Raw genomic sequence first — 51,421 nt, 5'->3', positions numbered from 1 at the left:
GCCTCTAACAGAGGGTCAAATTAGTAAAATGGTGTAGTCATCAGGCCATGCATGTACCAGAGAACGAGAAGAAGTGAAATAATTTAGAATGAGATCTGCACATTCCCTCTTTCTTCCTAGTCATTTAGCCCTCTTACTTGCTGGGTGATTTTAATTCATATCTTGTTAATATGTGGCCCCCTAGAAGGATATGTATTTAGAATTCCAGCCTTAGAAGCTAGGAGGAACAACTGCAGTGCTTGGACTTTGGGTGTGCAATTTATTGGTTGGAAATGTGATTTCTCTTTCTCTCAGCTTCACCTGCCAAACAACACTCCATTCTCTCCATTGTTCAACTTCTCTCGCACCTAGACTTGCCTTCCTTTTGGTCCTCTCTCTCTCTCTCTCTCTCTCTCTCTCACACACACACACACACACACACACACACACACACACAGACAGACACAGACGTACACACATACAGCAAAGAGATCAGCCAGCACTATCCCTCAGCTGCTGACATTGAAGGATTAAATTGGAGAACTAACCTGCAATGATTCTCCAAAGGTGTTCTATCAGGTCGAATTCAGGAAGAGTCAAGCTTTGTTTTCTCTGCCTGTATGGGGGACTGGGAGTTGCGCTCCCTGGATACTGCAATGGTATAAGGAAGGGCTGTGGGTAACTGTGTTACACTGACTGATGTTAACACAATTTTTCAAGTGGGTTTGACTTCTGTACAGACTCTTCATGAAACCCATACAGGTCATAATGTGACATAAAAGGATTGGACTTCAGACCTCCTCATGACTCCCTGCTTGGGTGTTTTTGTATGAACTTGAAGCAAAAAAAAGAAAGAAGTCCATATATTCACTCATCTATTTATATATACACACAAACACACACGTACACCATCCTGCTTCAATAGACCACAGGACTGTTTAAAGCATAGACCATAATAAACAATATATGTCAACGTATAATAGTCATTGAATTCAAAAAATTAACAGAGTTATATAAATACAATTTACAATAAATGCATAGTGATACATAATAGTACATAATCCATACCAAACAGCAATGTTGAATTATATACCTTGTCATCCCAGCAACTAATTCTTTAACTCATGCAAATATTATTTATTATTGATTAAATGTATTCATCACTTTTTCAGCCTCCAGAAAAATTAACGGGAGGAAAACCTGCAGCAGAATATCTAAAGTGCAGAAATAATGTAGAAGTCTCTTTGTCAAAAACTAGCTTTGTGCTTTTTCTGAAGATTTTATTGAAACTTTTTCATAATACAGTAGGATAAAAGAAATTAATCTAGATAAAAACAAAAACAGGGAAAAGAAAAGAAAAGTCAGAGTCCTCTCTCAAAGGTAGTTTTTAACCCTTGTCACACACAGAAAGTGGTGGGCTCTCCTCCTGATAGATTTTCCTTCTTCTCCCTGTCTCTCACCCTGGGAGATTTCCCTTCCCTGCCTCTCACTCAAGGTCCTTCCACCAACCAAGTGTGTCTGATCCTTGGACCCCAATAATGACCCAGAGAAGAGGACACCAAAGGGGGGAAAGGAAAAAAAGAGAGAAGAAAGCCAAGAAATCCAAGAAAAGGAGAAGAAAAGGGGATTTCTGATTTTCCGTCTGTCAGTTACATAAAAGAAATTATTCAAAACATTCCTGCTAGGGTGATATCCAACTGTTCTGCTTTCTGTTAAGTAATGCTTTCCCAATCTTCAGACACAAATGTCTCAAATTCATTCCTTTTCACACAAACAGTCCAAAAGGGGTTGTCTAATTAGAATAATTCATAATAAATGTCAGCCACGAAGTAATGCCTCTGGTGTATGTTTCAGAAGATTATCTTGTTTTCTGATCTCCATGAAACAGCTGGAGATTTCAAGGATATAGTTATCACATTGTAATTTTTTGCAGAATGACCGCTCCCCACATCAAATGGGGGGCGCCTTTTGCGTGGTCGAGCACAGCCCCCATGATCCCATGTGGCTCCCGGCAGTACAGCCTGGATTGCGCCCCCCCCCCCCCCCCGGCTGGACACCTGGAGGTAGTCACCTACCTCTGCCAGTTACCCAATCCCAGCTGGGGAGGCATTGCCAGGAGAGAGTTGGCCAGGTAAGGGGAGGGATCACCCTGCCCAAACAGTAGTGTGCGGAACTTACATGGGAGTTTTCAGTCAGACCCAGAGCTTCTCCCACCCTGCTCTCTCTCAGTTAAGACTTCTTTTGCAGGTTAAACTCTTTTTCACAGGTACGCAGGTGCTGCTATTTTATGGTAGCTGTTGAAGGGCCGGAAAGGAATTTTCCTGTATTCGCAGGGTTTGCCTTCCCTGTAGCAAAATGTCACAACTTTGGCGGTTTCAGGCCTTGGGCAGAATCCTTTAGCTTGTCTTCCCAAATGGGGGGGGGGGGAGGGCTGGAAGTGGTGAACCATGTACCCCTTGCGGCGGTGATCCCAGGGTTCCCCGTTAAAGGGGTCTTGAAGGGAGGCATTGGCCATACGCCGAGAGGTTGTCATTGCTCTCCTCTGCAATGGCGGCAAAATGGGGGGCAGGCTCTCTGCTTGAACATATGTTCTCCAGAGCCAGCCCAATCCCCACACATTCTGGATAACCCTGATGTTCCCCAGATTCCCAGCCAGGGATTGGGAGGGATAAATGCCCAATGCCTGAGCCAAGGTCTCCCTGAAGCTTTACTAAACTTGTGGCCAAATTTTAATCCCATAAACACATTGTCTTGAGTCATTATTCCACTCGGGTGTTGCCCAGGGTTGGGGGGGGGGTCTAGGCCTGTTAGCGCAAATGATTTACTTATTCAGTTAAAAGTGGAAGAGGATGTTGGAGGGTGAAGCAGCTATTCCTGCTCCTGTATCTCCAAAATCTGTTGCCATTGCTTAGCAGCCTTCTCAGGGCACTAGCTAGATGATCATAAAACAATGTTGGCACACGAACACCTGGGAGAATCTGCCTGGTCAAATGGGAAATGAGTCTTTAAATTTTAACTTTACAAAGCAGTAAATCCACCTGCTGTTCCCAGTTTATCACTAGGGATGGGCAAATCTGGGAATTTTGGGTTCTCACATTTCCAGTCTTAGTTTGGTTCTCCAAATTTCTGTATGTGGGTTTTTTTTAAAAAGGCAACAGGCAGATGGCTTGTGATATGAAGGACTGTTCAAGATGGTGAGATGAGAGTAAGCGGCAATGGGGAAAAGGCTGAGAAAGCGGAAGGAGGAAGTCAGGATGGAGGACAAAAGAACTGCTGGAAGGGAGTTGCAGAAAAAAGCATCAGCAGGTGACAAAGATAGAAAAGAGGTACTGAAAGTTATGGAAAGTGAGAAAATGACAGAAAGGATTTTTAGATAAGCAAATGCAAAGCTAATTGTGATGGTCACTTACCCTCACAAGAGAAATGGTCCCAGAAATCAAAGAGAGAATGCAACCACTGAAAGGCTTCAAAAGTTTAACTAATAATACATGAAAGATTGATTCACTTGTACTGGGGGGGAAATCATGACAATATCCCTGTGTGTGATATGTGGTATATCCTAGTGCTATTAATTTTAAATTAAAAGTGACAATGTAGAAGTGAGTCCCTTGTTCTGGGTCTGGACTGGTTGAAGACCACTGTTCTAGAGGTTATTGTCTCTTTGACAACCCCTCAAGTAGAATTATGTGCCTGGTTGTTGTTGTTGTTGCTGCTGCTGCTGTTGTTATTTTATCTTACAACTTGCTGCTACTTTGTAATAAGACTTCTAAGTAAAATATAATTTTAATAGGGCTTGCATAACCTCCCAGGGAACTCTTCAGCAGGGCTGGATTTAGGTTAGATGAGGCCCTAAGCTATTGAAGGTAATGGGGCCCTTTATATGTCCAGCTGTCCTTTGTCAACAACAAATTGCCACTTTTTTTGTGTGTTCAATGTATGCTTAATGGTAATTTATGGACCTAATAGATATCTAAAGCCATTTCCACATAACAAAGAGGAGCCTAGACAACACAATACACTGTTGCTGTATGTAGGTTTTATTTTATTTGTTTTTTATCTTATATTTTGAAAATGTATAGCCAGTTCCCCCCCTCCCCATTTAATTCGGGCCCCCAAGAGAGTGTAGCACTAAGCTATAGCTTGTTTAGTTTATACGTAAATCCAGCACTGCTCTTCAGTATTCGCCTACAGTATTTAGCCAAATGCCTGAACACAGAGTATCTAATTAGACATGAATCAGCAGTTATCTGCTCAAGCTTTTGGCTTCTGGACTTGAGAAGATTTCTTGGACAGCAGAGGGGAGAGGTCTGCTGGAATCCCAATCCATTCAGGCAAAAAAATTGCTGAGGGCTTGAAGCGCTTGCGGACAGGTGAGTCTGGGAGGGTGTAGTTGGCCAAGTAGATTGTCTCCCCACCAGCCAGGTAACTGGCCCAGAGGCCAAAAGTGCCAATCGTCATTATTGTGTGGTTGCAATGAGCAAGGAGAGCAAAATCCCTCCCTGGAGAGGACTCGCGCCCATCCCCAGAAAAATAAACATCCCCCCTGGAGGCATTGATGTTTTTCTTGCACCACTCCATCCCATTGCTGGTCACCACAAAGATGGGATTGGGGTACTTCTCTCTGAAATAGTTCATGGCTTTCTCCAAATAGCCTCTGTCAGCCACCACACCTTTCCAGCTGGGCATCACATAGACATAATCCCCTCTGCGGACATGCACGCCAACATATGTCACCTCCCGGCGCTGCCCCCGTAGCCCCTGAAGATATTGATTGGCTTCTTCCTTGATGTGGTCATGGAAGGAGAACTCCTGAAGTATCTCTTGGCGGATATGCTGAAAAAAGGTGTAAGACCATGGGAAGCCCGTCAGCCGGACGTACTTGCCTTTGATGTGTTTATAATCTTCTGACATCCAATTATGCAGATGGAAGTTCTTCCAGCGGATCTTTTTAGCCACTTCAGCATGGAGCACAGGCAAAGTGATCCGGAACATTGGTGAGAGGTACTTGTGCATGGCGGGATAAATATAAGCTTGATGTCCATTCATCTTGGCTAAGGCATAGAGGGTGGAATATTGCCCCATCTGGTTCCCAAAACGGCCAGCAGAGTTCACTGTCCATATGCCACTATCTATGATCTTAGAGGATGACCTGGAAGAATTACAGGTGGTCTTGGTGGTAATGAGGGAAGCAGGTTGTCCCCTCCCTGGGAAATTGGATGCATTCTTGAAGCTGATCCTCCACCGCTGATATGGCATCTTGTCATATAGATGCAAGAATGCAGAGAGGGACAGGAGACTGAAAAAGTAGAGGAAGAATAAGAGGGCAGGTTGGCTGAAGGAACATCTTTGTGGGAGATGCATAGCTGCACAATAGGAACACCTAAAGGAAGAGCAAAGTAGAGTGAAAAGACAGGTAGGATCTACACACAGATCACAACCACCCATATGTCATCTTTATTGTAGCTATCCTTCCCCATAGCAAAAAATTTAGCCTACTCTAAATTTCCAGGTCTTTTTTTATTTCTATGCATATTTGGGTATAGTTATCATTAGATAAATTTGTTTTTTACCGTAATCCAGATTACTAAATATTTAACTTGGTTTGTAATCGTTAGCCATGTTTTATTTACTAGCTCTATTCTATCTTGTTCATTCATATTTTTCACTAATAATTTTGTTTTATTTTTATTCAATTTAAAGCCCGAAACCTGTCCAAATTTATTCATTTTTGCCATTGCTTCTGTTATACTTTCTGTTGTGTTTTCTGCCGTAATGATGAGGTCATCAGCAAATGCTTTTCATTTGTAAGATCTATATCCCAATTTGATTCCTTTTATTCTTGGCTCTTCTCTAATTTCCTTTAATAATGTTTCCAATATTGTTATAAATAAAAGTGATGAAAGCGGGCAGCCTTGCCTGGTGCCTTTAGAAATATTAATTTGGCTTTTTGATTTTTATATATTGTTTTTATGCCACATCCTATTTTCTCTCTTACTCCATTACATCGATAGTTTTCACCATAAATTCCCAAGACACATTATCAAAAGCCTTTTCGGCATCTACCAGCATCAGTGCAGCTTTTTTTATCAGGCCTCATGTCTAAATATTCTAATATGTTAATCACCATTCTTGTGTATACATTTGCCTCCCTGGAAGGAAGCCCGCTTGATCACCATTGATAACACTGGTCAACAACAAATTTGTTGTCTGCATTTTTTCAGATGATTTAGGACGAATCTGATGCGCTGAATCCAAAAATCACATTGGTTTTGCTCAATCAGGTCAAGTTTTTGAGCTATGGCCACATGTCGTTTTTTTACGTTTTTGTTCACATGTACGCTTGTGTGGAGCATTTTAGAAGAAGTTGGTGGGGGTAAAATGCCATGTTGAATAATTGTTTTGATTGGAAACGATTATTTTAATGACAAGAAGTATTCGGGTCCGATAGTTCTGGGTGATTATGTTGAAAAGGGATCAGTTTGAAGTCATAAAACCTCGAAATCTTCCATAAATTGGTGCGGCAAAGCATAAAGTTATTTTGGTATTAAACTTGGTGACCAAGATAAAGCTTGGGCACCACACATGGTGTGCAAGGCATGCACCGAGACTCTACGTGGGTGGACCAATGGCAAGAGGGCAGGGGATTGGACTCGATGGCCCTTGTGGTCTCTTCCAACTCTATGATTCTATGATTCTAAGAGGAGTCTGAACTTTGGAATTCCCATGGTTTGGAGGGAGCCGACAAACCATGTCACTGACTGCTACTTCTGCGCTGTTGATGTGACTTAGATCAACAGAAAGAACCGGAGCAGCCTCAAGTATCCTGATCTTCAATCAGCACGTCGTCCTGCAGCTCATTCTGATGAAATTCTAGTGCCTATCTTCGGAGAACTTCCTGACATTAGTGACGAAGATGCCTCCAGTGTTGAAGGACATGAAGAAAAAGAAGTGGTTCTTGAAGATGATGCTCCACATCCATTTTCCCAAAAGGAGTTGAATGATCTAGTTCGTGACCTCAGTTTGTCAAAGGACTCTGCCGAACTGTTGGCATCCAGATTGAAGGGAAAAAACCTCCTCTCTGACGGTGCTCGCATCAGCTTCTTCCGCAACAGGCATCAAGAGTACCTCCGTTTTTTCTCGGAAGAGAAGGACTTGGTGTACTGTGCAGATATTGCACAGCTTCTGCTCAAGCTTGGAGTGCCACAGTACGAACCCAAAGATTGGAGACTGTGCATTGACAGCAGCAAGCGATCACTGAAATGTGTTCTGCTACACAACGGCAACCAGTTTGCCTCTATACCCCTGGCTCACTCGACTACACTGAAGGAGAACTATGAAGCGGTGAAGTATGTGCTGGAGAAAATTGGTTATGATCAGCATAAGTGGTTTATTTGTGTTGACCTGAAAATAGTGAACTTTTTGTTGGGACAAGAGTCTGGCTTCACCAAGTACCCATGTTTTCTGTGCACTTGGGATAGTAGGGACCATGCTCAGCATTACACGAAGAAGGACTGGCTTGTGCGGGAGGAATTGGTGCCTTGCAAAGAAAGGAACGCCATCAACAACCCTCTGGTGGACAGAGACAGAATACTCTTCCCACCGCTGCACATCAAGCTCGGCTTAATCAAGCAGTTCACCAAGGCTCTGGACAAGGATGGCGACTGCTTCACTTACTTGTGCCAGGCTTTTCCAGGATTGACCATGGAGAAGTTGAAAGCTGGCATCTTTGACTGTCCTCAGATCCGTCAGCTCATCAGAGATCCAGAGTTCGGAAACTCAATGAATGAAGTGGAACTGGAAGTGTGGAAGGCATTTGTTCTGGTAGTGAAGAACTTTCTTGGCAACAATAAGGCCAGAAACTACGCAGAACTTGTCAACAACATGCTGACTGCTTTCAGAAACCTGGGCTGCAACATGAGCGTCAAGATGCACTACCTATTTTCACATACGGACCGGTTTCCTGAGAACCTGGTTTCAATGAGTGACGAGCAGGGGGAGAGATTCCATTAGGACATGAAAGAGATGGAGACCAGTTATCAGGGTCGCTGGGACGCAGTCATGATGGCTGACTACTGTTGGACTCTGAAGAGAGACCTCCCTGCTGCTGAGCATTCCAGGAGTTCCAAGAAACGGAAGTTCAAGCCCTGAAGTTTGAAAAATGGTGAAGCAACATGCAATTTACGTGTACTTACCTTTATCAATGCCCACCATTCAGTTTACAGTAATCAATATTTCTATCAGGTAATCAATATATGTTGTTGGAAAAACATTTTTTTCTCTTAAAAACATATTTAGGATGATATGTGTTGACAAAAATCAGCTGATAATGCCACAAAAATGTAATCGATTTTGTCACAAGATCTGATTTTTTTCAAATCAACGTAACACAAAAACCTGACCTGATGGAGAGAAACGGATGCCATTTCCTGATTCAGCAGTGCAAAAATACCCTAAATCAGTTGTAGAAATCTAGACAATATTCAAAAAGTAAAAAATTGTTGCCCAATGCAATTCTTCTCAAAATCTATTTAAATCTATTAGCCAATATCCCTGCAAATAATTTATAATCTGAATTTAGTAAAGAAATTGGTCTTAGAGAGCAATTTTAATTCATATATAGTTAATATGTAGCCCCCTAGAATGATACATATTTAGAATTCCAGCCTTAGAGGCTAGGAGGAACAACTGCAGTGCCTGGACTTTGGGGGTGCAATTTATTGGATGGAAATGTGATGTATCTGTCTCTCAGTTTAACCTGCCAAACAACACTCCATTCTCTCCATTGTTCAACTTCTCTCGCACCTAGACTTGCTTTTGTTTTGGTCCTCTTTCTCTTTCTTTCTCTCTCTCTCACACACAGACAGACAGACACAGACGTACACACATACAGCAAAGAGATCAGCCAGCACTATCCCTCAGCTACTGACATTGAAGGATTAAATTGGAGAACTAACCTGCAGTGATTCTCCAAAGGTGTTCTATCAGGTCAGAATTCAGGAAGAGTCAAGCTTTGTTTTCTCTGCCTGTATGGGGGATTGGGAGTTGCGCTCCCTGGATACTGCAATAGTAGAAGGAAGGGCTGTGGGTTTGACTTCTGTACAGACTCATCATGAAACCCATGCAGGTCATAATGTGACATAAAAGGATAGGACTTCAGACCTCCTCATGACTCCCTGCTTGGGTGTTTTCTGTATGCACTTTAAGCAAAAAAAAGAGAAAGAAGTCCATATATTCACTCATCTATTTATACAGTACACACAAACACACACCTACACCATCCTGCTTCAATTGACCGCAGGACAGTTTAAAGCATAGAACATAATTAACCATATATGTCAACGTATAATAGTCACTGAATTCAAAAAATTAAGAGAGTTCTATAAGGGTGGCGCTGTGGGTAAAAGCCTCCGTGCCTAGGGCTTGCCGATCGAAAGGTCGGCAGTTCAAATCCCCGTGGCGGGGTGCGCTCCCGTTGTTCGGTCCCAGCGCCTGCCAACCTAGCAGTTCGAAAGCACCCCCGGGTGCAAGTAGATAAATAGGGACCGCTTACCAGCGGGAAGGTAAACAGCGTTTCCGTGTGCAGCTCTGGCTTGCCAGAGCAGCGATGTCACGCTGGCCACGTGACCCGGAAGTGTCTCCGGACAGCGCTGGCCCCCGGCCTCTTGAGTGAGATGGGCGCACAACCCTAGAGTCTGTCAAGACTGGCCCGTACAGGCAGGGGTACCTTTACCTTATAAATACAATTTATAATAAATGCATAGTGATACATAATAGTACATAATCCATACCAAACAGCATGGTTGAATTATATACTTTGTCATCCCAGCAACTAATTCTTTAACTCATGCAAATATTATTTATTATTGATTAAATGTATTCATCGCTTTTTCAGCCTCCAGAAAAATTAACGGGAGGAAAACCTGCAGCAGAATATCTAAAGTGCAGAAACAATGGAGAAGTCTCTTTGTCAAAAACTAGCTTTGTGCTTTTTCCTGAAGATTTTATTGAAGCTTTTTCATAATACAATAGGATAAAAGAAATTAATCTAGATAAAAACAAAAACAGGGAAAATAAAATAAAATGCAGAGTCCTCTCTCAAAGGTAGTTTTTAACCCTTGTCACACACAGAAAGTGGTGGGCTCTCCTCCTGATAGATTTCCCTTCTTCTCCCTGTCTCTCACCCTGGGAGATTTCCCCTGCCTCTCACTCAAGGTCCTTCCACCAACCATGTGTGTCTAATCCTTGGACCCCAATAATGACCCAGAGCAGGGGACACCAAAGGGGGGGGGGAGAGAGAGAAAGAAAGAGAAGAAAGGGGAAAAGCCAAGACAAGGAGAAGAAAAGGGGATTTCTCATTTTCCGTCTGTCAGTTACTTAAAAGAAATTATTCAAAACATTCCTGCTAGGGTGATATCCAACTGTTCTGCTTTCTGTTAAGTAATGTTTTCCCAATCTTCAGACACAAATGTCTCAAATTCATTCCTTTTCCTTTTCACACAAACAGTCCAAAAGGGGTTGTCCAATTAGAATAATTCATAATAAATGTCAGCCACAAAGTAATACCTCTGGTGTATGTTTCAGATGATTATCTTGTTTTCTGATCTCCATGACACGGCTGAAGATTTCAGGGATATAGTTATCACATTGTAATTTTTGTTTGTTTCAGCAAGTCTACGCAGAAATGATTTAGGTAAGCAGTTAAAAGTAGAAGAGGAAGTTGAAGGGTGAAGCTGCTGTTCTTGCTCCTGTATCTCCCAAATCTGTTGCCATTGCTTAGCAGCCTTATCAGGACACTCACTTATCATGTTCAGATGGTGCTATTGTCTAAACCGCTGAGCCTCTTGGGCTTGATGATCAGAAGGTCAGCTGTTCGAATCTGCACCACGGGGTCAGCTCCCGTTGCTCTGTCCCTGCTCCTGCCAGCCTAGCAGTTCGAAAGCACGCCAGTGCAAATAGATAAATGGGTACTGCTGTGGCAGGTAGGTAAATGGTGTTTCCGTGCACTCTGGTTTCCATCACTGTGTCCCATTGCGCCAAAAGCGGTTTAGTCATTCTGGCCACATGACCTGAAAGCTCTCTGTGGACAAAAACCGGCTCCCTTGGCCTGAAAGCGAGATGAGTGCCGGAACCCCATAGTCGCCTTTGACTGGACTTAATCGTCCAGGGTTCCTTTTCCTTTACCGGCTAAGTCAAGTTTGGGCTTGGCATGTTCTTTGACCCAGGATACTGGAAGGCTGATATCTTCTTCAAAGTCCCAGGAGCTCACAAACTCATCAGCTGCTTTGTTCTGTGACTGGATACACTAAGATTCAGGTAGGTAGCCGTGTTGGTCTGACACAGTCGAAATATATATAAAAAATAAAAAAATTGTCCAGGACAATCTTAGAGACCAACTTAAGTTTGTTCTTGCTATAAGCTTTCGTGTGCATGCACACTTCTTCAGATACACCTGTGTGCATGCACGCTAAAGCTTATACCAAGAACAAACTTAGTTGGTCTCTAAGGTGCTACTGGACAATTTTTTTATATATTTTATATATATTTGGATACACTAAGTCGCTTAAGTATCTTGGTCTGGTAACTAGGTGATTCTGCACATCCTGGAAAAGTATACCTTGGAGGTTTAACATGAGACAGAATCCAGATCCACCCCCCACCCCAGCTTCAAAATATTAAAGTGAGATTCAATCTCATTCACCATAGCAGTGCTCCTAAGGATCCAATAATCTGCTTGAGGAGGCATCAGAAAACGCATGTTCACATAGTCCAGGCTAAACACTCACAACATGAAAGATATGTCCCTTTGTGGGCTCCTACTTCTTGCATGCTTATCTTGCACACAGATAAGAGACGTTTTTGTCATGTGATGCTGGTTGGTTAAAAAGATAAACCATCCCCTCAGATCAAAGGAAATGATATATGATAGGAAACAGCTATGCTGCAGGCGAGTGCGATAGTTCAGATGCTGCAGCCTCCAGAGGAGATCTTCCTTCATGGGACATTAGAAAAGGACACCCCTGGCTACTGGGCTGAATGGTCTTTCAGCATGAAGTTCTCTTTCAGCATTTTCTTCCTGGGTTAGTATCACTGATGATCAGTGCAGTGGCTGGGTGGGAAGACCAGAGACCCAGCTTTGGGTCCTACTGTTCAGATAGCTTTTTATTAATAGAATCCTCTCCCTTCCAGAATGGTGGCTGCCTGGTCAGAGACAAGTACTTGGAGTTGAGTATCAGCAGATAAGAGAATATTAATTTGGGAGGGTAGTGGGATGGGACAAAACAGGAGCTCGGTGCCATGGCCTCCCTTTCTCCCAAGGCTGTTTTTCTGACATCACTGGTTCTGCAGCTCCACCCAGCTTTCCCTCTGCTCCACCTTTATAGGTTTGGCATCTCTGTCAGCTCCTGCCAGAGCAAATGCTTGCTTCCAATCCCAGTTCTGACTGCTTTACTTCCTTCCAAATTCTGCGCCATTGCTACCATACCTAGGGGAAAGTAATGAAGAGGGTCAGGATGCAGGACTCCAGGCAGCTCCGAAATGTTATAAAGAATTAAGCAAAAACTGATTGTTAATGGGCTAAAGTGGAAAACTTAAAGTTAGATTGTGTTAAGATAAATTATAGAACAAAAAAAGATTGAGAAAGATGGAAAGGATTTGCTGAAATAGCTAAATTGAACTAGAATACAAAAAAGGGAGGTCTGAGGAGGTCGATGAAACAAGTAAATGAAAGGTAAAGATATGGAAATTGGATGTGTTTTTAAATGTTTTTGCTTTTCTTGTTGTCTTGATGTATTGTTTTTTTTGTTTTTCTTTTTGATGTATTGTTTGTTAATTTTTTATTGTTTTTTTTTTTTTTGCTTCTTTTTTCTTTCTGTAACTACTAAACTTTTAATAAATATTATTTTAAAAAAAAGGACTCCAGGCAGCTCCAAGTGAGCAATCTGTTCCAGTGGAGGTTGAAAGCAAATGGAGCATTTTAGCTCTGATCAGTCTTTGTATATTTGCAATTTACACCATAAAGCACCCATACACCATAAAGCATGAGTGCTAGGTATTCTCCAGCTTTTGCATTTTTTGTTCTCCTGAGATTTCCTACCCTGGCTGAAGATCTCTTCCAGTTTTCCAGCCAGAGCTAGGAAGGAGCATGTTCTACAGAGCTGATAGACAGGAGCAGCAGCAAGGAAGAGAAAGTGGGGAGACTCTTTATGTGGGTCAGGAACTGAGCCAGGAAGATGACATTTTTCATATTTGACATCAGTTCCATGATTTATGTAGGCAAACCCAAGTAAAATATAGACCACTGTTTCTCAAATGATGGGCTGGGTGCCCTCTGTGGGCTTTAGGCTGCTTTCAGACATGCCTTGGTCCCCAGTGACTCTTCAATTCCTGACAGCTCCCCCTTTGCCATGTATGAGGTTCTGCTGTCTGTGTTCATGATATTGTACAACTACTGATTATGGTAAACGTGTATGTGATGGTATGTATTGTGCAAAATGTGTAGGCAAGTATATTAGGTCAATCAGGCGGAAATTGTGTGGTTGTGATGTTGGAAGTGAGTGGCGATTGGATAGGAGTTTTGAAAGAGAGTTGAATACAAGGGGGGGGGGTTTGTATTATTTTTGTCTGTTATTATAGTATGTATTTTTTGCTTTGGGACACGGGTGGCACTGTGGTTTAAACCACAGAGGCTAGGACTTGCTGATCAGAAGGTTGGCGGTTCAAATCCCCGCAATGGGGTGAGCTCCCGTTGTTCAGTCCCTGCTCCTGCCAACCTAGCAGTTCGAAAGCACCTCAAAGTGCTTTCTCTGGCGGGAAAGTAAACGGCGTTTCTGTGCGCTGCTCTGGTTCGCCAGAAGCGGCTTAGTCCTGCTGGCCACATGACCTGGAAGCTGTACGCTGTACGCTGGCTCCCTCAGCCAATAAAGCTAGATGAGCTCCGAAACCCCAGAGTCGGCCACGACTGGACCTAATGGTCAGGGGTCCCCTTTACCTTTACCCTTATTCTTTGCTTTTATATTGTAGACCACCCTGTGATCTTCAGATGAAGAGTGGTATAGAATTTTAATTAATAATCATAACCATAGTAATAATAATTGACCAGCCGTGCTAGAGGTAGTCATCATTCAGGAGCTTTGTATATGCAGTGGCAGTGAAAATATAGATGATTTAAAGCACCTAGCAGTAAACCAGCTATGGGCTGTGTATCCCTTAGAGAAAAGATGATACTGGAGAGTTGAGTTGAATCAATGGGTGGTGCTGGCCTGAGTATGTCATTCTCAAAGATACCAGCTGAAGCCACAGGAGCATTGACAGTATAGATGACACAGTTTCCTCAAGCCTAGTTGAGATGAGGGTGAGTGATTTTCCTAGAAACTGCAGCTAGGGAGGAAAAGTTTATTGTCGTTTCCACAGCGGCCCTGTCCAATAAAAATACACACACCAGTGTTAAAATAGATAAAACACTTTCCCAAATCCTAGTTGCTTTTTAAACTGTTATTTGATTTGTTTTCCAACCAAGCGGTACATAAAGTTTATGAAATGCTACATTTTACTAAGTCATAAAAATCTGATTATCAGTGGATGGTGGCTTCCCATATGATCATTTTTATTTAAAATATGGAAATTGGCAGCACAACAGCCATGGTAAATGGGCGTCCCCTAACCTGTGTCTTAGCTCCTGCTTGGAAACAGGAGCGGCATTTTGTCATAGAAATCACATCAATAATAAAGTTATTTGGCATGCCTCCCATGGACACCATCAGCATGGCATTTGTGATAAAAACTGGGGTGCAGTGCCTAAGGAGACAATGCAGGGGCTAGCACAGCAGCTTTTCCGAGCCAACACTGGAAGACTGTGGTTTAGTCCAAATTTTATTTTCGGAGCCATCAAAGGGAATGCTATCTACTTTTCCAGTTCTGCGTGAACCCAGCACTTGTTCCTGTCAATCTGCCACCTAAATTAGAGATATAGCTCCAAAAATAGCACCCTCCCTCTTGAGCTGAAAAATGAAGAAATGTCTACCCAGTACTCGGTCTCTGTTGAGGAAAATTAAAAGAATGAAGACTTCTCCATCAAATGGCTAATCGTTTAGGGAAAATCCAGGCTGGAAGCGTTTGGAATAAATGAGTCCAGTGCTCTTTTTTAAAAGGGGGTACCCAAGGGTACACAGTACTGGCACCTCTGTTATTATTGTTGTTAAAAAGTGTAGCACTTAGTATAACAACTTCATGATGAGTACCAGCACCTATTTTTCAAAGGGGGGGGGGGAGCACTGAATAGTTCAATCTAGTGAGGATAACCATTTTGGTTAGAGCTAGTCTATCCATTAGCGTGAAATCTTCCAGTTTCCATCTCATAATATCCTTGCTGGTTGTCTCCCACAGTTTTTAAAAATTGCACTTAAGGAATCTAATTAAGTCTCACTGGAATATGTTTGATACCCAGGTTGAGTGTGTGCAACCAGTGGAGGGGGAAAGTCTGAATTATCATTGCAAAGAGCTACATGCAGGACCAGAAGAATATTTTTTTCTTGTTGTTGTTTCTTCTTCCTCTTTTGTTTGTTTTGCCAATTTCCCCAAAAACAAACAAACAAACAAACAAACAAACAAACAAACAAACAGAAAGATATTTTCCGGCCAGCAAGACAGTTGTCACTGTTGAATGGTTTCTTTAAATTTGAAGGTTCATTATCGTTCCACAAGATGTGTATGTCTTTAAGGGCCAGAGCAAATAACGTGACCGAGTTTTACAGCTGTGAAGCAGTATAGCAGGTGCTGTTAAATTGTGTTAATTAAGCTGTGTCAGCAATTGGGTATAGTATATAAAGAGCAGCACCTAGCTCTCTCAGTACCCTGGTGGTTGGGTCGGTAGATGGGTCATGCTTATTGATATATTATAATGTAAAAGGGGTTTTTGTTTTTGTTATTAAAACCTAGCTAAAGTTATTTTGAGTTCCTTGTGATGTGTGGTCTCCCCAGCAAGCTCTCTGCAGCGCAACTAATCTGCAAATAGCCAAAAGTCACAGCCTTTTATCCTCCACTTTTTCTTTCCTGATGCTATTTTAAAATTTTTAATAGGTGGGAAAAAATCTCATCTGACTTGCTAACTGGTTCTCTGAACTTGGGTTTGCCCAGGTGTAGTGCTGGACTCATCTATTGCAGAAGCGGGACAGCTGGAGATTAGGCTGGTGAACGGTACAAGTCATTGCAATGGAATGGTTGAATTTCTCCATAATGGCCAATGGGGCACCATTTGTGATGACGACTGGGGCATCGAGGAAGCCACAGTTGTGTGCCGACAGCTAAGATGTGGACCTGCAATATCAGCCACACTTGAAGCACAATTTTTGGGGGGAACTGGACCCATCTGGCTGGATGAGGTCCGATGCTCAGGGGCAGAATCAGAACTCAGTCAGTGTCCTGCAAGCAACTGGGGAGAGCATGACTGCACACATGAGGAAGATGCTGGTGTTGTCTGCTCAGGTAAGTTGATCACTTATGTCAAGCCCTGTTTTGTTTGCTTTTTACATTGTCATGTACATTATCATGTACATTAGAGTTGCCAATTGACCAGAAAATGTATCCTGAATGAATCCTGTGCCTTTTAGGCCAGCCTGATATGCAAGATCTTGCAAGTGAAGCTTTTCATTGGCTGGAAAGAAGCATAATAACCTCGCAAAGCCTACATGACCAATTGCTTTTAAAACCCCAAATCAGAGACCAGTAATAAAATTGTCAATCCCAGATGTGACCAAGTCTTCCCAAGATTAATTTACTAGCTACTTTCTAGATGGTGATTTTTTTTCTTTTGAAAGTATTGTTGACGGGTAAAAGGAGAATGAGGGGACAGCTGGCTCTCTGAAGTCGTAAATAAATGCAAGCACTGTGCAAGCCCTGCCCACTGATGCAGTTGGAGTCTAGGCTTGGCAATCCAAATTCAGATTCTGAACTCCAAATCTTCAGAACTGCCATTCACTTCCGTTCACTCTTTTGGTCATAACTTTTGTTTTTACACTTCTGAGCATTAAATTTGGAGAAACTGTAGTTCTTCGATATGGAATTAACCCCAAGAACAGCCCCAGGGTTGATGTTTTTTTTTTTAAAAAAAATAGTTTTCATTAAAGATGTTCTTGTGTTACAAAACAAACAAATAAGCAAGGAAAAGTACATATTGCATCTCTGTTTTGATTCATATTTACTCTCTTAAATCAAATATAAAAAACATTACTGCTTTCCCCCTAGCCTCTCTTCCACTTTTCCAAGTCTCCCCTTCAATTCTGCCTGAATTCTCAAAGCAAAAAGCCTGCCTCGCAGGAAGCAGGACTATTTTTAGCCTTATGGCTTGTCCCTTTATCTTATCCACTGTCCTGCTTTCAAAATGATCATGCAGAAGAGAACTACATCTAGTCTCATGTGCTAGCTCACTCTCTGGAATTTGCTTTCCTCAGGCATGACGTTAGATTCAGATGCTGAAGACTCAAGTCGAGTGGAAATCAGGCTGGTGAATGGTTCAAATCACTGCAGGGGAAGAGTTGAATTGCTGCATAATGGCCAGTGGGGCACAGTATGCAGTCACTACTGGGACCTTGAGGATGCCAGAGTTGTATGCCGGCAGCTGCGCTGCGGTGCTGTAAAATCAGCCCTACAGGCTGCCGAATTTGGAAGAGGCACTGGCCCTATATGGCTGGATGATGTCAGATGCACAGGGACAGAATCAAATCTCTATCAATGCCCCAAAATGCCATGGGGAGAACATGATTGCAAGCATGAGCAGGATGCAGGCGTTGTGTGCTCAGGTGAGTTCATAGACTATGAATTGATCCTACATGTATGTTGGTTTTCACATTATCAGGATTTATTTCAAATATTTACAGCCTGCTCTTCATGGCTAAGAAGGCATCTCAAAGCAGATTACAATTCTGAAAAACGAAAGGAAAAACCCAACATTAGTCATAATAAAGCATAATAATAGGGAAAGTGAAACCATAACAAGTCAAAACAAAAGAAAAATTCCATGTGTATGTGTACATATGTCAGGAAATCCTCCAATCATTTTGAAACAAGGTAACAGATGCTTATTTTATTATTTCTTTAAAATATATTTTCACACATACTGATTCCAAAATGGTGCTTATTCCAAGGTAAACATGCTTATTGGCAGAAAAATAAACTTTGGCCTCCACCAGACAGTCCCTGGGTTTTTCAGGTTGGATTCAACCACATACTGGCAAATTCAGGCTGTGAAATTAAATCTGAGTGGGAGAGATTGTGCCACAACCCCCCCCCCCCCCGCCAAAGATCAGACTTTTTGCCATGAGGAGAATAATGGAAGAATACACTGGGTAGTTTGAGATGTCATCCAGCTTTCCGTCAAACCAATCAGCATCACTGCTCAATAAACAAGTCCGTCAACCCAATCAGGGTTGGAAAACTGCCATTTGCTTGGTTTGTTCTTCTTGCATATCAGGAATGTAGAAGCAGATGTAAAGCATGGAATAGCAGGGGCGGGGTGGGTGAGTGGAGAGAAACACTGTGTGATTCACAACTGATTGCACAACTGATTGGCAGATGTATGTCCATGGTCCGAAATTACCAAGCTTCCCTAGTGATAGATATGGTTCTTTGGCGTATGAAAGACCTTTAAACAGTTTGACTTCTTTTTCTCCCACTCAGTCCTGCAGGTACATTAGCATGGAGGAATGGCTCCACCAACAGACTTCAGCCAGGATAGCTCATTGGAACCTCCACTGTCAGAGGCAGGATACTGGGCATTTAAGACAAGGAATATAGGATGGTCACCACTGCTATGTGGGGCTTGTGAGCAGCTAATGGCATCTAGAGGCTGTGGGTGGTCTTAACTGGCTGATCTTATCCAGCAAGATAGTAGTTATGCCCTTTTAAGCTATCCACTTTTTCTATCCTGATGCTACTTTCAACATAATTGCACAAAGGACAACTTAACACTCCTCTTACCCACTATCCTGAATTTGCTTCGCCCAGGTCTGAAGGATTCAACAGATATTGCAGGTTTAGGCCCCGTGGAAATCAGGCTGGTGGAACGTCAAAGTCACTGCAGTGGAAAGGTTGAAATCTTCCTTAATGGTCAATGGAACATTGTTTGTGACGATGGCATGAATATTGAGAAAGCCAGTGCTATATGCCAACAGCTAGACTGTGGAGATGTAATCCTCGCTTCAAAGGAGGAACAATGGAGAAAAGGATCTGACTTTATCACACTAACAGACAGCATTTGTACAGGAACAGAATCAGCCATCCATCAGTGCCAAGGAAGGCTTTCAAAAATCTCAAACCCATGTCAATATGCTGTTCTTGTGTGTTCAGGTAAGTTCATAAACTAAGGCTTGATCTGCACTTTCCCAGTCCCTGAAGGCAGTGCCAGTGCCAGTGCTTTGGCAGACCTGTTCCTATTCTCACAACACAGACCATAATTGTTGCGTGGCGAGTTCCCACCTCCCACCAGAAGAAATAAAGACACAAGATACCATAGGTTAAGGTAATGGGCAAAAATTGGCCACAACTTTATTGATTGCAGGAAATGAGCGATATTGGCCTAGGCATTGGTTCTATCAACTATCCGGCTTCAGGCTGTATGCCTGAAAGGCCGGGAAGGGTTAACACCATCAGGGGGAGCCCTGCTGATGCACATCAACTAGGCACTCCCCTGGGGTCACCGCTCAGGGGCGTGCCTTGGGCCCTGGCCTGCCTAGGCTTCGGACGGGGCCATGCCCCCGGAGTCCTTTACCGGACTATCCTTCACAACCGAGGGAGATGATGGCGTTCCTCCCCCCCATCCATCTACATAACAGTACCCTGACCAATGCCTCACCGCCACTCGAGCAAAAGCTCGCAGCCAATACCCTCAAACCTGCAACCAATCCCTAATCCCCGCAGAAATGTCAGCCAGCCAAACATCGTTCCCCTCATTGGAAAGATGTACGCCATCCCCATGGTAGAGGGTCTCCTTGCTGAATCGAATGTTGTGGTGGTCAATGACCCGCCCCCCAGCGACACCACTCTACGAGCCACCAAGCGTTCCAGTATTTTCCTGGACTTGTTAATAGCAATAGGACATTTTCAATCTCTCCATTTGCTCCTTTCTAACATGGAAGACCAAATTATGACTAACTTTGGGTAAGTATTTTTCAATTCGTCAAAATCATTGTAAATATTCCACATTATGTCCACGCCCTTCCTGTAAGCCACACCCCCTGAGCCAGCCCATAGGCTGGCCAGGCCATGACGTGGCAGAGGATTCCCCTCCCTAGGGTTGGAAGTGGCTTTGTCAAAAATCATACAAAATCTCATGACTTGGAGACATATAGAGGGGGAAGAGAATGAGGGCACAGAATTGTCCTTTATGGCAGGGTCGCAATCTTGCCCTCAGGATCATGGGGTGCCCACCGCCGCAACATGCCTGCATGTTGTGTGTGTAATGTCACATGCAAGACTCGCAATGTTTCATTGCGTTTTTGGAGAGCTGCTCCTCCAAAAAAGTGATGCAAGGTTGTGCATCATGTGTGTGATGACACACACCTGTCTTCTGGCGGATCCTCTTTCTGCCACCAGCAAGGTACCCTTTTTCATGGGGAGGGGCTCAGATGCCTCCGCGTCTGAGGCCACCACCCCCCCTCCTGGAAAAGGGTGACTCGCTGACTGGCTGCGAAGGGCAGAGCTGAAAGACTTGTCTCGGAGGCGTCGCTGCAGAGGCTGGATGGCTGCCCCTCTCCGGCTTTGTTCATTGACTTTGTGGGTGCCCAACCTCCCACCCCACCCCCACCCCTGGAGTTGGCGCCTATATGGCGTTTTAGGGGAAACAGGGAGCCAGCAAGACTGCAGGCTAAACTCCCAAAGGGGAAAGTTCTCGTGGAATATGGTTGAAGAAGAGAGATCTGACAAATAATGAAGCTAGAGATCTAAGAGGGAAGAACCACCATGAATGGCCATTCTGGAATGAAGCACTTGCAGAAAACATTTCTTGGGTTTCTGTAACCTGCTGGGGCAAGACTACAGCTATCCAACCTGTAACTAAACACACTATGATTACTTATATACTAAGTGATGTAGTGATGAAAGGTGTGGGTTTTTTTGTTTGTTTTATTTTTAACTATTGGTCTGCTGAGCGTAGTGTATATAGCAAAAGGCTATATTTTTGAGTTTGCTATGGATATACCATATTTTTCGCTCTATAGGACGCACCAGATAAGATGCACCTAGTTTGGGGGGGAGGAGCACCAGATAAGATGCACCTAGTTTGGGGGGGAGGAAAACAAGAAAAAAAAATTTTGAATCCCAGAAGCCAGAACAGCAAGAGGGATCTGGCTTCTGGGATAACTGTGCCAAGCCTCTTCAGGGCAGCGGGATGAAGGCTCCCCCTGCCCGAAGAGGCTGCGCACGGCTAAGGCAGAAGCCAGGGCAGGCGTGTCGCTGAAGAGGCGCTGCGCAGTTCTCCCTCTCTGCGCAGCGCCTCTCCTTCACAGAGAGGGAGAACTGCACAGAGCCCCTTCAAGCGAAGCTGGAGAAGGAACAGAAGGAGACCCTTCTGTTCCTCCTCCGGCTTCGCAGGACAGGTGCCTCACTACGAAGCTGGAGGAGGAACAGAAGGAGAACCTTCTGTTCCTCCTCTGGCTTCCAGGCAGGCACATAGCTGAAGGGGCACTGCGCAGTTCTCCCTCTCTGCGCAGTGACTTTCCTGTGAAGCACTCACATTTCCCCTTACTTTATGGGAGGAAAAAAGTGCGTCCTATGGAGCAAAAAATACGGTATTTCTATGTAATTTTTTTCTGCCTAAAAGCCTTCTAAACAGCTCACAAAACAATATTTTTAAAAAATCCACTGAAGAGGATGGGATGGGCTCCCAGCTTCATGCACTGACTGATTGGATGCTGCTGGAGATTTTAAAAAAGCATGGACGTTGGTCTGATCCAGCAACACAGTGGTCACTCCCCTTTTTCTCACCCACTTTTTATATCCTGTTGCTACTTTCAGAATGGTTATACATAGGATGAATTTCTGTAATCCCATTTCCTCACCCACTCTCTGGCATTTGCTTGACCCAGGTGTAGCTTCAGACTCAGATGCTGCAAACTCATCCCAAGTGGAAATCAGGCTGATGGGAGGCTCAGGTCGCTGCAGTGGAAGGGTTGAAGTGCTCCTTCGTGGCCAGTGGGGCACTGTATGTGGTCACGGCTGGGACATGGAGGATGCCAGAGTTGTATGCCGGCAGTTGGGTTGCGGAGATGCAAGATCAGCCCTACAGAATGCAGAATTTGGAAGAGGCACTGGCCCCATCTGGCTGAATGATGTCCGATGCACAGGGACAGAATCAACTCTCGCTCAATGCCCAGCAAGGTCTTGGGGGGCACTGAACTGCAGGGATCAAAATGCTGCAGCGGTTGTATGCTCAAGTAAGTTCATTATCTGCATTACTCTCGAATAAGAAGCCTTGGGAAGAAGTACCGTATTTTTCGCTCTATAAGACGCACTTTTCCCCTCCTAAAAAGTAAGGGGAAATGTGTGTGCGTCTTATGGAGTGAATGCAGGCGGGAGGCTCTGCTCAGCGCTCCCTTTAAAGAGCTGTGTGGAGCGTGCGTGCGGGCTTTTCCCTGAGGAGTGAGGGCGTCTTGGGGGAGCCTTCATCCCACTGCCCGGGAGAAGCTGTGCGCGGCTATCCCATAAACCAGGACAGCAAGAGGGATCGCTGCACAGCGATCCCTCTTGCTGTCCTGGCTCCTGGCTTAGCCACACAAAGCCTCTTGAGGGCAGGGGGCACCTTCATCCTGCTGCCCTGAAGAGGCTTCACGTGGCTATCCCAGAAGCCAGAACAGCAAGAGGCTATCCCAGAAGCCAGATCCCTCTTGCTGTTGTGGCTTCTGGGATTCAGAATATTTTTTTTCTTGTTTTCCTCCTCCAAAAATTAGGTGTGGCTTATGGTCTGGAGTGTCTTATAGAGTGAAAAATGTGGTAATTCCTATCATGGAAAAGGTGCAGGTTCTTGCAGAACTGTTGTCATGGACTGACTCATACCCACCAACTGCCCCGAGCGTAACTGGTGTGGTGGCACTGGGCACAGAGTTTCTGGGGCTGTGCAGCAGGTGCCATCACTATTACATCCAATAGAAGGCGAAAAGTTGGGGAGGCGGACTTCGGCCTCACAGGGTGCCACTGAAATTTGAGGCTCCAGGGTATGCAGCTGAGTGAGGAAAAGGAGTGGGACTGGCAAGGCAGGGAGTCAGGCTTGTGGGTGGCTGAAGTGAGCCTTGGTGCAAGGAGCAGGACGACTGCCGCAGGTCTCTCACTTCGTATGAGCCCTGGCTCCTCTTGTTGCACTAATTCCCTCTTGGCTGCAATGCACTCCCTAGGAATAAATACCTTTGAACTCAGTGCAACTTTCTGCTGAGTAAACATGTTACACATTACAGTGTGATGGTCTTCCCTGGCACCAATCTCGGCAAGTTTCCCAACAAGCTCTGTAAACAAACTTTTAAAAGGGTTGTTGGATGGCAAGAGAGCTGGAATTGGGCAAAAACCTCTGACATCATTTCTTGCAGATTTGTAGGTGTCCCTCAGCTTGGTTTTTTGGCTCAGCTACACAGCTGCAAATAAAACGTTTTGAATGTGTTGTAAAGTGCAATATACAATTGTGACACTAGATGAGCTATAGCAAATTCAATGCATTTTTCAAAACGATTGAAATGGGAGTCTTAAAGTAGTTAGTGGGAGGTAGGGAGTGGGGGGGGGGGACCCTGGATTATATTCCCACATGCTAAGAGTGGGGAATGCTATCCGCAGTGGGGAAGAAATAAGGTAACGATAACTTCCAGATTATTCTAGGCTTTAGTCACAACCTGTTAAATTTTGCCATGTTCCACCCAATCACCCACTTTGTTGATCCACACCTGACCCTAAAGAGTCTGCCCTGTTCCCACCTGTCCCCAGGGTCCACCTAGGGGAAGTTGGAACTCTTTATTTTAATTTACAGTTTCATAAAATATTCCACAACAAAAAGTTACTGAAGCAGTGTCTAATAAAAGAAGATAAAACAAAACAAAACATTAAAGGTTACAAATCCAGTAAATGGAGACAGTGTGTGGTATTCTACTGCATTTTACTCAGAGTAGATCCACTAACATTAAGATGACTGAGTTAGGCCCATTAATTTCAATGGGTCAACTCTGAGTAAAACTTTATTTATACCACCCTATGAAACCATTTCTAAAATTATACAGTTTTTATTCTCTAAAATGACTGGGTCACGTGCATTGTGGAAAGCCATTTAAGTAAAATTTTTGAAAAGGTGCCAAATATCAAATTGTTAGGTGCTTTTCTGATTTCAGCTGACCCCTTATTCTAGAGGGCTGGAGCTGCAGTACGAAAAGCACAGCCTCACCGCATTCTAAGCCCACATTTGGTGTATGCTGTGCTCCCCATCTGAGGAGTGCAGTTGCCAGGCAGGGAGATAGGTGTACTCATAGGTAAACTGGTCCCAAGCTGCTACTGGCTTTATATGCTGATGCCCCTTTTTTCATCTGAGAAATGTTGGAGGGTAAGCTGGCTGGATGCAGCTCCTGACAAGTGTTCCCCTTCCCCTGCAGTTTGTCTTCTGACAAGTCATTTTTCTCACTGTGGACTGTGGTAAAATTATGCAATTACATAAGTTATGCTGCCACTATATTTTCCCACCTCATTCATTTTAGTGCAAAGGAAATACAATGGAATTGGGGAGCAAATGCCACCAATTGCATCTTTTGGGGCTTGAAAACAACAACAGAGAATATTGATTGTATTTTCTGGATTTATCTCCATTCTTGACATGGGATGAATCAACAAATATCTGCAATTGCTGCTTCGGTTTCTATTTGAGAGCCAGTGTGGTGTAGTGGTTAAGAGCGGTAGTCTCGTAATCTGGTGAACCGGGTTCGTGTCTCCGCTCCTCCACATGCAGCTGCTGGGTGACCTTGGGCCAGTCACGCTTCTCTGAAGTCTCTCAGCCCCACTCACCTCACAGAGTGTTTGTTGTGGGGGAGGAAGGGAAAGGAGAATGTTAGCCGCTTTGAGACTCCTTAGCGTAGTGATAAAGCGGGATATCAAATCCAAACTCTTCTTCTTCTTCTGTTTCTATTTTCATTACAACTTCCCCTCCACCTGCATGAATCTTAATATGATAATTTACCTCTACTAGCAGCAAGACATGCAGGCATTTCTGTAGGTTCCTTCCCTGGATGTGTTACTATAAGTCTTTTTTGTTCCATCAGAGCTTCGTCTCATAAATGGCTCGAGTAGCTGCTCTGGACGGATTGAGGTGTTTCACAACCAGCTGTGGGGGTCCGTTTGTGGCGCTGGCTGGGATTTACATGATGCCAACGTTGTTTGTGGAGAAATGAGCTGTGGAAATGCCTTAAGAGTGCGAAGTGAAGCTTGGTTTGGCCAAGCATCTGGTCCCATTTGGCTGGAGAGAGTTAATTGTACAGGAGAAGAAACATCCTTCTATGATTGCCCCAGAGGTCCCTGGGGAGAGCACAACTGCAGCCACAGCCAGGATGCAAGTGTGGAGTGCTCAGGTAAGGTTCTCTCTTAGGAGTCAGTGAATCCTCTGTAGGGGGAAGTTTGGAAAATCCCAACTATCAAGTTCAAATTATTATTGCAGTATATCCAGTTCTGGGACGTGGGTGGCGCTGTGGGTTAAACCACAGAGCCTAGGGCTTGCCGATCAGAAGGTCGGCGGTTCAAATCCCCATGATGGGGTGAGCTCCCGTTGTTCGAACCCAGCTCCTGCCAACCTAGCAGTTCGAAAGCACGTCAAAGTGCAAGTAGATAAATAGGTACCGCTCTGGCGGGAAGGCAAACGGCGTTTCCGTGCGCTGCTCTGGTTCACCAAAAGCGGCTTAGTCATGCTGGCCACATGACCCAGAAGCTGTACGCTGGCTCCCTCGGCCAATAAAGCGAGATTAGCGCTGCAACCCCAGAGTCGGCCACGACTGGACCTGATGGTCAGGGGTCCCTTTACCTTTATATCCAGTTCTGCCAAGAAATTGGTACAAGATACAAGATTTAAATATATGGATATTTAGAAGATGAATACATGGATACTCTTTCACACAGTCGTACTTGTATAGAGTGTTTGTGTTAAGGGTAATCTGTGAAGAACCCCATACCCTTGGGCATGTTTTGGGTCTTTAATTTATGTGATGCCTTTTTGTTCATGGGACCTTTCTTCACGAGGTTGCTTCACACTTTATTGAAATCCCCTGGACAACATGGAGGCTTCATGAAAGTGAACCACCCTTAGACATGTTAGATATTTTCCTTTGCCTCCTTTCTTTTGCCTTGTGTCCCACCTGAAGGAAACATCTTCTGTCACTGAACCATATTACAGATGTTCACATGTTGCATTAAATGAGTGTACACAATACACAATAGTAGAGCTGTAAAAACCAGCAAGTGTGAACTCTTTCACACAATCACTCGCACATGTGTAGAGACATTTTTACCTGTGATTCCCTCCTGGGGTTGGGTGAGCCTGCTGTTTTGACTTTGGGGGTGAAGGGGTCCCCCAGGGCTGCAGGGGAGGGTGCCTGGGAAAGAGAGAAAGGGCAGGAGAGAAGCCCAGACAATAAAATGGCTGGTGGGTTGAGAGCATCAGTGGCACCTTCTGGAGGCAAAATTCCTGGCTAAGCACCCTGACTTTATGAATCCTTTTGTGCATTAATTAGATTTAAGCCTGTTGGTTATATGAGGGTGATTATCACACAGAAACAACAGATGTGCCTTTCAAAAATTCTAGAACCACCAGAGACCAGATTGGTGAACGGCTCAGGCTTTTGTTCTGGAAGGGTTGAGGTGCTCGACAACCAGCAGTGGAAGACAGTGCGTTCTATTTTCTGGAATCTGCGTGATGCCCAAGTAGTGTGCAGGGAAGTTGGCTGTGGATCTGCTTTGTCAACCGAGAAAGGACCTCACTTCCGAAGAGGACATGGCCCCTTCTTGTGGAAAGATACATTCTGTTTTGGGACAGAAGCTGCTCTCAGATACTGTCAAAATATTGACATGTTGCATAACGTAATTTTGCAATACTATTTTGAAGACTATTGGGAAGATGTTGGTGTTGTGTGCTCAGGTAATGGGTGTGAATGCATTAAAGGGTGCCATACTGTGGACATATAAATTGGGTATAAGTTAAATCAGTCTGTCTCTTTTGTTGGCAGCATATTGGTATTAGTAGTCATGAGAAGGGAGAAGAGATACAGTCCACAATGCATCTTTCCTTTTTCCCACATCCCTCTCTCCTTTCATGCTTATGTCTGACGCAAAATCTAATCTTGTAGCTCTTATACTTTCAAAGGGTGGATCTTTGAAATTTAAAGGGTTTTTTTTTAATGCAGTGGTGGGGAACAACTGACACACAGGCCATATGCCCTGCAAAGGAGAGTTTCCTTATACAGGCCATATCATAGGTTTTTGCTTGGAGGGAAACCTGCTATTGGAATGAATAGTTTTTCCTCAAGACTAAATGCTGTGTTTGAAAGATTAGGGGAGAGATTGAGGGCACGAGGAGAAGGGGACAACAGAGGACAAGATGGTTGGACAGTGTTCTCAGAGCTACCAACATGAGTTTGACCAAACTGTGGGAGGCAGTGGAAGGCAGGAGTGCTGGCATGCTCTGGTCCGTGGGGTCACAAAGAGTCGGACATGACTAAACGACTAAAAAACAACAACTGCACTGTGATTCCTGTGTTGAAAATGGCTCCCACCGACTACAATAGGCCTTGAATAAAAGCCTCTCATTTGGTGTAATAGCAGGTCCCCCCCCCCCGCCCCCACCAGGGCTAAATGTGCCACTAAGGGCAGTTTTTGGGTTGGGCTGCAGCTGAGGAGTGGAGTCATCCTCCTGTCCCCAAGAACTGCAGCTTGGAGCTTGAGTGACTATAGAAAACCCTCAGCAGAGAAGGTTAAACCAAACGGTTTGTGTGTAACTGAATTGACGTATAAGAAGAACAGGAGGCACTGCTTCTGGAGTTCCTGCTTGTGGGGTTTTATATTCCAGGCCACATATTTCAGGTTTGAGGTCGGGGACCAGGTCTTGTTGCTTTGCCAGAAGTATGTGAGGGGAAAACAACTTGACTCAATCTTCTATTTCCTTGACATCTGATGGGAGGGAGTTCTGCGTTTTAAACCCAAGGTACGATTCTATTAAATAATTCATGGAAAAGGTGATGGTATTTATATAGGAGGATAATGTTGGGGGGGCAGGGTAGGTGGCTTAATTCTCAACCCCTCTATTTCATTCATTAGATCCCAAATTATAAACAAGGTTATATGACAGTTGTGCCTTTCAAACAACAACAACAACAACAACAACAACAACCCTCTTTTCCCCCATCAGAGGTCCGCCTAGTGAATGGCTCAAGTCGCTGCTCTGGGCGAATTGAGGTGTTTCACAACCAGCAGTGGGGGACTGTGTGTGATGCTGGCTGGGATTTACAGGATGCCCATGTTGTGTGCAGAGAACTGAGCTGTGGAAATGCCTCCAAAGCATATGGTGGAGCCTTGTTTGGCCAAGGATCGGGTCCTATCTGGCTGGAGGGAGTCAACTGTACGGGAGAAGAAGCGTCCCTTTCCATATGCCCAAGAAAGTCATTGGCAGAGCACAGATGTGATCACAGCCAGGATGCAAGTGTGGGGTGTTCAGGTAATGTTGTAGGAGAGGTTTTGTTTAGTGTATCCTGTGTAGAGCCAAAGACCCAAAGCAAGTATTTCTAGATAACAGCTGGATAGATTCACTCTTCTGGTGGCAGAAAATCAGTGAGGGAGAGAATGGCAGGAATGTTTGCAGGTACTCAGGTAGAAATTGCTAGCTCTAAAACTTGCATTAGTTCCTCCTAAACAGGAGCCTACAGCTGGAGCATTTATCCATCAATTCTTCCTTATGCTTAAATCTCTATATATCCATTAAGTTAAGGTTTTCTACTAAATTGAAAAAGGTAACCTTCCTTTGAGTCCAATTTCCTTACTGTCCTATCCATATCCAGGGAGACTACCCCATTAGTATCCCACATCAGAATTATTTTCTGATCCATATAATCAAGCAGTTTTTCCTCTAACATTTTGTAGTAGTATTTCGATTTTCTTTCATTTGGTGTGTATATTCCTACAATTCTTCCCTCTTCATCTTTAAAATTTTGTTGCGGGTCGTATTTGTCATTTACATAAATTACCACTCCCCTGTGTGTGTGTGTGTGTGTGTGTGTGTGATGTTATAAATTATTTTCCTAATCTTTTGTTTATTAAGACTCTTCTGCGTTTTTTTTGCAACATGTGTTTCCTGAAGACAAATTATATCCAAATTTTGTCTTATTAAAACATGTTCTATTTTATTTCTTTTTAATTTATTATTCAGTCCATTAACATTCCATGTCAAACATTTTGAATCCAATCTCTCTCTCTCTCTCTCTCTCTCTCTCTCTATATATATATATATATATATGATGAGTCTTTTTGTTTCTCTTCTTCCTGTTTATCTCCTCTATCTTCCAAGCCTGTTTCTCCCTCAGTTGTTTTGACTCCAAGTTGTTTTTTATATTCCCTCCAAAACTGACTTGTCTTTACATCTATGCTCTCCCCCTTTGTATGAAAATGTGATCCCTTCTGGAAATTTCCCACCTGCACGGTATATAATTTTCTCTCAACGCATCTGTCAGGAACTTATAGTTACTTCTCTTCTTTAGCAATCTGATCGGAATATGATGTTTGTATTGTCAATACACAATCTTTTTTCATAGTTCATCTGTAGTATCCTATCTTTCATCTCTCTTGAATTGAATATCACCAGACAGTCCCCTGGTAGTTTTTTTTTAAGCTTTTGCGTAACTTGATTTGATCATGAAGGCTTTATCCAATGAAAAGTTGACTTCCTCTTCTTCAGTTTCTTACCAGCCTGCTATTTCTTTTATTATTTTGGCTCTTCTATATATCCTCCTCCACGCTTTCTGGGATCCCTCAAAATCTCAAATTTGATTCTTTCTGCTGCATTTCCAGCACTGCAATTGAATCCCGTACAGCTTCCTGCATCATATTTAATCCTACCGCATCTTACTTAGACCTTTCATGAGGTCTTTCAGTTCTTTTACCCTGTTTGTTTTCTCAGTTGTTTCTTCCAGGCCTTGTGTCTTTACTTTTAAATGTTGCATGGGTTTTCCTAGTTCGAAAGTTTTTGTTGATAATTCTTTGATTTGTCCAGTTAGGTCCACCACTGATTTTGTATTCTGTTCTACCTTGTTTTCCATCCTTTCCAATTTCTCCTCCAGATTCTTTGCATTATCTTTTATATCTTTCCTTAATTCAGAATACATTTCTGAAATTTCCATTTTGGGCTTTGGTTCTTGGGTGGCACCTCTTCTCATCTGGGCTGGAGTTGTTCTTTGTCCCACTAGGGGGGATAAAAGGGGAAAGGAAAGGGAGGGTGGAACTTTCTTTTTGGCCGTTTCTATGTGCCTAATCCAAAATGGACAGTCTGAATAAAAATCAATCAATTTATAAAAATCAATCCAGTAGTTCAGCATGTAAAACAGGAATTGTGAATAACCGTTATAGGAATTGATTAGAATCAGCTTTAATATTTAGAAAATATTTAATTATTTAATATAGAAATTAATAGGGGCTAGGTAATGTATATGTAATAAATCTTTATAAGGAGTTTGGAAATTTTTGCCCCTAGTTAAAATTTCATGTTTGTGTATAGTGGGAAATGTGAGCAACAGACAAAAATACTAGCTGGAAATTCCAGCATGGCCACCTGCCCACTTGTTATGCTTCAGCCTAAATGGAAGCCAGGAAGAATGAGGAACTGGAAGGTGGAGAAACAAAATTTCCTTTAATCTTTACAGACCTCCAAACCATCAGATTGGTGAATGGAACAAGTCTCTGCTCCGGAAGAGTCGAGGTGCTCCACAACCAGCAGTGGTTGGCCATGTGTGATGAGGGATGGGATCTGAACAGTGCCAACGTTGTCTGTCGAGAAATTGGCTGTAGCCCTCCCTTGACAGTCCCAAGAGGAGCTCATTTTGGAAGAGGACATGGTCCTGCCTGGTTGACTGGTGTCCATTGTCAGGGAACAGAAGCTACGTTCAAGGAGTGCACCCCAAACAACTGGCAAACGAAAGACTGCAGCCATGGAGAAGGTGCTGCCGTTGTGTGCTCAGGTAACATAAATGCTTAGACACTAGCTGAAATTTGAATCATGCCAAAAGGTGGCTTCTCTTGAGCTCTGATCATCCTCTGAAGGGGCAGAGGGTGAGCCTTCCTCTTCTCGTTGCATACTCTTTTCTGGGCCTCATCTAGAACACAATTCACAACATTCCTGCAGTGTTTCTTCTAGGCTTTGTTCTGCCTCCTGCATCATTTTTGTCCTTTCTGTTCGCTTTTGGTTGGGGTGGGGGGTGGGGAGCTGAAAAGACACCATACCAGTTTAATGCAATGTCTGAATTTGAAATAACTAGCTATTTTAATATCCAGAAAATCTAATTACTATGGACATTTTACATATTCAGTGGCTATTTCTGCCCACAACTCTTCTGGGGGAGGGTGTACAAGGGGAAGGAGTGCCCTTCCAGGGACTCTGGGGTGCCCTGGGAATTTCTACAATAGTAAAAACTAGTGAAGAAACAAGGAGGGGGTAGAAATTCCTCTGCTGTGTTGTACTGCCCTTCCCTCCAAAATTCGGGGGGGGGGGAGAATCATTTTTATTAAGTTTTCCATTTTAACAATCCAATAAAATCACACTGAATGTTCTAAATTATACAAATACATATCAAATAGTCCAAATATTCTGCCTAAATTATATATTTTTTTGTTGGGACTTCCCATGCTTCAAGTTTGGGGGGGGGGGGGCTCTGATCGTCTCATATCTCTGCTGCCTTGGATAGTCTTCCAATAGTTCCTTTAAATCTTCCTGTTGTTAACCTTCCTTCTTTCATGGCCTCTGAGTTGTTTCCACAAGCGAGTTGAAATAAGCAATGATGTATTTCTGTGTGGGTTTTATATGTATGATTCTCCTCTATTGTTGCAGTATCTCCTCACACGCTGGTGTTTGTGCCGAATCAGTCCAAAAGTAATTTCGCTGCTGGCAGACACCATCTTCTCCCAGTTCCGATGAAATCAAATCTCTGCATTTGCTCATTAATTTCCCCAGACTGGTTTCATCAAACATTAGCCTTTCCAGGGGAGATTTACCAAATCAGACTTAAAATACAGATATAATGACACATTAAGAGCTCACCTTCCCCTATGACTATAACACTTCAGCTCGGTCTTATTACATCATGGCGGATTTCCAGATTAAAAAGTGCGCCACACATCTCAACATTCTAGGAACACGTCCAATGTTTTTTGAAGTCTCTCCAGTGGAGAATCTTTTATCTTCTTCCAGGCAATTCAAAAAACAAAAGCTTTAATTATATAATATTGTTATTTCCACACAGTTTATATCAAAATTCTGGAAATTGGGGTGGGTGGGTGGGTGTCAAAATGAATATTTAGCTTAGTACAAGGATATTTTTAAAATGAAAACAATGCCCCCCTAGTGAGAATCAACAGGCAAATATCTATCATTGTCGAAGAAGTGCCCAGTTTCAGGCATGACTTCCAATAAACAAAACACTTCAATAGATTCTGTTTCGATGAGCTCTGATAACTAGGGGCAATAAAAAGGGAGGATGAGGAATGTGAGAGGTGGAGATATAAATCTGTCTTTTTTCACACCCAACAGAGATCAGATTGGTGGGTGGTCCAAATATTTGCTCTGGGAGATTTGAGCTGCTCTACAACCGGGATTGGATCCCCCCATGTGAAGACGATTTGGACTGGAAAAGTGTCCAAGTCATATGCCGGCAACTTGGCTGTGGACCCTTCCTGTCAGTGACAGCAATAAGTGGTAGATATAGACCACGTTTTGTGTCAGAAAATAAGTTCACCTGTGAGGGAACCGAAGCTTCTCTCAAATACTGCCAAGGAAGATATGTCCCGAGAATGAGGTGCTGGTCTTCCTATGCACATATTAAATGCTCAGGTAATATTAATTTCCTCGTTTGTTTGTTTTTATTCCATTTAAAACTCGCTTCCTATGAAATGTCTCAAATCATTACAGCAATCAAAACAATGAAAATGTTTATGTATAAAACAGTTATAATATATTTGATGAATAAAGCAATTCAGTATATAAAAAAATTTCAAATCCTACACAGGATTTAATGTTTTAATGTTGGAAAAAAGAAAGACTTTAAATGTTGAAAAAAGAAAGACTTTAATAGGCACCAAATAGGCAATAGAGATGGCACCTGTCTGATACGTCACAGGAGGAAGTTCCAAAGGGTGGGTTCCACCAGGCTGAAGGCTTTGTTCTTATGGACCTCCTGATCAGATGCTGTCTGCAGGAGACCATCTCCCAGAGAGTGCAGTGATTGGGTGGGCATGTAAAGGGTGAGATGATATTGCCTAACATGTGCCCTCTTGACCACTTCGGTTGATGGAATTGGCACTACTACAGGTGCCACATAATACCCATTCTGCATCTATAAGTACTCAATTTTTTAGTGTGGCCGTGTCCCCCTGCCTATTGAAATCCAATTGGCGCCTTCACTGTACTCTTTGCAGTGCCTGTTAAAAACACTTTTGCTCAGATAAACCTACCTAGGTGCTTAGAAACACTGGTGTAAATTTTAATCTGTTTGAGTCTCTTAGGTTTTGTAGGTTTTTGATGTGTTGCAATTTTTCTCCGATTTTATAGTTTTATTTCTTTGTAAATCACTATGAAGTTTTGTACACTATAAATTTTATGAAATGAATGAATGAATGAATGGTCATGGAAATGCAGCTCGTTCTAGGTAGGATCTTTTGTTGTTGTTTAGTTGTTTAGTCGTGTCCGACTCTTCGTGTCCCCATGGACCAGAGCACGCCAGGCACTCCTGTCTTCCACTGCCTCCTGCAGTTTGGTCAGACTCATGCTGGTAGCTTCGAGAACACTGTGCAACCATCTCGTCCTCTGTCGTCCCCTTCTCCTTGTGCCCTCCATCTTTCCCAACATCAGGGTCTTTTCCAGGGAGTCTTCTCTTCTCATGAGGTGGCCAAAGTATTGTAGCCTCAGCTTCACGATCTGTCCTTCCAGTGAGCACTCAGGGCTGATTTCCTTCAGAAAGGATAGGTTTGATCTTCTTGCAGTCCATGGGATTCTCAAGAGTCTCCTCCATAATTCAAGAGCATCAATTCTTCGGCAATCAGCCTTCTTTATGGTCCAGCTCTCACTTCCATACATCACTACTGGGAAAACCATAGCTTTAACTATATGGACCTTTGTTGGCAAGGTGATGTCTCTGCTTTATAAGATGCTGTCTAGGTTTGTCATTGCTTTTCTCCCAAGAAGCAGGCGCCTTTTAATTTCGTGGCTGCTGTCACCATCTACAGTGATCATGGAGCCCAAGAAAGTAAAATCTCTCACTGCCTCCATTTCTTCCCCTTCTATTTGCCAGGAGGTGATGGGACCAGTGGCCATGATCTTCATTAGGTAGGATCTTTACCTGTCTTAAATAAACAGGCAAGGCCATAGATAACCAGCAAGACCATCCAGTAGGTACCCCTTGATGTATTTAATTAATCCTGCTGCAGCAGGTCTGTACCTTCAGGTCAAAACTCCTGTGCCAATCAGTAGTAGGACTGCAGCTATGAAGAGCCACTGGAGCCTAATTTAGCAAGATAGCAAATGAATAAATTAATACATTTATTCTGAGTGGTCTCTGCTGGAACCTATCCAAACTCTTTTGTTCCCTCCCTCCTCCACCAATCAATCCCCTTTTCTCCACTTCACTTTTGTTCTGACTATATTTCCCACAACAGTACACTATGGCACTACAAATTGCTACGATGCATTGCTGATTGTTCTTCTTTTTATTGTTTTTATTCATTGATTGTATTGTTGAGAAAAACAAAAACCAGAACTGAAAAGTTAAAAAGCCTTTTTCAATCTCTGCAGGGATCAGATTAGTGAATGGTACAAACCGCTGCTCTGGGAGAGTGGAGGTGCTCCACAACCAGCAATGGCTGACGGTGTGTGATGATGGCTGGGATCTAAACAGCGCCCAGGCTGTGTGCAGGGAAAATGTCTGTGGGGAAGCCTTGTTTGTCCCAAGAGGAGCTCCCTTTGGAAGAGGATGTGGTGCCACCTGCTTGGCTAGAGCCAAGTGTCAGGGGATGGAATACAGATTAAAGGACTGTGACCTACACTGGGAAACACATAATTGCAGTCATGGAGAAGATGCTAGTGTTGTCTGCTCAGGTAATTCTAGGTTGAGAGAAACTGGCAATACGTTCATCTTAATTACTACTATCTTCCCTAATAATGATAAATTCCTTCTTCCGCATATTTCTAGATTCCTTTTTATTTTGTTCCATTTTTTTTCATAATTGTCTTTTAAAATATTTATATTTTTGGTTGTTAACCAGACCCCCAAATATGTGATTTTTTAAATGGATCTCTATTTCTACATTTTGTTGTAATTCTATTTTATCTTCTCTTGCTAATTTCTTTACTAATAATTTTGTTTTATTTTTATTCAGCTTAAATCCTGCCACTTGCCCAAATTCCTGTATTTTCTCTAATACCCTCAAAAGGGAATTTTTAGGATCTTCCACCATAATTACAAGGTCATCTGCATATGCTTTAATCTTATATTCCTTTTTCCCTACCATAATTCCTTTAGTCTTATTATCTGCCCTGATATCTCTCGCCAGGACTTCCATAACCAAAATAAATAAAAGAGGTGATAGGGGACATCCCTGATTTGTTCCTTTCTGTATTTTACATTGCTCTGTTACCACCTGGTTCACAATTAATTTGGCTTTTTGATCAGAATATATAGAATTAATCCCTTTCCTAAATCTCACCCAAAGTTCATCTCTTCAAGAACTTTTTTCATAAAATCCCATGAAACATTGTCAAATGCTTTTTCAGCATCTATAAACATCAGGACCGCTTGTTTTTCATTGGAAGGGAGGGATATTAGTCCTTTTTTTGTACACCACTTTCTAGATTTTATGTTGTAGAACCAGGCACTACTTTAAATTGGCTGTAACTGCCAAATCTTTCTTTACTAGTATTTGCCAATACAGCAAGCGAACTCTGTAAGAACAATTCTTCTTCCTCTGGGCTCCACTTCTCCTCTTTCCCTACATTCTTGCCTTTTCTTTTTTGGTTTCAAAAGTGGTGACTGAACTGACACTTGACTAAATTTCATCCAATAGCCAAGGTTTGAATAACTTGCAAGTCTAACATTCCAGAAACATCATTATTTCAGCAGCATCTCGGGAATCAGCTTCTTTTGTGCTCATCCACTATACATTCTCATTTATATTCAGTAACATTATCTTAATTTGACCGGATTTTGCATCAGCAAAAAGGAATAATGGCACATTTCCAGTGGTAATGATTGTGTGCAGCAGAATGCATGTCGTATCTCCATAGCCCCATTCTTTTGCCATGAAAGTAGGCAGGTTTGCTCTGCCAATTAGGCCAACAGAAATCTATTTAAACATTTTGAGGAAGACTTCAATTTTGAAATTCAGGATATTAAAAGCTTATTTTTCCTCATTGTTTTCTTGAAAATGCTTTGCCATTGTGGTTAGTTGCATTGGCACAATGGTCCAGGACCATATTCCCTCATAATACAGTGGAACCTCGGGTTACATACTCTTCTGGTTACATACGCTTCTGGTTACAGACTCCGTTAACCCAGAAAAAGTACCTTGGGTTAAGAACTTTGCTTCAGGATGAGAACAGAAATTGTGCAGCAGCAGCGCAGCGGCAGCAGGAGGCCCCATTAGCTAAAGTGGTGCTTCAGGTTAAGAACAGTTTCAGGTTAAGAACAGACCTCCAGAATGAATTAACACGAGGTACCACTGTACTTCTGTGGAAAGCAGGTATATCTGAAAGTCATGTTCTCTCAGAGATGTTTTTTTCAGCATGTTGCTCTGCAAGTAGAGAGGACACGCCCTTCCAAGGGATATGACTTCCAGATAGAGCATCTTTCCACTGATGTATTCTTGGGGGAAATGGCTCTGGGGTCTTTTGGGGATGCTTCCACAACTTGCTGCAATGGGAAGAACAAGTTAAAGTTGTGTGTGTGTGTGTGTGTGTGTGTGTGTGTGTGTGTGTGTAAAAGAAGTAAGGAGAAGAGAAATATATTCAATCCTGCATTCTGAAATATAGGACCCCTTCAAATTTTAAAGTAACGGTCTTCAGCTGACCAAAGGTGATGGCAGATCTGGACTCCATAGGTAGCACCCTGTGCTTGTCAGGCGCTTCCTCCTCCGCTGTGCACCCACCACTGCGCTCCCACTCACTCCCAACACCCACTTTCCGTCTTCTGTTTTCCCTCTCCTCCCACCATCCCATTTCCCCTCTCCATTTAGCCCCCCTTGCTTCATCACGGCTTTTCTTCTCCCTGTTCTATGGCATCTCACCTTCTCGTATTTTCCATACCTTGATACCCACAGAGCCTTGCAAAAATTCCATGCTGTGTTTGCAGCTTCTTCTTGATGGACAGGCTCTCTGTTTTGCAAGAGAGCAGCTGCAGCCTCCAACCAGTAAGCCATGCTGCAAAGGCAAGAGAGAGGTTCTGCTAGGTTGGCAGAATGGAAAGAGGAGAAGTGTTTTGGAGTGTCCAAGAAAGGGGCTCAGATGAGCACTATCCCACCACCACTTGCCAGTTCAGGAAAAAAGAAACTCCAAGAGGGTGCAAAGCAGGACTGGAGAGGTTTGGAGGGCTGTATTTGGTCCCTGAGCCTGATATTCCCTACCCATGCTCTAACCTAGAACCCTTAACATTTCCCATGGAAGCTACAAAAAATGAGGAATTGGGAGGTGGAGGCACAAAATGGACTCTAACCATTTTAAACCCTACAGATATCAGATTGGTGAATGGTACAAGCCCTTGCTCTGGAAGAGTTGAGGTGTTCAATGCCGGGCAGTGGGGGACTGTGTGTGATGATGGTTGGAATCTGAGCAACGCCCAAGTCGTGTGCAGGCAACTTGGATGTGGGGAAGCCTTGTTGATCAAAGAAGCAGCTCACTTTGGGAGAGGTGATGGCCCCATCTTGCTGGATGAGGTCAGATGCAAGGGGACAGAAGCTACCCTCCGCCACTGCCACCTACAGCCTTGGGGAGAACATAACTGTGTGCATGAAGAAGATGCTGGTGTTGTATGCTCAGGTAAAAATTACAATTAAGAAATAGTCCTTATCGTGTTTTCATCTTGTATTGTTATGTCATGAACTGCTCTGAGATCTACAGATGAAGGGTGGTATGCAAATTTAATATATAAATTAATTAATAGGAGCTATACAGTTGGGTTAGAGGGATGCGGGTGGCGCTGCGGGTTAAACCACAGAGCCTAGGACTTGCCAATCAGAAGGTTGGCGGTTCGAATCCCCGCAACAGGGTGAGCTCCCGTTGCTCAGTCCCTGCTCCTGCCAACCTAGCAGTTCAAAAGCACGTCAAAGTGCAAGTAGATAAATAGGTACCGCTCCAGTGGGAAGGTAAACGGCGTTTCCATGCGCTGCTCTGGTTCACCAGAAGCGGCTTAGTCATGCTGGCCACATGACCCGGAAGCTGTATCCCGGCTCCCTCGGCCAATAAAGCGAGATGAGCACCGCAACCCCAGAGTCGGCCACGACTGGACCTAATGGTCAGGGGTACCTATACCTTTTATACAGTTGGGTTAGAAACTTGTATACAAGTTGAATCAGCATGCCCATTTTGTCATCAACACGTTTCCTTCAGCTCTGCTGCTGATAATCATATCAATGGAAGCAGGAAAGACCCTCTGTCTGCGTTTTCTTCCCCTCCTCTTTTGCACAGTCTTTCCTTCGCTTCATATGCACCACATTAAATAGGTTCAAACCATAATTTGTGAGGATTTTATGCAACATTCTGGCCTCTTCTCCATCTTTGTTATCTGTACTGTGGAGGAGAGCAGCTGAACTTGTATCTTATTAATTTTATCTATCAGTAGACTCCGTTTCAGTCGAAGCTATTTCTCATCTCAACAGAGATCAGATTGGTGAACGGTACAAGCAGCTGCTCTGGAAGAGTTGAGGTGCTCCACAACTGGCAGTGGCTGGCTGTGTGTGATGACAGATGGAATCTGGCCAGTGCCCAAATTGTATGTAGAGAGCTTGGATGCGGTGAAGCTTTGCTGGCTGCAGGAGGAGCTCACTTTGGAAGAGGAAATGGTCCCACCTGGTTGTCTGGTGTCAGTTGTCAGGGGACAGAAGTTGCCTTCAAGGACTGTGACTTACAGTGGAGAACACATGATTGCAGCCATGGAGAAGTTGCCAGTGTTGTGTGCTCAGGTAATACCTATACTGTGGCCTTGGAAACTGGCTGCAAGTTCAACTAGTAAGTCTATTTTGCCAATAGAAGGTTGCTGAAGAGTTCTGATGCTGATAGTTGAGCTGGGAGGAGGAGGAGGAAGAAGGGCAGTTCACAATATATATATAATATTTTCATTCTGTGTCATTTTTGCTTTCTCTAGAAACAAAAGAAGTGTCCCAATGCTGTTCTAGCTTTCTAGATAAGCACTAGGTGTGAGTAACATTCCCTAGAGGAGTTCTAAATCCAAATGACGTTTGATGTCCTTCATGGCATCATGTCTGGAGTTGCATGCTCCTATACCTTTAAAGTGAATCCAGTGCACATTCTTGCCTGCAAGGAATTCTGGGGACTGTAGTTTACCCTTCACAGAGTTACATTTATCACCAACCCTCACCAAACTACAGTGCCCAGAATCCTTTGAGCAGAGTCCAGAAAGGGAGAGCCCTGGTATCTGGTGCCGTGAAATTCAACATTTCTCTCTCTCCCCCCACTTTCTACTCCCCATCTATTGATAAGCAAACATAGCAGAGCAGTTGGGTTGAACCCAGGAACTGACACTTCATTAAACATTTTCTGTTGGTGGAAAGAAGAGAGGAATGGCAAGTTAAACCGATGGACTATGCTGAAATGACAAAACCGACTGGAAAGCTCAGGAACCAAGAGGACAAAGCATTTAAAAAAGAACGGGGGAAATTTATAATTTATTTAGAAGACCAGATGAAAACATTTTAATCTCACTTGTGCCGTAACAAATACTATGGATAATATGGATGATATAAAATACAGACTATGAAATGATATGCAGTAGAAAATGTTTATAATAGGATCCATGGAGGAGATGGGAGGAAGTCTCGAGACTCAGAGAAATCTCTTTATATGGATATGTATTTGGTTTTGTTATAAATTTATATTTGCAAAATCAAATAAAAAATTATTTTGTTATAAAAAATATGTCTAAACAAGCCTATTTAAAGATGTAATGCTGACGTGTGTTTTTAATATCCATGTTAACATTACATATTTTATTTAATTAATGGTAACTTTTATTGATAATTTCAACGTATATTCTTTTTCTGATCAAGGGCTTTCAAATAACATTAAATAAAGCATAAATGAATGAGTGAAACTTGCAGAATCAGAACCTGAGGCTTCCGAGGTGCAGAGTGGGGCTCCCAGGATGCCTTAGGTTTTAGCCCCTCTCATTGCATAGGGAAAGCATTAGTTGGTGACAATAGCAGGCCCAGGACTCCCAATTCTTAACCCTTCTCTTTAACAAGCAAGATTCAATGCCACATATTTGTTACTATGTTCAACTCTGTCTCATCAGAGCTTTCACGTTTAGTTATTTTTTTGTCCCATCAGAGCTCCGCCTAGTGAATGGCCCAAGTCGCTGCTCTGGGAGGATTGAGGTGCTGCACAACCGCCAGTGGGGGACTGTGTGTGATGCTGGTTGGGATTTGCATGATGCTCACGTTGTGTGCCGGGAACTGGGCTGTGGAAATGCCTCCAAAGCATTTGGTGGAGGCTTGTTTGGACAAGGATCTGGCCCCATCTGGCTGGAGGGACTCAACTGTACAGGAGAAGAAGCTTTCCTGAGTGAGTGTTCCCAAAGTCCCTGGGGAGAGCACAGCTGCAACCACAGCCAGGATGCCAGTGTGGAGTGCTCAGGTAATTCCACCTAAACATTAGGAAGAACCTCCTGACAGTAAGAGCTGTTCGACAGTGGAATTTGCTGGCGAGGAGTGTGGTGGAGTCTCCTTCTTTGGAGGTCTTTAAGCAGAGGCTTGACAACCATATGTCAGGAGTGCTCTGATGGTGTTTCCTGCTTGGCAGGGGGTTGGACTCGATGGCCCTTGTGGTCTCTTCCAACTCTATGATTCTATGATTCTATTCTAATTTTGCAAGACAAGTTGTACTGGATGAACCCAATAGGGGGGTTTAGATCTTTGAGATCACTGAAGTTAGGATCAGATTCTTAGTTTATTACTATCATCTTAAAAGAGCATCTTTAAAGTCTGGGGACATTCTGGGGGTTATTGTTTTGTTTCTTATTCTGCTGCATATTTTTGTGTGTTAATACTATAAACCACCCTCTGATCCTTGGGTGAAAGGTGGCATGGAAATTCATTAAATACATAAATACGTACGAATACCATTGGCCCAATCCATTCCTCAGCAGGAAAACTGTGAAAGTTTGTAGGTCGTAAATCCTTTGACCCACGGAGTCTGCCACCCAGCACTGCAGTTAGCCTGATTTACGAGCTGGTCCGATGTTTATGGCCACCCACACACTTTTTCTGCGCGCTGCTGTTGTCGTTGCAGAGTTCGTACGCAGCATAAATGGCTTGGTCTATGTCAAAGTGGTGTCTTCAATAACTCAACTTGACACCAGTGCTTCTATTCTAACAAAGGTATTTATTCAGAAGCATAAACAAACAGGAAATAAACCGACAAAATCGAGCTGCATGCTTACAGCGTTCTGTCTCTCACAAAAACAAAACCAACTCTCAGAGACTCTCAGTAACTCTGCTGAACAAAAAGAAAAATGGCCAGATAATATGGGCAGGCACCCAGTGAATAAGAACGCCTCTGGGAGTGTTAACTCTAAACTGTCCAGAACCACAACAAAAAACCTACTGTGTGATCAGCCAGATCTCACCGGGAGAATCCACGACCAGAAAGAAGAGGAATACCAAGAAGACTGGAAGAAATTTAAAGACTATTTGAATAAATATTGTAATATTAAAGATATGTAATCACTTGAAAGAATCAGTTAGGCCTAGGATTAACTTGTGATTAAATAAATAAATAAATAAATAAATAAATAAATAAGAAAATGTACGATAGGGAAGTTAGGAAATATGATTATGACTGTGATATGGTTTTATGAAATAATGATATTGGAAACTGCTATATATAATTACTAAAAAAACTCAGATGGAAGAGATTTGAGGAAGTCAAGTAATACGTTTATGAAGATGGATTTTGATCAATTAATTATGTTTTAGTTTATGTGATGATTTGATGTATTTTAGGTTTTATGTTCTTTTTTCTTTTTCCTGTTTCATTCATTCTCCTTTATTATTGTTGGCTTTTTTCTGTTATGTTTATGTATGGAAAATAATATTATTGGGGGGGGGGACGTACTGTGTTCATGATTCCCAAGAAGGCCCTGGGGACACCATTCTGCCTTCCTCCTGCTCCATGTTAAGTTGCTGGGTAGGAGCACAGGAAAGTGCCTTAGACAGGTTGAGACCATTGGTCCATCTATCTCAGTAGCGTCTACGCTGACTGGCCATAGCTCTCCAAGATTTCGGGAGAGGTTCTCTCCCCATTTTACCTGCAGACGCCAGGGATTTAACCTGTGAGCTTCTGCATGCAAAGGAGATGCTCTACCCCTACGCTATGTCCCTTCCCCAAACAAGAGGAGCCATGGAAGCAGTTAACAGATTAGGGAAAACAGAGCCAAGCATGTCCTACTGCAATCAGGCTGTGCACAGTGCTGTGTTTCCTTGGGACATGACTGGTTAGGAAAGCAAGGCTGTGCACCAGGTTAACTCAAATTCTGCAGTAATAGTTATCCCCAACTGCACCTGCAATTCTCTGCTAAGTGGCAAGACCACATAGGTCCTACTGGATTTACTGTATTGGCCCGAATATAAGCCGCACCTGAATATAAGCAGCACCTTTAAAATTTAAGGGGGGGGGGAGGGAAGGAGAGAAAAAACAATACCCGCATATAAGCCGCCACCTTAAAATTCTTCAGGCACTTACACCTGTTTTACCATATGTCTGTTTCAGCAGCGATATCGTAAAAGCCAATTTTGGTAAGGTCGCAAATTTAAGCCGCACTTTAACTTTTCACGGTCAGAATTGGGGGGGGGGGGGTGAGGCTTATATTCAGGCCAATATGGTCTATTCCAGAGAGAAATAACCAAGAGCCTTCACTAGAAAAGCAAAGTTCTGCATTTACCATAAATAAGATAAACGCTTTCATCCCCAGGGAGCAGAGCTGATTGCCCCACAGAATAAGACCACCATTGGCTATTGCAGGTAGGCTAATTCAAATTATCCCTTTGAAAACAGCAAGTCCCAGATGCTCAGGACATGTTTCTTTCCCATGTAGCTTGTGAAATGCCCAATCCTTTACAATATTAGTGCCCGCTAGTTCTTGTAATTAATACCTTATGGAAATACTGCCTACAAATATAATGTCTCTCTATTGTTCACGTCATTAATAATTATTGATGTGGTACTTAGAAAGTAATTTCCTTTTTATTTTTGAGTTTGAACTGAGATCTTCATCAGAGGCAGACTAATATGGCACCCCATGTGAGACAAAAATTTGGCACCCCCAAATGGATTTTCTCAATTATGAATCTCCTCCATTTTGGGGGCCCCTTGGCTCTGCACCCTGTGAAGGGGGAGCTTCCCACACCGCCCTAAAACTGGCGCTGTCCCCCCAAATCTCTGACATTTGCATACCCCACTCCCTGCAGAATCTTGGATAAGTAGAAAGGGGTTTTCTGGGTCCATTGATTAGGTTATTTCAGAAGATTATGTAGGTTCGAAACTGCACTATACAGGACAAGCCAGGTATGCGTTCTCTCTCAGGCTACCAGAGGGAGCAGTACAGTTGACTTTGCACTATTTTAAGTAAACATATGAAAATGGAATAAATAAGTTATTGTTACCAAGACAAGGTGGTGTTGGTAAGAGACAAGGGATATAACAAAGCACAAGAAGCGAAACAGAGCTAGAAGCTGAAGAGGCCACCGCAAAAACAGATGTGACTTCCTGCACCAGTTTGTGGGCATATAGAGGAAAACAAAATAATGCATGAGTGACATGTGACCAGTTTGCAGGAGCCTCATCTTTTTATTTGCAGTGAATAAGTGACAGAGTCTTTGTTCTCCTGCTTTTACAGGGGACGCATCTGTCAAGGACAACGTCCGCCTGGGAGTGTCTGGCTTGGTCTTGCTTGTCTTGGTGCTGATTGTGGCTGAGGCTGTGTACAGCTGGAGGAGAGGACAGCTTTAAGTAGTCCTGACCGAACCATTTCAATGGCCAAGACCCTATCCTGATGCATGCAAGACGCTCCATGCAAAATCGGAAGAACCACCTCTGTTTTCAAAGAATGCCAAGGCTTTCTGTTTTTGCTCACCTCTTCTCAATTTTATTCCAAGTGAGAAACTAGGAATCTTTGTGTGGAGAGAAATGTCCTCATGTGACGGCTCCCTGCCTAACCCTTCATAATAATGATAATAATATTTATTTATACCCCGCCCATCTGGCTGAGTTTCCCCAGCCACTCTGGATGGCTCCCAATCAAGTGTTAAAAACAGTACAGCGTTACATATTAAAAGCTTCCCTGAACAGGGCTGCTTTAAGATGTCTTCTGAATGTCAGGTAGTTGTTTATCTCTTTGACATCTTCCACAGGGCGGGCGCCACTACCGAGAAGGCCCTCTGTCTGGTTCCCTGTAGCCTCACTTCTCGCAATGAGGGAACTGCCAGAAGGCCCTCGGCACTGGATCTCAGTGTCCGGGCTGAACGATGGGGGTGGAGACGCTCCTTCAGGTATACAGGACCGAGGCCGTTTAAGGCTTTAAATGTTAGCACCAACACTTTGAATTGTGCTCAGAAACTGGGAACCAATGCAGATCTCTCAGAACCGGTGTTATGTGGTCCCGGCGGCCACTCCCAGTCACCAGTCTAGCTGCCACATTCTGGATTAATTGCAGTTTCTGGGTCACCTTCAAAGGTAGCCCCACGTAGAGCACGTTGCAGTAGTCCAAGTGGGAGATAACTAGAGCATGCACCATTCTGGCGAGACAGTCCGCGGGCAGGTAGAGTCGGCGTACCAGGTGGAGCTGGTAGACAGCTACCCTGGACACAGAGTTAACCTGCACCTCCATGGACAGCTGTGAGTCCAAAATGACTCCCAGGCTGCGCACCTGGTCCTTCAGGGGCACAGTTACCCCATTCAGGACCAGGGAATCCCCCACACCCGCCCGCTCCCTGTCCCCCAAAAACAGATCTTCAGATCTACAACTGGAAGAATATGCAAATAGTCAATGACACCCTGGTTGTAGATTCTCCTAATTGGCCCATTTGACTCCTGCTCAGTGCTGGATTTACGTATGAGTGAAACAAGCTATAGCTTAGGGCCCCACTCTCCCCCCCCCCCCCCTGAAAAAAAAATCATTTTAAGTTAGAGATTAATAATTATTTCACTATTAATATACTTCTTAATTGTATTTCAGTTCAACAATTACTTTGATAAAATACGTATTTTGTGATATGCAAAAGGCTTTAGATACCGATTAGGTCCATAAATTACCATATAGCATATATTCAACACAAAAAACAGTGACAGTTTGTTGTTGACAAAGGACAGCTGGACATATATAGGGCCCCATTACCTTCAGTAGTTTAGGGCCTCATCAAACCTAAATCCGGCCCTGCTCCTGCTGGTGTCTGTTTTTCCATCATGTCATCCTGGCCTTCATCCTGTCCAGCTGTAGTCATGATGCCCTTCAGAAACCAAGTTGCATAGAACACATGAAAGGAGAGAGACAGATAGCTGTACATCACGGTACATCAGCTTCCAGGAATCTGCCCATGACTTTGGTTCTGTCACAAATGGTGTCAACCACTGCAGAATTAACATCAAATCTAAATGAAAATTGGAACAATCACAGGACAATAATGCTATGAGTCAGGGGCACCATCTGGGGGAGCGGGAGTTGTGGGCCCACCAAAAGCTTCAAGGAGGGTGCTGGGCCCCCTCAAAATTCCACAGCAACTGTGCATAATTGCCACTCAACCGCTCAATGTCATGCACACTGTGTGGTGTGCTTGTGTCATGCCCGCAAGCCACGTGGCATGGCGAAGCATTTTATCCGTGTGTATTAAATGCCTTTTCTTTCGCCTGCTGTTTACACACCAGACTTCTAAACAAGGGCTTTCCCTCACCTGATTGTCCCTTTGGTTTCTGGAAGTCATGTCCCCTGAGTCCTCTGTTCTTAATATTCTTGATAACACTGATTGTTTGTCTCATGTTCATATTTAGTACTCTACCTTTAATGAAACCTGCTTCGTGGTATTCTATATGGTTAAAATGACTTTATTTGGTAAGAATAGATGTTAATATTTTATAATATACAGTCGACAATGAGCTTACTTCTGTATTTTTCTTTTGCTTTTTTGAGTATTAAAATTTCTTTCCCAACTGCCCATTCATTTAGGTGCTTTGTTAGTGGTTCACCTAGCTTGTCTGCACAGGTTTCATAATATTCAGTAATCACATAATATTTAGATCAAGGTGTTCTTGGAGAAAACAGGTTTTCTGGAGAAGTAGGCCTTGGAGGTTTAAGGTGAGGCAGGAACCAGGTGCTCCCTGGTTCTCTGCTTCTAATATTTAAAATGAGACTCAATCTCATTCACCCAAGCAGTGCTCCTAAGGATCCAATTTCCATTTGAGAAGACATCAGAAAATGTATGCTAACATAGTCCAGGCTAAATAGTCACATCATTAAAAATATGCTTCTTTGTGGGATCAAATGGTATGCTGATGTGGAATCAGTGCCCAGACAAGTCCTTTCAGCAGTATCTAATTTGACCTGAATCAGCAACTATCTGCTCAAGCTTCTGGCTTCTAGACTTGGGCAGGTTTCTTGGCCAATTTTCACACCAAATACATGCATCAGATGTAAGAGCTGCCTGAGGCTTTCTGGCCACTTGTTTTCCCCCTGCACTTGAAGCAACAAGAATAATAAAAGTCCACCCTCTAGAGCAGTATATCTTACTAAATGAATGCAGGATTTCTCTAATCACTTAGAATCGTCCCTTAAGGTGTCCACGGCCTTAATGCAGCGCTTTGAGTCTTCTGTAATTCCATGCAAGCTTGCAATGTGGTGACGGCTGAAGAATTCTGAATTCTGGGAAACACCCATTTTGTTTGGAAAAATAGCTCAAGTCTTAAGCTCGTGGTTTTTGGAGACTGAAGCTTCACAATGCATGGAATATATTTAGTGATATCTCCAGAAGCCAGAGACAGGGACCTTATGAAAGGGAGCATCCACCTCCTCTTCAGAGGGAAGATCATGACCCACCTGTTTGGCAAGATGTAAGTGAGGGCCCTGATAAGGCTGCTAAGCAGCGGCAACAGGAAACAGGAGCAAATGCATGGTGTTACTCAGAAAGAACAACTACTGCACCAGTCCATTTGCTCTTCTACTTTTAACTAATAAACTAAATTAAAATGATTCAATTACTAGACTTGTTGAAACAAGCGAAAAATTAGAATGTAAGTAGAAAACAAGATAATCCTCTGAAACACAGGTCAGCGGTGTCACTTCATTTTATGTGATACGCATACCAGGAGAGTCATCCTGCTCACCTGTAGGGAACAGGGTATGCAAAACATGATACAACTTGTAAGGACATGTGTGCATTAGTTGAAGCTCAACTAGCCCACAAATCACTTCCTCAAAAGAAGAAGAAGGGGTGAGTGAAGATCTACATCTGGAATAGGGGGGCAAGAAAAAGTTCTGCAATGGAACCAGGGAGAGGGGAAATAATGCCTGTGTACATACTGCTGCTAAGTGCTTGGTGGTGGAAGGGCTCAGAATATGGTTATGTCCCAACCTCTGCACCTTACTGCAAAGTGAGGTCTAAAACAGGAATCAATGTGTTTGAACAAGCTAGGTCTTTGAGCCCCCTGTCAGGAGTGCTGGTGACCACTCTCACATACATGCTTTGTGGAATCAGTGCCCAGACGAGTCATTCCAACAGCTGCCCAGAGTGGCTGGGGAAACTTAGCCAGATGGGCAGGGTATAAATAAATTATTATTATTATTATTATTATTATTACTAACATTAGACATGATTCAACAAGACATGGTTTCTTGGACAGCAGATTGGAAAGGTCTGCTGGAATCCCAATCCATTCAGGCAAAAAGGCTGCCGAGGGCTTGAAGACCTTAAGGAAGGGAGAGTCTGGGAGGGTGTAGTTGGCCAAGTAGATTGTCTCCCCACCAGCCAGGTAGCCCGCCCAGAAGCCAAAAGTGCCAATTGTCATTATTGTGTGGTTGCAATGAGCAAGGAGAGCAAAATCCCTCCCTGGAGAAGATTCTCGCCCATCCCCAGAAAAATACACATCCCCCCTGGAGGCATTGATGTTTTTCTTGCACCACTCCATCCCATTGCTGGTCACCACAAAGATGGGATTGGGGTACTTCTCTCTGAAATAGTTCATGGCTTTCTCCAAATAGCCTCTGTCAGCCACCACACCTTTCCAGCTGGGCATCACATAGACATAATCCCCTCTGCGGACATGCACTCCAACATATGTCACCTCCTGGCGCTGCCCCCGTAGCTCCTGGAGATATTGATTGGCTTCTTCCTTGATGTGGTCATGGAAGGAGAACTGCTGAAGTATCTCTTGGCGGATATGATGATAAAAGGTGTAAGAACATGGGTAGCCCGTCAGCCGGACGTACTTGCCTTCGATGTGTTTATAATTCTCTGACATCCAATCATGCAGACCAAAGTTCCTCCAGTGGATCTTTTTGTCCAATTCAGCATTGATCACTGGTAAAGTGATTCGGAACATTGGTGAGAGGTACTTGTACATGGCGGGATAAATACAGGCTTGATGTCCATTCATCTTGGCTAAGGCATAGAGGGTGGCATATTCCCCCATCTGGTTCCCAAAACGGCCAGCAGAGTTCACTGTCCATATACCACTATCCATGATCTTAGAAGATGACCGAGAAGAAGTGGTGGTGGCCATTAGGCAAGAACGAGGTCCCATCCCTGGGAAACTGGGTGCATTCTTGAAGCTGATCCTCCACAGCTGATATGGTATTTTTTCAGACAAGTACAATAATGTAGAGAGGGACAGGAGGCCAAAGAAGCAGAGGAAGAATAAGCGGGCAGGCTGGCTGAAGGAACATCTTTGGGGGAGATCCATAGCTGCATAATAGGAACACCTAAAGGAAGAGCCAAGTTGGGTGAAAAGACAGGTAAGATCAACATGCAGAACACAACCACTGTTGTACATCAGCAGTGACATAGATGGCACTGTGAGCCTTTATGCTATACATGTCCATAATATATATCAAGTTCAATTTTAAATTTATAAGCCTAAAAGCCACTACACAAATGCCTAGAAGGATACTTCAAGTAAAGCCAGCCTTTGCACTATGCAAATCCTTTTCTTCACTTATGTAGTCTAACCTTGTTTTTGGAAATTTGTGCATTTTTACATCAACTTTGTCTCTAAATTAATTGTTGCTAATTACTTGAAATTAGTCTTTCGGTCTAAATTTTTTTTAATAACCAAAGACATTCCTAGCTGTAAATGCCAAGAAGGGAGGCCTCCTGTCTTCCCACTTCTTTGTTCTTAAGATAGTATTCTGCCACTTTTGACCACATTCAGGTATATGGCAACACAGTTCAATTCCCAGGAGTCACAATTTCCTAGATGTCCATCTAAGTTAAAGTCCTCTTCTTTGGTCTCTGAAGCAATGGGAGATTTATAAGGAGCCAGATACCCTTTATGATTATCCCAGGATATAACACTGTCATTGTTCTGTGAGCAATCATTACCCCTGTTTCTTTTTCTTTCTCCATAATAATCATATCCACTTTTGAGATGTTGGCATCTCCTGGAAATAAACGAAGAGATCCTCTCTGTTTCTGTAGGAACTGATGCCTAATCCACAATTGTTTGTTTGCTTCATAGTACCTTGATATCTGGTTCTAGTCTACCTGTCCATCCAGTTCCCAGCAAAGAATTCAATTTTCCCATGTTCTGTTGCTCGTGGTGGGGAGAAGGGAGGGACCTTTGCTTCTCCATCCCCTCCACTGCCTGAGTAAGAATAAGGAAGAGCCTTTACCCATCTACTAAATATCTAGAGTTACTGTACTTAATTCTGAGGCATCTGATCAAGGTCTGTATTTTAAAATGAGCTTAAAGATATATTTGCAAATGTTTGTATGTTTCATGCCAGGCAGAAACCAGCTGGCTAAGTACTCTCTCAGTTGTTTTTCTTCCTGCTCTCCTGAACAAGCCCCCCCCCCCCCCCGATTTATAGCAGTAGCGGGAGACACGTTTCTCAAAGTTGTAAAAGGGAATTACAGGCTGGGAGCAAAGGTTATACTGACCCTACATATTACAGAATACAATCAAGCTGCAAAAACACTAATTAAGAGTTGGTAAATAGTAAGATTTATTGTTTAACAGAAAATAATACCATGTGCCTCCCATCAGATTCTAGCCATATTTTCCCAAGGTTTAAGGTATCCTGAGAAAGTTAAAGGGCAATAAATTTTGGGAAGGGCTAATGGGGAAAGCAGCTGGCTGGGAAAAGGGGGTGTAAAATGAAGAGGCTTCTTTTTACTGAGTTCCTTTTACTTTGCAAAGGCCTTTTCTTCTAAAAAGCTATCTATGTTATGTATGAGATTTATTGGCTTAATGTAAAGATGCAAAGGATTTAGAAAGTAAGAAATGTTAGTGTCAGGGGTTCAGGAGCAGAGGCACAGGAGAGGGAGGAAATGGAGAGCGAAGGGGAGGAGTCCGAAGGAAATGTCAGCGATGACAGCGGTCCGAGGTCTCTGAGTCTTTCGAGTGAATCAGAGGATTCACAAAAAGGGGCTCCCATGGTCAGGGCAAGGGGAGTACCCAGGGGGGCACTTCAGGGAGAAGGGGCCAGAGGGGACTCAGAGAGCAGCAGTTGGAAATCCGGACCAGCGTCCACACCAGAGTGCAGTAGGGGGGAGGAGTCCCAGGCATCGGGATCAGGCAGCGCGCTACCAGCGGGAGAACAGGAGGCAGGATTGACCACGCCTCCGTCAGGGAGCGAGGAAACGGTTAAGAGGAAGGTTAAACGCGCGCGCGCGCCAAGTTCAAATGTACAGGAAGGCGGCACAGTTGGCAGCCTGGGTAGGGAGCCAAGTCCTAAAGCCCGCCGAAGAGAGCGGGAGGAGTCTGGGGGGTCAACGT

General features: G+C 43.4%; 3 protein-coding genes across 3 annotated transcripts; 1 reads left to right on the top strand and 2 right to left on the bottom strand.

Moving 5' to 3' along the window:
• Positions 1 to 4,230: 4,230 nt before the first annotated feature.
• On the bottom strand, positions 4,231 to 9,037 carry LOC310662215 (galactoside alpha-(1,2)-fucosyltransferase 2-like; the record flags this gene model as incomplete). The annotated part of the gene is made up of 2 exons (XM_083408989.1): positions 8,934 to 9,037; positions 4,231 to 5,359 (listed from the first exon to the last, which is right to left on the bottom strand). Exon 2 carries the CDS (start codon positions 5,338 to 5,340, stop codon positions 4,231 to 4,233), a length of 1,110 nt encoding a protein of 369 aa, XP_083265115.1. The 5' UTR covers positions 5,341 to 5,359; positions 8,934 to 9,037.
• A 2,904-nt stretch (positions 9,038 to 11,941) lies between these two features.
• LOC310663575 (scavenger receptor cysteine-rich domain-containing protein DMBT1-like) lies at positions 11,942 to 44,656 on the top strand (the record flags this gene model as incomplete). Its single annotated transcript, XM_083411564.1, has 15 exons — positions 11,942 to 12,056; positions 16,111 to 16,458; positions 17,424 to 17,771; positions 18,976 to 19,317; positions 22,053 to 22,400; positions 25,248 to 25,553; positions 26,777 to 27,109; positions 28,376 to 28,681; positions 30,876 to 31,190; positions 32,756 to 33,055; positions 35,012 to 35,314; positions 37,940 to 38,245; positions 39,085 to 39,387; positions 40,772 to 41,077; positions 44,337 to 44,656. 15 exons carry the CDS (start codon positions 11,942 to 11,944, stop codon positions 44,447 to 44,449), a joined length of 4,392 nt encoding a protein of 1,463 aa, XP_083267690.1. The 3' UTR covers positions 44,450 to 44,656.
• A 3,152-nt stretch (positions 44,657 to 47,808) lies between these two features.
• LOC310662214 (galactoside alpha-(1,2)-fucosyltransferase 2-like) lies at positions 47,809 to 49,207 on the bottom strand (the record flags this gene model as incomplete). Its single annotated transcript, XM_083408988.1, has 2 exons — positions 47,809 to 47,812; positions 48,291 to 49,207. 2 exons carry the CDS (start codon positions 49,205 to 49,207, stop codon positions 47,809 to 47,811), a joined length of 921 nt encoding a protein of 306 aa, XP_083265114.1.
• Positions 49,208 to 51,421: the final 2,214 nt, after the last annotated feature.

Source organism: Podarcis tiliguerta, assembly GCF_965153285.1.
Source record: "Podarcis tiliguerta genome assembly, chromosome: 13".
Lineage (NCBI taxonomy): Eukaryota > Metazoa > Chordata > Lepidosauria > Squamata > Lacertidae > Podarcis > Podarcis tiliguerta.
The sequence above is the reverse complement of the archived record's forward strand: the minus strand, read 5'-3'. Positions and strand labels throughout refer to the sequence as shown.